We start from the raw sequence: 72,089 nt of genomic DNA, 5'->3' as shown, positions 1-72,089 counted from the left end.
CTGAGGCACTTGTAGCCTGAATAGTAGTGACTGAGCTGTAAGTATGGATTATGTAAATCAATTTTTTGCCTTTGGAATTTACTTTTTTGAATATTGTATTACCTTTAAGTAGTTGTACAAAGGAATTGCCATTCAACAAAGCAGGTTATGTTATGTTATGTTATGTTATGTTATGTTATGTTATGTTATGTTATGTTACCCTTTTCAACATTCTCACTCACCCTTCCCACCCACCTCTTCCCTCACTCTCCTTAAGTTTTAGGATTTGTATTAATTTTTTTTGGGGGGGTCCGGTTGTGGGGCCTGAACTCTGGGCCTGGGCGCTGTCCCTCAGCTCTTCTGCTCAAAGTCTAGCGCTCTACCACTTGAGCCACAGCGCCACTTCCAGCTTTTTTCTTTTTGCTTATGTGGTGCTGAGGAATCGAACCCAGGGCCTCAGGCATGCAAGGCAAGCGCTCTATCACTGAGCCACCTTTCCAGCCCCATGTAATAATTTTTTTGCATTCAACAATGCAGTTCATGTATACATTGCATCTTGGTCTGTGTCATCCTTTTAACATCTTTACCCTTCTTTATCCTCCCCTTCCTTTATTTTTCTCAATCTTGTGATATTTATAATTAATTTTTGCCTACATTCTCCCTTACCCCCTTCATTCTTCTACCCTTCTTTTTTTATTCTGAAGTGGTACCAATAAACTCAATGAATTATCTGTTTAATAAAAATAATATCATTTGAGGAGAATTGACTTTGCTTATCGCATGTGCTGATTTCTTTATGTAGGTTATTTTTCTATAATCAACAAAATCATATGAATTGGGATAATATAACATTCATGTTACTGAAGAAGAAACTGTATGGAACTTTTATTAGCTACTAAATGCTCTTGCTGTATTAGTCTGTTCTCTGTTACTATAATGAAATTACAGAGGCTAGATAATTTTTATAGAAAATATAAGTGCATTACAGTTTGGTTAAGTATTCTGGTGACTCAGTAAAATCTCACTGACATCAGCTCAGCTTTCATGAGGAAATCAAGGTTGATTGGCATCATTATATAGCAGGAGCATTTGTAGGATTAAGAGATCCTAAATTATTAGAAGTCAGAGAGCGAGTCAGAGGTCATGGTCCTATAAGAAATACTCTACTCTTTTCCAAGACTAACACCTCCTAAACCATAGTACTTATATGGCAATAACCATTTGTTTACTCAGCTTCAACACAAAAGGATGTTTTATGCATTTTGATTAACAGGTCTTATTTCATATTTAAGATTCCACTAAAAATTGCAGCAAGGAGGAAAGAGGTTGTGCATTCTGACAACATTTTGAGAGTGGTTACCATGAAGAGTACATGAGAATTTAAACAAATATGATTAATTAATACACATTAAGAAGGCAATTGAGAGGAAATACTTGGGGCATGTGGTTTGGACATGGCTTGAGTGTGTCCTCAGAGGGCTCATGTGTTGGAAACTTGGTCCCTGACATGATGTTGGGAAGTAGTGAAATCACTAAGTGATTGGGCTTAGTTCAAGGCAATTAGGTCCTGAGAGAGCATAGTATAAAGAGTATGACAGGCTCTTCTCCACTCTGACTGGCTGATTGTTCTTGCTGTGTCACTATTGCAGTGCTGCCCACAATGAAGGTGTTACCAGTACCTAGTAGAAGTCCATGTCATGTTCTTGATCCTCCAGAACTGGGAGCTTGCTAAACCTCTTTACACATCTGGAATCAAGCATTTTGTTACACAAACAGAAACACAATAAATAAGAACATAGATCTTCAAAAACTGAAGACATATTAAGATGATTATTTCAAAATCTTATTTTAAATATGTTATTGCTAACTTCCACCTAAGTAGGGTAAATCAATTTATTTCTCAGGAAAAGAAATTAGAAGAGAGGGAAACTAACTTTCTTGAGCAGTGACTATACAAGGGACTGATAAGCTTTCATGGAGTTGATAAATTATTAAACAAACGATAGGCAGAATATTTTCTAAAGTAGATACAACATCAGTTGCCTTAAATGTTTTGAAAAGCCATTCCAACCACTGGGAGTCTGTAACCAATTTTTAAAATGGTTTTCTGACTCTTGGGGCATGTTTCATTAAAAATTTAGACAGTCAACTTAGTTTGACTTTCGAACCCTGACAAGAATAAAGCCTCAAGCCGAGCAAAGAGGCAGATAGCTTTTTATTCCTCATATATTTGGTAAGTAATACTGATCATTAAAAGAAGAAACAGTGGGGAAATCATGAGAAACAATAGATTTCATTTTACATTTTTGCTTCATTTGCAAATTGTGAACTCCTAAAATCAATGGTACAGAAAGAGCTACATTTTGATCATTAGCCTTTCTATCTCATCTCTTTACTGCAAGTAAATGTTTATGTCTCATGAAAAATACAGAATATGGATTATGTAACAGTATCAAATCCTGATAGAATACATTGCATTGCTAATTTCATAAGATATTGCTTAGCTGCTAGAAGTGAAAATTACATTTAGATGGGTGTAAACTAATGTTGAATGAACAATTGTATATCCAGCTTTTAATATATTGACTAGGAAACATGTATAGCACATTTTTTAAAAAGCCAAACTATTTAGCTATGGTTTCATCAAAGAACAGTATGTATGGTACCTGTCAACTGTTCTTAAGGCTAATAACTAGCTTTATTGGAAACACTGTGTTATACTTACATCCCCTCTGAGGAAACATGGTATCTGAAATGGCTGAGGGAATCACAAATGAGCACCCACAGACCCAGCCAACACTGGCCTTGACTTTCAATTCCACAGTCTGTCCATGATTTGAAGTCTCCATTTCTCTTTCCCTAAGCTTTTAGATGAGTACTATATACCTCAGAGGGAAGGAAAAATATCAGACATTTTTTCTATAGGCCAGTCCAATGTAGGATTTGATGAAGTAGTAGTTTATGAATCCAGTACAAATGAGATTTTGGATTATTAGTGAACTTCAGTCTCCCTGTTCTGCAATCTGAGATGGCTGTGTTCTGCTTAGAGTATTCAGAGTACTATTCTATTCACACTTTGGATAAAATTTACAATAGAAAAAGGCACAACCATCTGTCATGCTTATGCAGTTTGGATTTCGGTGACCAGAGTTTTATAAAATGTGTGCAATAATTTAGAAGGCTGAAAATGTGGGTCATTTTTTATGTGGGATGGAATGAGTTTCAGTATTTTTATTCCATTTCACATGGACTAGAACATACAATGTTTACATTGGAGCCATTTATATTCCCAATTAAAATCAGTTTTCCTATCAAAAAGCTCCATCACTGGTCTTAAAGTTGTATTAAGTCAACCATCATTTCAGAAGAGCTTTCCACAGTAATGTTTTGATCCAATGCTTATCTTAATGCATATATTTGGAGTCTATATAATTTATACTTTAGTGTTGTCTTCTGAAGACTACCTTTTGATCAGTTTGGCTATTTTATTATCCATAGCTAATTCTCATTAACATTGCAATGCAGCTCAACAGAAGAAACTTAATCAGAAATTGGAAATGAGCTTCAAACAAATCTCCAATCAGCTCTTTTCTGATAACTGCCATAGAAACAGAATTGCCAAACACAGAATGAATTAGAATAAATGTGAATGACTTCAGAATATATTTAGACTTAGAGCAGAATTTTCAAAACTAGCAGATAAAACTTAGTTAATTTCGTGTAACATCATCTTATCTGGTCATATGTACATAGCTTTTGACCTTTTCTACTTGTCTCAGACATATACTAGTTATTGCAAATAAGGGAAACCATGGGACCTATGTTTCTTTGGGCATGGCTTACTTCACTTAATATATTTTTCCAAGTGTTTCCATTTCCTAACAAATGGGGTGATCCCCAAGATAGGGACACAAGTATTTTTTTCTTTTTTGCTATTGTTTCTGACATATTTATAATGTACCATGTGATTTTTTTTTTGTTCTTGTATGTTCCTTCCCCACAGTATAACCTCTGTTTTCACTGTATTTCCTGTGGGTCTAATTTGGGGAGGGGAAGGGAAAAAACAAAATGTTTAAATAGGGATACAGGTGGACCCATTGTAACAATGAGAAGTACAAGACACTATGTTGAAAAATGAACTTTACAATTTAGGTGGGTGGTGGGGAGTGGGGAGCTGAAGGGAGTGGGCAGGGAAGGAGTGTAGTTGTGGTAGGAGGGAAGGAGGGTAGGGGAAAAGCAAAGGAGGAATACTTACATTGTGCTATGTACTGTTTACAGTAAGTTTCAAGAAAGTTGCTTATAGAAGGTATTATTATAAGGAGTGGGGCAAACAGTACATATGAATATATGAAATTCAATGCTAAGAGGTAAAATAGAGGAGGTACATAACTTTTGGTAAGTGGACATAAATTACTGGAAACGGTACTTTGAATAAAAACTATGGAGAGACAGTGAGTATGTTTAGAAACACTTTTATATGGAATGTAAACAGCAAACTTGTCTCACATTTTTAGGAACAAAGTCTATAGGCCTTTATAGTTGGAGAAGAGGAATTAAGAAGAAATATAACTGATCAAGGGCTCACCTAAGATTTGTATTCAGATTTTTTGGGGGGGGAGGGTCAGTCATGGGGCCTAAACTCTGGGTCTGGGCACTGTCCCTCAGCTCTTCAGCTCAAGGCTAGCACTCTTCACCTAAGATTTGAGGTAGGAAAAATATCAGAATATGATCATATAGGTATCTGAGAGACAGCTATATATGAAGGCTTTTATTCTGAATGATACTGAAGTTATTGGAAAGTTTAGATTAATTTTCATTTTTTGTATAATCTACATCAAATGTGCATATAGATTTAATCTTACTGATCTTACAAAGAAACTTTGGGAATACTTCTCTCCTTGTAAACTAATGTTTACTTAAAACTACCAGTGTTTATCCCTGGATACTTTGGTAAGGTTAATCTATGTTGGTATCCTGTATTTAGTATTAATTTTTAAATGCCTTATGACTTCATCAGGATTTTATCTTGTCAAAGTTTTAAAGTATTCTCTTTTGAGTTTTATCAGAAAATTTAAGATTATTTAATAGTAAATACTAAATACTGTGACAGACTTTCTTATAGAGAATTCTTGGGGACATGGAATTTATCCTTTATCCATTTTTATATCTATTCTTATTCACATTTTAAATGAAGGCCACTACTTTAGAAGGAAAAAGTTTTCTATATGACAAAACATTTTTCTTCTATCTGGATTTTCTTTTACACGAATGAAGAAAAAAGAACATATTCAAGGTAAAACAGCAGTGCATTCAAGAGTCCAGAAATAAATGACATATAGCTTATTTGGAGGATTGAAAATAACTCACCATGACAAGAATTGGTGAAGGATATTTTGCAGTTTGTCTTTGAGTTATGGTAATGCATAAGTATCAAGAGGAATTAAAAAAATGAATAATTTAGATTTTATTTTGTGAGTAATGAAGAGAATTTAACTATAATACATTCTTAATTTATATCAATTTATTATTTATAATGTCATGTAATATGTTTATAGCTTTCTTTTACCCATCAAGGTAATGTTGTTTATTTGGTTTTAGTAATTTAAGAAATAGTTAAACATTAGTTTTCCATGTAAATGTTTTATTCTGGCAGCTTGAAATATGAGCAGATTTCAATAGTAAGAACTAGAGATAGAGTCAAAAATTAGACAAAATTATGGCAATGTTATGAAATAAAAAACATTACAGACATATTACAATATTTTGCATATATTGCATATATATGCATATAGCAATATTTGGCTCACATGACATTTTAGTTGCTTAGCTGTTACTTTCTTTTCAAATTGACTTGGAGAAAATGATTACCTTCACAAAATTAGGCTAAATTTCATTTTTCCTAAGGAAAATTATACTTTAGAAAAGAAAATTTTAAGAGTTAATTATGTCATGGTAGCTATCAGGTTTTTAAAAAGTGAAAAATTGAGAAACATATGTATCTCCAATTTCCATAAACTTCATTGTTCATTTTCACATATGTACATAGTGTTATTGTTCAGTTTTCCTAGATGTGAATTACAGAAAATGTCCTAAATTTTGTATTCAATATTTGAATGCAGATTGTTTTAATGAGAAAGAAATATATAATAGGAATAAACCACAGTGGAAAACCATTAGAACACTTGGAAAGAATGAGAGTTTTAATACAGCTACCACAAGTAATATAAGATCAGAGAGCGAAGTGACATGGATAGATAGGGAGGCATTCATCCAACGGAACTTATCCTTTCCAAGAACTTTGCTTTTTTCAGATTGTATTGAGCTATTCTAAATGTTACTAATTGAGAAGAATATACAGCCACATATCTATCTTCTAACAACAGCTGGAAAATATGGCAGAAGAAATATATTTAATAAAATATACACCAAATTCATTTTAAAAATAGAAATGAAATGTTTATAGTGTATTTATTACACATAGACAAGTTAGTTTTGAGGTTGTTTGTTGTGGGGCCTGAACACTGGACCTGGACGTTGTCCCTCAGCTCTTTAGCTCAAGGCTATCACTCTATCGCTTGAGCCACAGCATCACTTCTGGCTTTTTCTGCTTATGTGGTAATGAGGAATCAAATCCAGGGCCTCATGCATGCAAGACAAGCACTCTACCACTGAGCCACCTTCCCAGCCTCAAGACAAGACAAGTTAGTTTTAATCCTCCCAATTTGATGTAATACTTTGATATTAATAATTTGATAGTTGATTCATTTGTCCCCAAAACATTCATTTTAATAATTTTGCTCAGTGATAACCTTAGAAAAATTACTCATTATAGGAAAAACACGTTACTAAGTATTTATGAAATAATGTATTAATAGTTAATTATCAAATAATAATCTAGCATTAGCAATGTTCTAAGATGTAGGAAACTAATATTATGAATGGTATCAATTCTTTTACATTAAGATCAGAAGTACATGAATTAAATAACAAGTCACTGTCAGAGTTTCCTACAAACTAATTTATAGCTAATTCTAATAAATGTAAGAACTCTGAATGAGGCACTTATTCAATGAAACCAAATATGGCTGACAGGTTGCCTGTCTGCATATATAATATGTTATAAAGCAGGTTGACTGGGTTGTTGACCCCCAGATTCTTGGTTTTCCAACATGACCTTGACCCAAAATTTCCTTTGGTTTATTTGTTATTGCTCTGATTTCTCTTTCTTTATGAAGTATAGGGAAATGTTCCTAAGGTCTCTTTCGAAAGATTAACATTTTAGTGTTATTTAAGTTGGGAAATCAGCTTATATTTATTAAAATGCATTTAGTCTTGTAAAGGTATGAAATTGTTATAATACAAAATTTCAGAGGAAGCCATAGTATGGCCTTGTTTGTGACTGTTTGGGTAAATGTCCCAAAGTGGGATTGCTGGGTCATAGGGGAGCTCTATGTGGAGTCTTTTGAAGAACCTCCATACTACTTTCCAAAGTGGTTGAACAAGTTTACACTCCCACCAACAATGCAGTAGAAAGAGAGATGATTATGTTGGACAGATGTTGGGTCTATTTGGATTCCAGAAATTGCATTTTTTCTGAAACAACGTCAATATCTTGTATTCATGTGGATTTACACACACACACACACACACACACACACACACACACACACACACACACACACAAAACCCCACTTAACTTCTTATTCAACGCGGTAAACATTCTTCAAGTTATGTATTCTTTCCTTCAGCCAATTCGACATTGGATAAAATTCAGTTAGGACCCCTGTGACTTGAAGAGCCAATTTCTGTCTTTGTAACTCTGTATAATGAATCACTTTTTATTTTATTCTATACTCCACTTTTTCTTTTGTTCCATACTCCACCTTCTCAAAGTACCACCTCCACCATTTCATTGTTTTTCCATCCATGCATGATTCTCTGTGGATGTTGATTATAATTTGGAAACTAAGAGTTAAAGTGTATTTTGCATAATCTACCAAATATTATGGAGGAAATGTTTTGGTAGGCTTGGCCTGCTATCTCAATTTCCCTTGAATTTGCATTTTGAAGTGAAAATATGAGAATACTTACTATGGATACTTGCTATGTTATTCCTAGTAAATCATCAAAAAATAAAGTGGAAAATCAAAAAATAAACTTCCCTGGGTTCTACTAACTAAACTTACAGATCCTACTAGTAGGAGCTGACCCCAGATGATGAGTAGCATGGTTTCCAAACATGGTACAAAGGGATGATGCAGAATCTGTTTCCTCCTGTGCTGCTCCCTCTAACCTGTGTTCTCTAGTGGCATTTCTCTGGTGTATTTACCACTTGATTATTCATAAAAATCCAAAAAATAGTTATGTTATTGCATTGTGTTGTTTGGGTAGAACAGACACAAAAATGAACTCAACAGGTATACACATGGGTTTGTATTAGTTCCAGAGCATGGAAAAATTTTAAAATCATTTCTATTGAGACATTTAGATTTTCATATTCAAAAGAATTCTTTCTGTTTTCTCAATGAACACTAGATTGTAAAGCTTCAGCATTTTTTCTTCCAGAGGCCAGGAAAAATTAATGTTGCCTTGGAATTTGCTGTATTCTTTGCATTTAGAGCTGATTTTGTAACAGCAGTGCCACGTGAGGACTTCTATAGTATAAAAGCACCTTTAGAGATTTTCAAACATGAAAAGACTCACTTTTATTTACTTTGGAAAGATAGGTTCACAAAATAGGTATTCATGCCAAACACATCCTACGTGGAAACTTTCTAACAAAACTATTTTATTAAGTAAGATAGTAAGGTATGAAAACCTCTCATTACTTTAACGGAAGTCTGAAGAAAAATAGATTTTTTTCTTTTCTAGTTAGAAAATATAGGCTAAAACTTGGTAAGGAAATGTACTTTTTCTTCTTATAAAGATTCAAAAAGTGAGTTGGTCATTGCTGGATTATGACTTTAACCCTAGCTACTGAGGCTGAGATCATGAGGATTATGGTTCAGGCCAGTACTGGTAAAAATACTTATAGAACCCCAACTCAACCAATAGCTAGGCACAATGGTGTATACCCGTTATTCTAGCTACATGAGAGACTAAGATAGGGCATATTGGGTACCATGTCAGCCCGACAGTAGAGTCCAGGAAACTTCCATCTCAAGGGAAGAAACTGGATATGGTGAAGAATATTTATCATCCCAGGAAGTGTCATATAGACAGATCACAGTTCAGACATGCCACATTGGTAGGTAGGATGAAAGACCCTATATTAAAAATAACCAGAAGGAAAGGGGCTGGAGAGTTGGCTTTGTGGTGGAGTGCATGCTTAGAAAGTATGAGTCCTTGGGTTCAAAATTTCAGAAAGAAACAAAAAAAAGATTCATAATGTGAACATTTCCACATGCATGCTGAGATTTTATAACTATTCTCAGTATGCTTCTGGGATTACTTTCTGTTCTGGTATTGATTATAGAATGTTATGTATAAGCTCTTTAAAATTATACTTCATATAAGATATTGAGAAATTGATTACACTAATTATAACTTTCTGATAGGATATTTATTTACTATAAAATGGACTCTGTAGTCAGAAAATTTATGTGGAAGTAGTTGCCAGGTACTGTTTTTTCTTCTCTAGCGGCTTTACTTTCCATAATTTTATATTAGAGTTGAAAAAATATTATATATGTTTCATTTCTATGAAGTTAATGTTTTGGTGGCTAAATGTGTTTCAAACACTTCTTTTCAGACTCACAAAATTTGTTTTCAGGTAGAAACAATTTCCAATCCCAGGTAAGTGGCTGATGTAGAAACTTTTATCTTTGCTAGCAATAAATCAACAAATCCAATTAGGAAAATGTGTAACTCCAAAAATTTGACAAGACACTATCGTCAGCTTTCAGTTTTACAGGGTCAGCACTTTGGAGCAGGTACACATAAAACATGCTCAAATATATTATTCAAGAAGTGGACCATAAAATTCCATTGTTTAATCAGCAAAAAAGATTTGTCAAGGGGATAAATTGTTATATGAATGGTGCCAGTTTATCTAAACCCAAATCCTGGTTTGTAGGGTATGTGACAGCTTACCATGCATCCTGAAAACATAATCTCTTTAAGGGACAAAGACAGAGAAGAAAATTCCTCACCCATGATTTCATGCATGTTTACCCTATACTATACAAGTAGATGATTACTTCAGAGTGAAGATTGCTTTTATTGTCAGTAGAATTTTTCTCTGAATTCTCTTGAGTTAACATGTAATTTTACTTGGTTTGTTGCTTTTTTCTTTTATTTCATTGATATAGGGTGATTGAATGTAGCATCATAGGCAAGAGGTCTACCATTTGAGCTATATCTTGTTCCTTTTGCTTTCAATTTGTTTTTCTGATAGAGTGTCATGCTTATGTGGGGGCTTACCTCAGAGTGTGATCCTTTTCCATTTCCTAAGTTATTGAGCTTACAGATGTTAGCCACTTTATCTTTTTCTATTTCTTTCTTTTCAACTTGTTATTGAACATATAATTTTATAAAAATACAGTAGATACATAAATGGACAATTTTTGGAAAAGTTTGCTTGTACCAATTTTCTTAACTTTGTTGTTTATTATATTAGATATAATTTTAGTCTTAAGGAATATTGGCATGTAGTATATATTAATATATAATGTGGACAAAATTATTATCTACTATTTTTATATAAAATACACTGAATTAATCCTAATTTTTTGACTGTTCAATATATAATAGAGTTTTGTCAACTAATCAATGTAACCATAAAAATCATTTAAATATTTGACCTTCTTAAGGCATTTCGATAAATTACTTCAGTATTATAATTTTTAATTCATGATTACTATGTAGTTCTTAACCTCAGTGATTATTGACTATTTCTAAGAAGAACTAAGTTTTATGCTTTACTGGTAAATTTGATGAACAAGTATTTGTACGAGGTAGCAGTGAGTAAAAATGGAAAGGACAGATATTTTGTCTTTCTTTTTTCTAAAATTATCTCCATTCAGTGTATTTGTCCAAATAAGGGAAATCTTCTTGAGCACTGCTTTTAGGAAGTGATGTTTTACTGGTGCTAGGTTCATTTTCACACATAATTCTACTGCTTAAGCAGACCACTGAGGGCATGGTTGAAGACCATTCTCTCCAATTATGTGTGTCTGGCTATTTCAGAGTTCATTAGGGTGTACTTTACAGATGAAATTGAAAATATTATTTAATGTTTGAGGATGCTTCTGACAAATGGAAATCCATCTAAAGCTAAATAATCAGATTAATAAGTGTATAAGAATTAGTTCAGGGGCTGGGAAGGTGGCTCAGTGGTAGAGCACTTGCCTTGCATGCCTGAGGCCCTGAGTTCGATTCCTCAGCACCACATAAGCAAAAAGAAAAAAGCTGGAAGTGGCACTGTGGCTCAAGTGGTAGAGTGCTAGCCTTGAGCTGAAGAGCTCAGGGACAGCGCTCAGGCCCAGAGTTCAGGCCCCACGACTGGACCCTCCCCCCAAAAAAGAATTAGTTCATATGAGGATTAATTAAGTGAACTGTAATATTACTAGTGTACAAAGTAGAAGAATTTGGAGGGGAACCTATTGCTCTCAGAGTCTAGGACAGGCCACCATATACAGGAGAGAATATAACACATTAAATCTATATACCCCAGTGCCAGTGGCTCATACCTATAATACTAGCTACTCAGAAGGCTGAGGTCCAAGGATTGAGGTTCACAGCCAGCCTGGGCAGAAAAATCTATGAGACTCTTGCCTCTCCAACTAACCACCAAAAAAATATAGAAGTGGAGCTGTGATTCAAATAGTGGAGCAGTAGCCTTGAACAAAAAAGCTCAGCAACCATACCCAGGCCTTAAGTTCAAGTCACAGGACACTCTCTCTCTCTCTCTCTCTCTCTCTTTCTCTCTCTCTCTAAAGCATTGAGGGTAGAAATGGGAATGAAGGCTGAAAATTAGGACTCCAATATGAATAATCATAAGGAATATTTTTTTTTATTTTAGTGGTCTTAAATGAAATGAGCTTTTATTGGATAGTGCTGTTCCTCTGTTAAAATGAGGTGCTTCTAACACAAGTTAGAAGCCATATGCTGGGAATAGTGGAGAGAAGACTAATATTTATTTATTCTATGTTGTATTGCCAGACCTTGTGTTAAATGATTAGCACAATGCATTAAATTTTGACAATGTTTTATTTTGTTTTGTTTTTTGGTTCTAGGGCTTGAACTATGGGCCTGGGCACTGTCTCTGAGATTTTTTTTTGCTCAAGGCTAGTGTTCTACCATTTTGAGCACAGCTCTACTTCCAGTTTTGAGGTAGTTAATTGGAGAGAGGAGTCTCATGGACTTTCTTCCCCATGCTGGCTTCAAACTGTGATCCTTGGATCTCATCATCCTGAGTAGCTAGGATTAGATGTTGGCCAGCAGAGCCTAGCTGACAGTAGTGTTTAAGTTAAATTCTACCATCACTCCAATTTACAGTTAAAGAAAAGAGAAAATTAAGTAAATTTAGATCACATACTTTGTATTTACAAAGTTGGGGCATGAATTTATATAGATTGGTTCCTAAGTCTACTTTCTTAACCATTAAGCTAAATTGAATTGAACAGTGGTCTATATAACTGATAGCTTAATCTGGAATATCACCTTGGGGCTCATTTGTCAAGATTTATCACTATTGTGAGGTAGTGGAAAGTAATATTGGACCTAATGGGAAAGAATGTAGGTCCCGGAGGACCTATCCTAGAAGGAGAATATGGGATCTCAGATTTATCCTCTTCCTTCTGCTTTTGGCCTGGAGGTGAACAGACTTCTTCCACAACGTGGATTTGCAATGCTATACTGACATAGGCCAAAAAGCAATGAGGCTGATTAGGTGGACAGAAATTTTCCAAACTGAGCCAAAATAAACCTATCCTATTTTACAAGAAGATTACTTCAAATATTTATTATAACAATGGTAAGCAAACAAACACAATTATTCATGTTGTAAAATAATTCATCTGTTTCCTAATATGATAGAATTTGGAAGAAAACACATTAATATTGAAGGTAAAAGGAAATCAGAAAAAGTCAAGACTATAAAATATTACTCTAAATATGATTATTAGGTATATTATCATTAAAAGTGAAATTTCAATCTTCTTCATAGAGAAGACTGTAAAATATAATCTCTATCAATATCAATATCATAATTCCACAGTGCTTTGTAATTTTCTACACACTGAAAATAATTTTAGGTCCTCTGCATCTGATGCCACTGATTTTTCTCTCCTCCTTCCATATTGTCGATCTTCATGTTACTTCAGTTAACCTCTAATTCTTTGCTTATTTTATCCTATCAAATCCCTACATACATAAGAATCTCAGTACCCATACATATTGAGTTTCAGCTCTTGAAGTCTCTTTAGTTTCCCACACCACTGCTTCCTTATTATAAGTTACTGTACAAAAGAAATAGAGTTGATAGATTTTTTGCATTTCTCTAGATCTCTCTTTGTAGAATGTAAACTATTACAAGTAACTTTTTCAATTGTGTTTCAATATTAGCACTTTTGATGTTGTGGATATCTGCTTATTTACTTCTCAAAATCTTTTATTAGCCAGTGCAGTCACTTATAGAGGGTTTAGTGAATTTGCTACAACAAATTGCTGTTGGATCTTAAAATCTTGGTTAAGAAAAACGTACTCTTGTAGTCTAGGCATTTGTCTACTGGCTTTTTGTTTTCTTTTGTGTTTCAAAAAATGCTGAGTAATCATTCCAGGTTCCCCTGATGGATGCTTGAAAAGTACTTAATGAAATGCATGGCATGAGATGAGAAAACAGGGGGAAAGCATTTTGTATTTTCTGTTTCTGTGGTTTCTCTGGTGGCAGCAGCGTCAGCATGGGGAGGTGACTGTGGGCTCCACAGAAGCTATAGGTTAGAGTGTCAGCAGCTCAACAATGGAGGTTTCAACACTCAGTGAAAAACTCTTTCTGGTGTTTCTGTAATGTAGTAATTGAAGCGCTTGCTACCTTGGTGTACACCTGAGAGCTGGAAGTAGAGCCCTGGTGTGCCAGTAATAACTCTTTGATGTTCTTTTCCAATATTTTCCTCTTCTTAGTTTCTCTTCTCTTGACCTTTCAATCAATCTGTAGGCTAGTAAACGTTCTCTACCTGAAATACTGTGGTAGCTCCTGTTTTTGTGAGTGGACACTGATGGCTATTTCTGCTAATTCTGTGTATAGTAATGAAAAATCTCTTTAACACCCTTGCAGGCATCCTTTCTCTGCCAAACTCTTTCCATTGAAGTTCAATAGACTTAAAATAACACATCTTTTTTAAACAACCATTTAGAAGTTTTCTTGTTACGTTGACCTGAATTCTCTAATATATTGCTTTCAGTTTGTTTTGGAGATTTTAGGATTACTTACAGATAATGATCCTTAACTGAATTGAGGCAATTAAATTTGGCTCAACTTACAAAGAGAAACACTTTTTTCACAATTCAATTTTTTATTATAAAGATACTGTGAAAAGGGGTTACAGTTACATGAGTAAGGTAATGAGTACATTTCCTATCGAGCGTTGTTACTCCCTCCCTCCCTTTTTTTCCCCCTACCATCCTATCCTTCCCTCAGCACTTCCCAACTTCTCTCCACCCCCTGAAGCTGTAAGTTTATTTTCAATATAGTGTCTTGAATATCTCATTGATACAATGGATCAACCTGTGTCCTTATTTCATCATTTTGTTATTTCCCTTCCCCACCCAAAATTAGAAAAAAATGTATATACAAGATACAGGGCACCAGAATCAAATACAGTGAAAACGGGTTATACCATGGGGGAGATACAAAAGAAACAAAAAAAAATCACACAGTAAATTATAATTACACTAAAAACAGCAACAACAAAAATAAAATCTCTTCTGTGCCTATCTTGGGGTTTATTTCACTTAGCATCATCTTATATGGTCATAAGTACATAGATTTTACCTTTTCTCCTTGTCCTAAACATATACTAGTTATTGCAAATAAGGGAAACCATGGGACCTATGTTTCTTTGGGTCTGATTTACCTCACTTAATATGATTTTTTCCAAATCTTTGCATTTCCTAACAAATGGGGCAGTGTCATTCTTTCTGAAGGAGGCATAGAATTATATATATATATATGTATATATGGTATGGTATATAATTTTATATATATATATATATATATATATATATATATATATATATATATATATATCACATTTTCTTACCCATACATCTACTGAGGGGCATCTGGGTTGGTTCCATATCTTAGCTATGGTGAATAATGCTGTGATGAACATAGTTGTGCTGGTAGCTTTAGTATGGCCTTGTTTGTGATCATTTGTATAAATACCCAAAAGTGGAATTGCTGGGTCATAGGGAAGCTCTATATGTAGTCTTTTGAGGAACCTCTGTACTGCTTTCCAAGTGGTTAAACAGTTTACAATCCCACCAACAATGAAGTAGGGTTCCTTTTTTGCCACATCCCTTCCAGCATCTGTTGTTATTAGATTTCTTCATTGTAGCCATTTTAACTGGGGTCTGGTAGAATCTCAATGTAGTTTTGATTTGCATTTCTTTTATGGCTAGAGAAGTTGAGCATTTCTTCATGTGTCTATTGGCCCTTCTTATTTCATCTTCAGAGAAGTCTTTAAGTCTCTAGCCCACATGTTAATGGGGCAGTTGTTTCTTTGAGGATTTGTTGTTGGGAGATTAAGATGAGTTTTAAGTATATTTCAGATATGAGGCCCATAGGCTTTCTATTGCTCTTGCTAACTATATCCTTTGCCATGCAGAAGCTCTGCCATTTCATGCAATCCCATCTGTTCAACCTTTCTTTGATAATTAAGAAAATTTTGGCCTGTGCCAATGAGCCCTAGAGTTTCTCCTATTCCTTCCTGTAATGTTTTCAGAGTGTCTGCTTTGACTTCGAGGTCTTTGATCCATTTGGAGTTGATTTAGTTTTTGTTTTTTTTTTTAACAAGTGTTTAACCAATTTTTCCAGCACCATCTACTGAAGAGGCGGTCATTCTTCCAGTCTATTTTTTTTTAGCTCCCTTATCAAAGATTAGGTGGCTATAAGTCTATGGGCTCATTTCTGGGTCCTCAGTTCTATTCCATTGGTCCTCAAGTGTGTTCTTGTGACAATACCAAGCTGTTTTGATTACTATGGCTTTGTAGTAGAGTTTGAAATTTGGTTGATATTCCCCCAGTACTGTTCTTTCTGCTAAGGATTATTTTTGCTATTCAGGGTCTTTTCTTGTTCCATATGAATTTTTGGATTGCTTCTTCTATTTCATTGAAGAATGAGGTTGGAATATTGATGGGTATTGCATTGAATTTGTAGATAGCCTTTGGCAGAATTGCCATTTTTATGAGGTTAATCCTCCCAATCCAGGAGCATGGGAGGTTTTTCCACTTTCTTAGTTCTGCTTTAATTTCCTTTTTTAGGTTTTTAAAGTTTTCATCATAAAGGTTCTTAACTTCTTTAGTCAAGTTAACTCATAGGTATTTTATTTTTTGTGGAGCTCCTGCAAAAGAGTTGCTTTCCTGATTTCAGCAGTTCTCTTCTCCATATTGGCATACAGAAAAGCCATTGATTTTTTTTTTTTTTTTGTTGGTCGGGGGGCTTGAACTCTGGGCTTGGGCGCTGTCCCTGCACTCTTCAGCTCAAGATGAGCACTCTACCACTTGAGCCACAGTGTCACTTCCGGTTTTCTGGTGGTTTATTGGAGATAAGAATCTCATGGACTTTCCTGCCCAGGCTAAGCCATTGATTTTTGAGGATTAATTTTATATCGTTCTACTTTGGATCAACTTGAGTAACTTGGGAGTGGAGTCCATGTGGTTCTTTAAATACAAGATCATGTCATCTGCAAAGAGGGAGAGTTTTACTTCATCTTTCCCTATTTGGGTCTCCTTTATGTTTGCATCCTGTTTTATTGCTCTAGCTGGGCATTCTAATACTGAATTGAAGAGAGGTAGAGAGAGTGAATATCCTTGTCTCATTCCTGAACTTACAGGAAATGGCTTTAGCTTTTTGCCATTAGATATAATGCTGGCTGTAGGTTTGTCATACACAGCCTTTATTATATTGAGGAATGTTCCATGGATTCCTAGTTTTTCCAGAGCTTCCATCATAAAGAGGCTTTGGATCTTATCAAATGCATTTTTTGTATCTATTGAAATAATCATGTAGTTCTTATCCTTGCTCTTGTTTTGTGATGAATTATATTAATTGATTTGTGTATATTGAACCACCTTTGAATCCCTGAAATGAATCCTATTTAATCATGGTGTATGATTTTTTTTTGATGAATTGTTGAAGTTGATTGGCCAAAAACTTGTTGAGAAGTTTTGCACTGATGTTCATCAAATAAATGGGTCTGTAGTTCTCTTTCTTTGATGAGTCCCTGCCTGGTTTTGGGATGAGGGTTATGATGGCTTCATAGAAAGAGTTTGGTAGTGAACTTTCACTGTCAATTTCATTGAAGAGTTAGAGGAGTATTGGTGTGAGTTCTGTTTTGGGGGCCTTGTAGAATTCAGCTGTAAATCCATCCGGTCCTGGGCTTTTCTTGGGTGGGAGGTCTCTTATTGCTGTTTCTATTTTGATGGTCTCAATCATCTTGGTTTAGTTTGAGCATGTCAACACTTGCTAGAAATTCATCCACTTCCTTCCAAATTCTCAAACCTATTAGCATAATGGTTTGAGAAGTATTCCCTTATAATGTGTTGCTGTTCACACAGCGAGACCCAAGAACTCGGTATCTGGTAGGCAGAAAGGGACCATACTGTAAGGTCTGCTCCTGGATGGTGAGCAGACTCCACCCTCCTCAGCAGCAAAGTCTCCACCCAGTACCTGCGTTACCTAGGCAACTGGGCCACCTGGAAGAGGTCACATTTGCATCAGCTGAGGTCACATCTGAATTTGATGTGGCCACACCTTTCTCCGCCCTACCCTAGATAGGGCCTAGCACAGGCCCAGACTTCCTCTCTTTGTTCTATTCTAGCGCTCTCTCTGTTTGTTACTAGCTCTCTGCTCTCTCACTGCTCTTTTCTAGCTCTCTCTGTTCCTCTCTGCTCTCTCTGCTCTTTTCTAGTTCTTTCCTCTCTCTTTTTCAGCTCTCTCTCTCTCATTCCCAGGCCTGTCCCAGCCACTTGGAGTGCCAACCTTGCCTGGTCCCAGCAGGTCTATTGAATAAACCTACCCCTTACCTGAATACCACGTGAGTGCTGCTGTTCTTACTTGGATACCTCTTTTTAAAAACCTAACACATACCATGTGGGTATAGACCAAGTTTATTAAAACACCATATGCTTATATAGGGAATGGGACATAGACGGTAAGTCACAGGACCTTCATGAGACAATCACAGGACAGAAAGTTGACCTTGAGGAATGTGGACAATTAGCAACCTTTAATTGGTGACAGAAAAGACTTGTTCAAGATGATTGAAAAGATTTGTTCAAGACAATAAAAGAGGACGCAATGTGCAGGTGGGGCTCCATTAAATAGACAAAAGGACTCTTGAGGCATGGTTCTACACAGTTAACTAGGAGGATCATGAGAATGGCACTTCCAGAAAACCATCACCTGAGTCTGGCACTGGGCACAGGACCTTTGCCCCACATGGAAGAAGGGGCATCCCTTTTACCCCCCAGAAGAATGCATGGCAGCACACACCCTCATGGCACACAGGAACTCAAATGGGGTCTTGTGAGTCCATGCCTCTGACATCTCCCCTGTTTTTGTTTTTTAAGCGTAGAACAGCAAGCATGTGATAGATCCTTTTGGGGAAGAGGCACTTTAGCTATTCTGGAATGGAGACAGCAGTATCCTGCTAAGAACACAAACATCATAAGACAAAACACAATCAATCCTGTGGAGACACTGGGTAAAACTCTGCCACCAGGTACGGGGGTCCAATTGGTTTAGTACAGGTGCAATTCCCTCAGCCAGACCCTCATATTCCACCCCAGGGAGCTGTGCAGAGAAAGTCTCAATGACTTCCTGTTGCAACTGGTGTATGTCCCAAGTCAAATTCCCTCGCAGGTCCTGTAGATGGTAGGGAAATCCCTGCCAAGTGATGTTAGTGGTGTTGAAGCAGGTGGAGTGACACACAGCTTTGTTGAGCTCCAATTACACTCGAAGGTTAGCTGTTTCTGCAGCTCAATTATCTGGTCTCCCATCCACTGCACTGTGTGTTGTAGGGTGCTCAGACGAGACTCAATGTCCTGTTCAGTATTTAGCTGACCAGTCCATAGCTGATGGGAATCATGTTGCCACTCCTCTACTAAGTCCTTGCTTTGGACAGTGGAATGCAGGGCCACTCCAGCAGTCTCAGTGGTCACAGTGATGGGGATCATTCCAAGGATTGTGGCTACAATCAGGCCCAGTTGCTGGAAGACTCCTGTCAACAGACCAACAGCAGGGCTCTCCTGCCAAGGTCAGGTGAATTTAACAGGCACCCAGACCCCTAAGTGAGATCTTAATATTAGGAGAGACTGAGAAGATATATTAAAAGGAATAGAATGATTTAAACATGTAAAAAGTCAACAATCAAGACAATCCAGGCTAAGTAGGGCTTCATTAATTGACACTGTCCTTATGGCCAACACATAAGGAATTTTAACACAAGCCTGTACAGTAGAAGAATGATTCCTATAAAATGTATAATTTGCCTCAGGGGTTGTAGTAAAATGACCAATCTAATTTTGAGTTGTATAAAAAAGGGCAGCAAGTTTCCATAAGTACCACTGTTCAGGGCCCAAGTATTCCTTGAAATTCATACATGGCTTAGGAGGTGCAAAGCCCCCATCATGCCAGGTGAGCAAGCCAGTGGGTTCTACATGATTTATAACTCCATTCTATGAATGCCACCTGATAGAGAATTACTAGTACACCAATTATCAACATGCTTTTTAAAACAATTGGTGATTTAATGCCCATGGGGACCCCAATCTATAAATGAGATGTTATCATTATGCCATATAATCTTTCCTCTGGGGCTGTGGCACTGAGACCATTGAATAGGAACATAAGCCTGAGTCCAATAATTAATGCCCTGGCATACTGGGTTGGCTGGTCTCCCAGTCATATTTGTATAAGAATGATTCCTACCAATAAAATTTAAGGAAAGCATGCTGAATAGCCCCATTGGTGCTCTTATCATCAGGCAAGATGTATGCCCATAGCTGTCTTCTGGTTGACAAGCAAGGTGATGTCCCTAGACATAGTGGTAAAGACTCACATCCTAAGGATATATTATAGCGTGTTCCTTCCTCTTCTGGATGAGTAGGGCCTGCATGGTCCCACAGTGGAGGAAAATTACGTGCTGTTATTAGTGTATACCACTGTGCCTTGGTCTAGCCAATCCACTAATTTTAACAACAGTGGGTGAAGTACATAGGCCCAATATGCATATTCACTACTCACTACAGCAGTGCAATCATAGCCAAAAACAGATGTTCAAGTGTTCTAGGGGTTTTTGTCCTAACCAGGACAGCTTCTGCCTTGTATGACAGCACCTTAATCTGACCCCATGTTGGTGGGATCAAGCTGCTTTTCTTATGATAAGGGTGATGGCATTGTTGGGGCTTCAAGCTTAGGTCTTCAAAGCTACACACTAGATGTTCTTCCTCAGGGTTGTGTTGTGTTGTTTTCATCTCTCCAGTGTTGGATGAGTCGTAGAGGGACCCAGATGTTGCTGGTTGATCCATCTGGAATGATTGAAGCATACCCTTTCCCACTACAGGTCATTGGTCCTGGTTTCTATTTATCAAATTCTTTATACATATAGAAATATGGTATTTAGATGGAGCTGGAGAGGTAAAATGTTTTTCAGCTCTAGTATGAGTAAATTTTAAAAAAATTAAAGTAAATAAGGTTAAGGCAAGAATTTCCTTTGGGGTTCCCCCTCTTTTGATTTTAGTAATTGAAGCTTAAATGTTCTATTGGCTCGTTCCACAATTGCTTGGCCCTGAGGATTATATGGAATGCCAGTAATGTGTTTAATTTGCCATTCCCTGAAAAATGCAGCAAAGTGTTTGCTTGTATAAGCAGGACCATTATCTGTTTTTATAGTGTGAAGAAGGCCCATAATAGGAAAAGTAAGTTTAAGCATGGTAATTGTTGCTTTAGCTGATTGTGAGGACATGAGTACTGCCCATATGAAGGAAGAGAAGGTATCTACAACAACATGTAAATAAGGCTGTTTAGGAAATAAGTTAGTAGGAGTAACATCCCATTTGCCACAGCGCATTACTGGAATCTCCTAGTGGGTTAGCTGGATGGGCGGTACAATGTAATGAAGCTCAGACCTCACAGCCTCGGACAATGGTGCAGGCATGTCCAAAAGGAATGTGGTAATGGGCATGTAAGGTTAACATTTATGCAGCATTTTGTATTCCTCCTGAGCAGAAGAAAAGACATAAGCAGTAAGTTTATCGGCAGCGGTGTTCCTTTCTGTCAATGGTCCAGGTAGCTGGGAATGAGCACGATGTGTGTTATAGACAGTGGTGATCGCCTGTTTTGAAGAAGTTGTGGTAGTTCAGTTAGTAGAGGAAGCATAACAGGGTGGTAAGAGGAGAGAGAGGCTGTCTCACTGGCTGGAAAGAGATTAACAACATAAAGCAAACCTGACACAACATTTATAGGACCAGGATGATTTTGTAACAGGGTTACCAGTGTCACTAATTCCACTTGCTGTGCCAAGGTGAATTGGGCATGTACAGTTTGGTGAATGTCAGGTCCGTGAATGCCACCATGCCTGGTGGAAGAGCCATCTATAAAATAGGTGGACGCAGCCTCATTAACAACAAAAGGTGTTTTTAACAAGAAATCCCATAGCTTTCCTGGAGGGTAGTGATTGTCAAAAGTTCCATAGTAATCTGCCAGCACTTACTGTAAGGAAGAAGACTGCAAAAGTGTCTTTAAATCGTCAGCTTGTTAATGGCAAAACAGTTCCATCAGGGTCAAATCCATACACCTGGTGTGAGCACTCCCTTCCCTTAGTTAACATAGCAGCAATCCGATCCACATAAGAAGACACCACATTATGTTCCTTATGATGTAAATAAAAGTTTTTTGGGGACGTACAGTAGGACTGTCAACCATATGACCCAAGTAGGTCGCAGAGTCAGTAATTTGAACTTTCTCAGGAGCTATTATTAACCCGTGAGTCTATAATTGCTGCTGCAAATGAAAATAACACTGAGGTACTTCCTGTGATAAGGAAGCAGCAATAAGAATATCATCCATATAAGGAATAATATATGCCAAGGGATACTTTTGTCTGGTTGGGGCAATTACCTGTCCTACAAAAACTGACAGTGGGGGAATTAGTCATTCCTTGAGGCAAAACCTTCCACTGATATCTCAAGTGAGGTTTCTTTTGATTAAGAGAAGGAACAGAAAATGCAAACTACTCCTTATCAAAGGGGTGAATATAAATGAACCCTTAGATGTGTATTTTAATGTTTTTTTCTTTCATGCATGTGTTTCTAACGCATTTATAAGATTATCTCTTTGTTGCTTTGTATGTCCCTCCCCCACAGTATAACCCCTGCTTTCACTATATTTGATGTCAGTATAACTTGTGGAGGAGATGGGGAAAAACCAGTTGTTTAAGGATACAGGTGGACCTGTTGCAACAATGAGAAGTACAAGTTGTCATGTCCAAAACGAGCTTTACAACGTTGGTGCGGGGGGGGGGGGGGGAGGGGAAGGGGGGGAAGGAGAAGGATTGGGATTGGGGGGGAGGGGGGAGGCTGGGAAGGGATATGAAGGGTAAACAAAGGAGGAGGCTGCAATGCTTGGTAAGAAATGTATGAATTATCCTGCCCATGTAATTGTAACTCCTCTGTACAGTATGTTCACAAATAAAATTAAATTAAATTTAAAAAAAATAAAAAAATAAAAAGGGGTGAATATGTATAGAGTAAAAACAATCCTTCAATTCTAAGGCAAGTGGCCAGTCTTTAGGAATGGCCGTAGGGGTAGGAAGGCCTGGCTGTAATGTCCCCATTGGGAGTTCACAGTCCTCAAATCTATCAGTAGGCACCATTTACCAGATTTCTTTTTCATAACAAAGACCGGGAAATTTCAGGGGGAAAAAGAAGGTTCTATATGTCCTGCCTGTACCAAATTTTGCAATGCTTCTAGTTTTTCTTTTGTTAAGGGCCACTGATCTGTCCAAATTGGCTGCTTAGATTTCCTTTGAATTTGGATGGGGGGCATAGGTTCAGTGGCCCCTAGGAAAAACCAGCCCAGGACTTCCAATATGGGTTGGGGATCTATAGATTTTGCTATACCTTATTCATTTTTCCCTAGCCCCTTCCCCTCTACATACCCCATACGGCACATGATATGAAATGCCTGTTTAGAATAAAGACTTTCAGATGAGGGAATTGTCAATTGAGCTTGAGTCTGCTGCAAAAAAATCTCTCCCCCATAAGTTCATGGGGATTAGAGTAATTAAAGGCTGCACAACAGCCGAGATTCCCTCAAGCCCTTCACAAAACAACTTCTCTGAACTCTGTTTCACCTGTGAAGGGTCTTTAGTTTCCAGTCCTGATAAAACAGCATTAGCTTCTACAATGGGCCATTCAGGGGGCCAAGCATCAGAGGAAATGATGGAACCATCGGCAACAGAATCTAGCATTCCTGAAAACACCTTCCCTTTGATCTTAAGGTCCATCATAGGTTTGTCTGATTCAGAGAAAATATGAGTCAAGGCAATAACAACGTTAGTGCTGCCGAAATCTCCTGTGCACTCTCTTGCCTCTGCCTGTGGTTTTACATAAGGCAGCAAGAATAACTGAGCTATATGTTCTCCCTTCTTGGGCCACTTCACAAGCGTGGATATCATAAGAGCTATCTCTTCCTTATATCAGCATCTATCATGCCTGTGTGGACCCTTTCATAGACAGGCTACTCCTCTCCAACAGCAAGCCAACAGTATCAGCAGGGATAGGGCTGCAATAACCAGTGGACAACTTAAAAGAACACATATGTGGATAAATAGTAAGGTCAGAGGGAGCAGGGACATCTATAGCTACACTCCCTCTAGTTTAAGCCTTTAATTCCATGATGCTAAGATAGACCTGGCCTTCTACTTTTAAGGGGCTGAAGGCAGGCCCTGCAATCCGTTTCCCTGTTTGGTGGTGAGTGACTGCCTTGGCTGTTTCCTAGCAGGATTTTCTCCCTTATCGAGTCTGGTATAACACTCATTAGCCCAATGGAACCCTCTCTTACATCCAAGACCAAAACTCCAGGGGGTTTTGGTCTTGCAGCAGCAGAGCAGGGCGAGCCTGAGCAGACTGCTGGCACTGCCTTTTCACATGGCCAGGTTTTCTACATTTAAAACATTTCACAGAAAATTGTTTCTGTGCCAATTTTCCTATACTGCTTCATGTAATCCGTTACTCCTCCTTTATCTGCTTAAAAGCTATCTGGCAGCCTTCATTAGCATTATCAAATGCAAGCTGCTTCAGTAACAAATCCTGAAGTTGCTGCCCACGGACTTGCTTTTCTATAGAATCTTTCAGATGGCCTATAAAATCTGCATAAGGTTCAGTAGCTCCTTGGAGCACTTTAGTATAAGATCCTGTATACTTGGATCCAGAATCAATCTTTTCCCAAGCCTCCAGCACAGCATACCGTATGCATGGCAGGGCAGCTTGGAGAATAGCCAGCTGTTGTTGAACAGTAGAAAAAGGCCCTGAACCTATAACCATGTCAAAAGTCAAGCCATGAGGATTACCAGTGCAGCCTGCCCGCACACTTCCTCCCAAGCAGCATTTGCAAGCCATATTTGCCATTGAAGATTTTGAGATTTTGACAAAACCATTTTAGCTACTAGATGAAAATCATAAGGGATCCAGTGGGCATTATCAGTCCACCCTGTCAAAAATTCAACACAATATGGACAGGTGGGGCCATAAGAAGCACAAGCCTTCTTGAAAGCAGATACCACGTCCCAATCCAACCCGATGCATTGGAGGGGTTGTCATTCATAATTGATCAGAAAGAAAAGACAATTCATGAGGGCATTGGTGTGGTACGTCCACCCTTAAGGGCCTTCCCTGAAAGTTAAATATTGCATAGGCCGGAGAAGCAGGGGCTCTCTGGCTCCAGGATCTGCCTTTCTAAAGACTGTCTAGAAGTGCTTAGGTCTAAACCATGGTTTCCCTCAGCAGTTAAGGGAGGTGCAGTGGGTGAAGATGAGGAGGACATTCTAACTTGTCTTCCTCCTCATCAGGGAGAAGGGGGATAAAGTGGCTCCACTGGAGGGGCTGATGGAGGAGACACAGATGGTGTCTGAGGCTTCTCAGCCTGCTCTGATGCCCCAGCCTGACGGGGGCAGTCCTAAACTTTACTTTTCGTGCAGAAAAGATTTCATTATGCAGCATTTTTGCCTTTGTCAAAGTCTCTTCATCCAGCTGGTATTCACACAAAGAATGAGCTACTCCTTCCTGATCAACAGTTTCCTTCTCTTCTTCTGTCACCTCTATGATGGCACAAATGAGAGTCCATGTCACCCAAAACTGAAGGCTGATGTGCTCTCCCTGCCTGTAAGCTCTCTTTACGCTATCCTTAACTTTCTGCCATACTCTCTCATTTAAAGTTCCTTCACCAGGGAACCAAGGATTATATTCACGAACTATGCTGAGACATTCTAGCAGTTGCCCCTTAGACAACTTTGCTCCACTTTTCTTAAGAAAGTGGTATATTATATTGACAAATGGCTGAGCTTGGCTTTCCAATTGTCCCATAATGAAATAAACACTTACCTCCTTCTGTGGGGCACCTGAGTCCTTCTAGCAGAACTTTCTCTACTTCCAGGTCCCTGTTTGGGTGCCTCTTGTTGCTGTTCACACAGTGAGACCCGAGAACTCAGTGTCTGGTAGGCAGAAAGGGACCATACTATGTGGGTATAGACCAAGTTTATTAAAACACCATATGCTTATATAGGACATAGAGGCATAGAAGTTAAGTCACAGGACCATCAGGAGATAATCACAGGACAGAAAGTTGACCTTCTTGGGGAATGTGGACAATTTTAACAACCTTTAATAGGTGACAGGAAAAAGACTTGTTCAAGATGATTGGAAAGACTTGTTCAAGATAATTAAAGAGGAAGCAAGGTGCAGATGGTGCTCCATTAAATAGACAAAAAGCATCTTGAGACATAGTTGTACACAGTTAACTAGGAGGATCATGAGAATGGCACTTCTGGAAAACCATCACCTGAGTCTGGCACCGGGCACAGGACCTTTGCCCCACATGGGGGAAGGGGGACACCCCCTCCCCCCCCAGACGGATGCATGCCAGCATGCACACAGGGCACACAGGAACTCAGATGGGGTCTTGAGAGTCCATGCCTCCGACAATAATGTTCTGAATCTTGGTTGTTTCTGTGGTGATGTTTCCATTCTCATCTCTGAGTTTCTTTATATTGGTGTGTTCTCTTCTTTTTCTAATGAGATTTGCTAAGGGTATGTAAATTGTGTTAACTTTTTCAAAGAACCTACTCTGTTTTGTTGATTCTTTCTATGGGATTTTTTGGACTGTAATTCATTTAATGCTGATTTAATTTTAATTATTTCTTTCCATCTATTTGATTGGGGATTAGCTTGTTTCTCTTTTTTAAGGAGCTTAAGGTGCCTCGTTAAATCATTGGTTTTAGATCTCTCCAAGTTGTTGATGTAGGAACTCAGAGCTATAAACTTGCCTCTGAGTATTCCCTTTGATATTTCCCGGAGGAGCTGGTAATTTGTGTGTTCATTTTTGTTAAATATCTTAAACATTAGCATTTCCTTTCTAATCTCTTCCATGACCCATTGGTGATTCAACAGTGTGTTCTTCAGCCTCCATGTGTTACAGGATGTACTTTGGTGACATTTGGTATTGAATTCTAATTGTATTCCCTTGTGGTTTGAGAGAATGAAGTATATAATTTCAATGTTTCTGAATTTGGACAAATTTGCTTTGTGTCCTAAAATGTGATCTATTTTGGAGAATGTTCCATGTGCTCCTGAGAAGATCAAGTATTCTGATGTTACTGGGTGAAATATTCAGTGTATGTCTGTTAAGTCTAGTTCATCTATGCAGTTGTTTAGATCTGAGTTTTCTCTGTTGAGTTTTTGCCAGGTTGATCTATCCAGCGGGGATAGTGGTTTGTTAAAGACTCCAACAATTAATGTCTTTGGATCTATGTGAGATTTGAGGGAATGTAGTGTTTCTTGGATAAATTTGGGTGCACCATTATGTTGTGAATAAATATTTATAATGATAATATCCTCATACAGGAGAGATCCCTTAATTAGAATGTAATGATCTTCTTTATCTCTTCTTGCTAATTTTAATTTGAAGTCTATTTTATCTGATATTAGGATTGCACCTCCTGCCTGTTTATGGGGACTGTCTACTTGGTTGATTTTATTCCAGCATTTCACTTTCAGAATATATTTGTTTTTCAAGTAAGGTGTGTCTCTTGAAGGCAGCAGATAGAAGAATCTTGCTTTTTGATCCAGCTAGATAATCTATGTCATTTAATTGGAGAGTTAAGTCCATTAATATTGAGAGTAAGGTCTGGGAGATGTTTGGCAGTTCCTGCCATATTATCCACCTTCTTGGAGCTGTGCTAACTGGGTTCTTCCTATGATTCTTGGATTCTCTGTTGGAGGCTATTTCTTAGCCTTTATCATGTTCTTATTGGTGTTCTATGTGTAGGACATCTTTAAGTATCTTTTATAGGGCTGGTTTTGTGGGAGATATATTGTTTGCTGTGGAAATATTTATTTGACCTTCTATTATGAAGGAGAGTTTAGCTGGGTACAATATTCTTGGTTGATAGTTGTTTCTCTTTAGGATGTGGTATACATCATTCCAGGCTCTTGTTGCTTTCTTTTTCTCAGCTGAGAAATCTGAAGTTATTCTGATTGGTTTCCCTTTATAGGTAATTGATCTTGTCTCCCTGACAGCTTTAAGGATCCTTTCCTTGATCTCAGTTGATCCTGTGTGGATTACAATGTCATGGTGGGATGTCCTTTTCTGTCTGGTCTAGTCTGTTTGGGGTTCTAAAGACTTCTGGTACCCGAATGACCCTATCTTTTTGCGTATTTCGGAAGTTCTCTGCTAGGATCTTGTTAAATAAACTTCCTAAATATTTCACTTCTGTCTGTCTTTAGGCCCTCCTCTACACCCATTAGCCTTAAATTAGGCATTCTGATGGAGTCTTCTAAATGTTTAATAGATCTATTATATTTGTCTTGAATACTTGTTGTTCTTTCTCTATGTCTAGGCTGTCCTCAATCCCAGAGAATTGATCCTCTGCATTGTCTAACATACTGTCAAGACTTTCTACTTTGTTTTGTATTTCCTTTCCTTCTAATTGGTCAGCTATGATGGCTTCAAATTCTTTGTTGGAGTTTTGTTTTAGATCTTGAATAGACTTCTTTACCTCCTTAATTTGGTTTTCAGTTTTCATTCTCAAATCCTTTAGTTGATTGGTTGAGGTTTCATTGGACTCCCTTTCCTTCTGTTGGGCTTTATTCAGCATTCCCTTTGTGGCCTCCATGGATTCCTCCAGCTTTCTGTTTGTAGATTCCATGAATGCCTCTATTAATCTTTGTTTATTCTCATCCCACTCCCACAATTCCTCTATTAATCTTTGATTAGCCTCCTCATGCCACAAAATTCTTGTATTAGTCTTTGGTTAGTCTTATCATGCTCAAAGATTTTTCTGATCATGCTCACAGAGTCCTTTGAAAGCTTTCAGTCTTTTCATTCTTCATGTTCACCAGTAGTGCTTTTAGAGCATTTTGGAACTCTCCTCTGGATTATTCATTAATTGCTCCGTTGTCTGATTATCATGATATGAGTTGTGATAACTGGACTTGCCATTTTTCTTGTGTATCTACGGCTTATTCTCCCCATTTGGGTATGAAAACAAAATCAATTCCATGCTAGAACACTGTTTAAGGCAATCATCAACCAGAACTCTGTAGTTACACAGATTCTTTGATGCAGTCAAAATGAGTACAGATACAATGTAGTTCAATAGATACAACCTAGTTCAACAACAAACAGCTAAGGATCAATGGACTAAGAAAATAAAAATGGAACCAGCATACCAGAAGTTAATAAGTGTAGGGAGAATTGTGAGGAGAAAATAAGATTAGAGGAATGTGGGAGGGAAAAGGAGAGATGGACTATTACCAAGACCTAAATTCAGAGAGAGGAAAGGATAGAAGGAAAGGAGAAGAGAGATAAAGAAAAAGGAAAATTAAAAATTTAAAAATGAAATACTTAAAAAGTATATAAGTATAAAGAAATAATACTACAATTAAGGGAGTTAAGGTTGAGAGTTTGTGAATTGAGTAATCGATATCTGAATTAAGTTATGCACACAATAAAGGATAAGGGGTATAAGGGGATGAACAGAACAGCAATTAAGTAAAGCAAAAAAAACCAAAAAGGACCAAAAGGGAAAGAGTAAAAAGCAAATTAAAAAAAAAAAAAAACCTAAAATAAAAATGATGAAAAAATAGAAAACATTTTTTAAAAAGAATTTTAAAAAATTAAGTAGAGAAAAGACTCCATTTTTTTTTGTAGGGGTGGGGGGAGAGGGATCTTGTGTTTCCCCTGTGTCCCTAACCAGTTTCTTGGTGGAGTCTCTGGTTTGCTTGTGGTATTTGCTTTGCCTGTGGCTTGATTGGTTTCTTAAATCAGTTTGTTTGAGCTGTCAGAATGAATCTCTGCCTTACCAGGGACTTTATGACCCTTGTCCCAGGCTAGTTCAGTGAGAGGGGGATCTGCTTTTACTATCACAAAAGAGGAAGATGGCTATTTCCTTTAGCTTGGAGTTGTTGTGATGGGGCTAGGTTTTGGGTAATGTTGGGGCCTGTCAGCAATCAGTAGCTTTTTCTTTAGGGGCTAGCTCCTGAAATACTCACAGAGCCCAGCCTGGAGCCATTCTCAGGATTTGTTTACTGAGTTCCCAATTGTTTTTTTTTTTTTTTACCCTCCAGCATCTGGGTCTGCTTCTTGTGATACAGTGGGGTGGGGCTGCCTCTGTTTCTGTTTACCAATGAAGAATGTCACTCCTTCATGGGTTGAACTGCCTCTGCCTGGGAAGGTCAACATTCTCCTGGGGTGGAGCTGAGCCCTTCAGGTCAGGTTCCTTTGACCTGTTGAATGGTTGCTATTGTCTTCTTGAGTTAAGGCCTGAGTTAAGGGCTAGCTGCCCTGGCCTACTCTTCATCATGGAGTACTTCTCTGGTGGTAGGGAGGGGCTACCTTCCCCTCACTGCTCCATGAAAGAAGTGAGGATGTCTTGGGATGGTACTCATGCCTTTCTCTTGGTTTTCCAGGCCTTCCACAGTCTGCAACTATCTATGGTCAGCAGGATGAAGATTTCTGCTCCTTGTCAGTTAATGTTTGCAGTGAGTAGAATCCTCTTGCATACCTTCTCTGGCACCTCTGTCCTGGGCTCTCTCTGTTGATATGGCCACTGTGGCAGCAGCTGCTACTGCTGCAGACACCAGCAAGTGCTCGAATCTGTCTCCTTAACCAAGCTGCCTGAATGTTTCTTCTCTGGCCAAACTCTCTACTGTGATGGCATACCTGGTTTGACTTTCTAGCTTTGGACTTTTCACTGAAACACTAAAACTGGTTTTATGTGAGAGCTTGTTTAGCACCCAGCTTCCACAATTATTTTTTAACAGCATATAGATTAAAATATTTGATCAAATGAGCTTGCTAATGTAACTCATGTTATGAATTAACTCCCTATTCACCAGTTCCACAAATGTATTGCTGTTAATTTAACAAATGCTTCTGGAGCCCATTTCCCAATCCAGGAAGATTTGTAAGTATGGAGGCTAATACCAGTGACACAAACAGTCTACTTCCTTAAAAAGCTGAGGAGAGCCCTGCTGATTTCCTATCCTAAATCACCAGATAGATAAGCTAGTCCTTTTTCTCCATGGCAAATAAGTGGAAATTGTGGAGAGAAATCAGGAGTGAAATCAGGAGATGTAGTCAAGCAGATTTAGATGAGATGCAACTGTGAAGACAGAGACCTTTTCTCACCTAGACTATATGAACATGTAAACATACCATAGAAGAGTATTTTAATTTAGATGACAGGATGATCAGTTAGTGAATAATTGTTGTAAATAGGTATCAAAGAAGACTGTTGGAATACTAGAAGTAGTAGTGGTATTACAAATGTCAACAAACATTTTGTCATGCATACTAAGCATTCTGAGTGTTCACTGGCTGCAAACCTTCCCATAGCCACAACAGCACATATAAGCAAACCTAGTATTTGTGTGGCAAGCAGCTGGAAAGCAACATTGAGGGTGGTAAATGGGAAGTAGGAATCTGGAGTTATTAAAGATACTGTCACACACCTTGTTTACTCACACCTGGCCTCAACACAATGTAGATGCTAATTTTAGTAAATTATGTAATCAAGAGTCACTTTTACCCTGAAATTTAAAAGACTCCATTGGACTCTTAAATTATTGGGGACACAGATACTGTTTTATACGTTTTATACATATTGTCTTATTTACACCCTATTAAGTGTAGATTTAGCTTAAATTACTAAAATTTTGAGAATATTTCTTGTTGTGCAGGTAGTACTCAATATAGATGCTTTATTTTAAAATTTGGTTACATTTTAACTATGTTTTTGTCATTTAATTTTATTTTGAATTATTTATGTGTGGTTTATTATTCTCTGTGATTTAATTTTACTCAATTTATCATCACCATCAATAGTAGGTCATATTAATACATATTTAACTGGGCCCATTTCAATTTATAAGTTTGTACAAAGTCAGGTTTTTATTTTATAATATAAAATATTGTGACAATGAAAAACTTGTTTCTAAAAATGCTTATTATCCTAATTATAATTTTTATCTTTTCAAATCCTGTCAAAGCAAGGTTATGATATCATTTCATAATTAGAAAAATTGTATCATTACTTCTTGGAGTACATATCTTGACATAATACATGATCTCAGTTTGAAGCCTGGCACATCTATATTATTATAAGATGGAGGGATTGTATTAATCTTTTGTTTGTTTGCAGTGTTTTAAGAAAGAACATTACTATATTCTCAGTTCTTGTTAAATATATATTTGCTTCAGCTAAAAGCTTAGATAATTTATTATGCAAGCATTAATAAAACAATAGTTTCTAAGGTTGCTACTAAGCTATCAATATAGCTTAGTAGTAGTATAGTTTCATGGCCAGGACTCAAAGCAAAAATGAAATTGTTAGACTTCTAATTTGAGAAATGTAAATATTGCCTCTCAATATGCACACTCACATATATATACATATATATGCACATATATATTTCAATTTTATAATCAAAGACTTTTGTGTATTACAACTTATTTAATGTTTATTGAGTTCAATATCAGTATGATGACATATCTGGTTGAAAATTAATGCCACAATCATACCATATTCATTCTTACAAAATTCTTATAAAATATGGTCTTTCACATAAAACTATAGTATATCCTGCTAAACTATGATACAACATGGAACAAGCTTAAACTTCTCAAAACTTTCAATTTCTACTTGATATCAAACAGCAATTTATGGAGGAAGCACTCATTTGGCTCTACTCAGATACAAATTTATAGGTCCAGAGACAGTTTTGCAAAAATTACTACATATATTCTGTCCAGAGATTACCTGTTTGGTTTGATTAGGTAAGCTTAAACTACACATCAATGCCATAATATTAAAATTGTTGGTTCATAGGCAGTATAAATTAAATTTTCAACTTTTCTATTGGAAGAGATGGTTTCAATTTTTTTATTTCCCTAGTACTTGATGGCTGCATTCTGCCTGGGTATCTATTGTCATTAGTATGCTCATTTATTAGTAAGGGAATCTGAAGAGCCTTGGAAAGTACTGGCATCTGAGCATGTGCCAAAGACTCTCCCAAAAATCCCTGTAAAAGATATTTGTTAAGTAATTTCATATCTTACTATGGGAGCCAGTGTGTTAGAGTAGCTAAAAATTTAACCTGCAGGGAGCCGGGGCAAACGCCATTACAACGCGCCGCCCACTCCCTTGCAGCTTTGAGGTCCATATTAGACAGTGCTTGGCAGGACGGTGGGTCCTGGGCTTTGCACGTGCGCGAGCCACGTAGAGTCCCCAGCCAATCCCGTGGCACCTGGTGACGGTGAAAGGCAGATGACCAATGATAGACCGACCCGTGTCCCTATTCCCTATATAAGCGGCCATGTTTCGGGTGCAAGCGCTCTCGCGCTCAAGCTCTCCCATCAATAAAAAGGCTCTCCAATAAAGCGAAGACTCCTGGTGTGGTGGTCGTTTTTTCTCGCTGGCCGAGAAGGCGTTCGCCGCAACCTATGACATTGATTGTGGGCTCCAATTCTCCTTGGACATTTACAGTCTGTGAATTTGAACAGGCTAGTTAACTCTCCTCTGCTTCCATTTTCTTAGTTTAAAATTTTAGTGTTCAGTAATGTATAGGCAGTAATACCTGTGGTGGCCAGCTACAGGAACTATGTAACACTTGGTGCTTCTCAAATGTAACAGAAGTTGGATATTCAGAAATGATTATTATGATGAGTTATTCATTTAAAACAAGCTCTTTTTCTTTCTGATCACCTGATTTTTTATCATGTCAAGTATTTATAAGAAACTTCAACCCAAAGTAAAGTGATCTCAAATTCTTTCTGCATTTCTTAATTACATATTTATAGAGAAATATAAATACTGAAATTTTGCATTAAGAAATGTTTCTGTGTTCAAATACTGTTTAAATCATATTGTAGGGAAGCATAAGAGTTAGAAATAAGTATTGATGCCTCTATGGTGATTGGTAAATGCTCCTTTATTTAGCTACCATGTTTTAATGAGATATCATACCTGTTTAACAATGAATGAGTTGGGCTGAGGACCTGGTTCAAATTGTAGAGCACATGCAAGGCAAGCATGAAATCTAGAGTCCAAGAATATGAGTAAACTGAATTTTATATGAAACTGAGATTTTAACATTAATATTACTTTTCTTTAATCAAGATTGCAAATTGGATGAATTATATCTACATCTCCCCAAAGATATGTTGAAGTCATAACTCCTAACATTTCAGAATGTGATTTGAAGACAGATTGTGACACAGGTAATGAAGTTCAGATCATGAAGGTATGCCCTAATTGAATATACTCAGTAGTGTTATTATAAAAGGAGAAAATTTAGACACAGATTAGGAGGGAAGAAAGTATGATGAGTGATGTGGAGTAAGCTAGCCACATGACTAAAGTGATTCATTTACAATCCAGAGTGCTCAGATGTTAGAGGACAGGAATGAGGAGATCCTCCCCTACAACCTTTAGGGAGAACACTTTGATTTTGGACATTGGGCCTACAGAACCATGAGACAATACCTTTGTGTATTCTAAACCATCCAGTCTGTGGTACTAGGTTACAGACCCCACAGCAAAACAAGTGTAGAACTTTTAATCAAATTAGGAACAATATTGAGAGTTTTAGATCACATTTCTTTACTTCAAGCAGAAGGAATAATTTTTTTAAGCTTTTACACTGTTTCTGGATAGTAAATGCAAAATTGCCAGAAAACACGTGTGCTAATACAGGGTTCATGAAAGTTGTTTTCTTGTACTTCAAAACTTTGTAATAAGGAGGAGAGAGAGGGGAGGAGATGAGAAGGAAGAGAAAGAAGGGAGGGAGAAAAAGGAAAGGAGGAATGACAGAGAAAGGAAGGACCAAAAAGTAAATCTTATCCAGAAATCTCAAGAAATCCTTGGACTGTCACATATCAACAACTTACCAATTATATTAATTTCCTATGATTCCTGCAGTAAATCTGTAGTAACCTAGTGGCTGAAAATACAAATTTTTATTTTACAGGCTTAGAGGTCAGTAGTTTGAAAGTCAGCACTACTAAACTAAAACCACAGTATTGGCAGAATTGATTCCTTTTGGAATCGCTGGGGGAGTATCAATTTTCTTGCCTTTGCAGACTTTCAGAGACTAGTTACATTTTCAGCTATTGGCCTCTTCTTCCTTCTTCAAATAGAGAGGTGCAGCAACTTCTAAGCTGTCAGTTTTCTTTGTACCTGTTTCATACTACCTTTAAAATCTTTGAACATCTACATCTACATCTACATTCTATTTGTAAAAATCACCATGATAAATGGTACCAAACAGGTGATCCAGATTAATCTCATCTTTAGATCTTTAATTTAGTCATACTTTCTAAATCCTCTTAGCCATGTTATAAAACTTGTTCATAGATTCTGGAGATTAGGTTGTGGACATCCTTGGGCTACCAAGGAAAAAACATTATCTATAAAATATGTTACTTGAAATGTCAATTAAACCTCAAACTTAAAAGCTGATCTGCTCCAGTTTTCCTGCAGAAAAAGCTAACCAAAAAATGGATGAATATATACATTTACATAATTTCTATGACAATATGACAATACTTTCAATAATTCAGGAAGTGTTGATTGGTAACACCTGCTAAATCCCAAGCACTTTTAGTTTTCTCCAACAATTCAATGTTTTGCTTCAGGTTCTAAGAAGTGCTATGATAAAAAATAAAGTTAAGTGAAGGAATTTATAGCACATGATTGCTATTTTAAGAGAGATGATTTTCTGAAAGAAGTGGTATTTGTGCAATCTTGAATTAATATCTGCTTAATCAATTGTTCCTATAGATAACAACTGGAAACAACTTACATAATTAAGATTATTGACTGGCAGTTTTGAATTAAAATTGGAAGGAAGCCAAGTAATAAATAATTGGGTATGGATTTTTCTAGGTAAGAAAATCATATCAAGGAGATTTTGTAAAATTTTTACATAAAGACATAGTCCTATCAAGTGAGTAAGAAATTGTTATATCACAAGAGACAAAATAATTGCTCTTAATCATTTGCCTTACTAAATATTTCCTTGGGGGATGCTGGCACAAAATAACCAGTGAATATGCCTTCTCACATATAAGGTGTAGAAACATTCCCATAATGTCCATGAATATAGTGTCATTGATTAGTTCTTGCCCTTAAGGGGCCTGAAGATTTTTTTCCATAGAATTTTCTTATTGGGCTACAAGTTAGATTCAGAAGCATTTGACTAAAACATGTGTCACATGCACATATTAGGCTACAGTTATATTTTTCTTATATACATATAAATGTATATATGAACTATATATAACCCCATATTTTTTTCAGGGTGGTATGGCTACAGACCAACTGTTGTTTTGTTTTAATTTTTTATTATAAAGGTGATATACAGAGGGGTTACAGTTATATAAGTCAGGTAAAAAGTTAATTTCTTATTTTTTAACAATGTCACCCTTTTCTTCACTTTTCCCACTTTTTCCTTCCATACTCTCCTCCATATGCTGTATAGTTCATTTTCAACATAGTGTCTACTAGTGAGTACCATTGCTGCATTTATTCACCATTGTCACTCCATTTCTGTGCCTCCCTCTAAGAACAGTTTTGTTTTCTTTTGTTTTTGCCAGTCCTGGGGCTTGAACCCGCGGCCTGAGCATTGTCGCTGTGCTTCTTTTGCTCAAAGCTAGTACTCTGCCACTTTGAGCCACAGCACCACTTCTGGATTTTTTTCTGTTTAAGTAGTACTGAACTTCTATATTTTAAAGAGTAGGTTGTTCACTTTTTCTGTGCAAGAATTATAAGTAAAAGTTCATGCTTTTATTCAGGTGTTTATTGATACATAGTTTTACAGTATTAAGTATATTTATAAAAGTTAATGTAATTTCTAATATCCAGTTTAATGATAGTTACACAAATCAACCAAAACTTCTAATTCCCAGGGTTATCATTTGGCAAAGCGTGATAATAAGCTTGAAATCTATTCTCTTCCTGTACCAGGTTATTCTAGGGAAGTAAAGGAATAGGAAAATACAATCTGGTTCAATCTACAAAGTAACATATTATTTGGTCTGTAAGAGATTTTAATTTTGCGTTGTCATATCTGGCTTATGTCTAGCTACTCAGGAGGCTGAGATGTGAAGATTATCATTCAAAGCCAGAAAATGAATCTGAAAGATTCTAACCTGCAATTAAGCATCAAAAACTTGGAACTACAGTCATGTCTCAAGTGATACAAAATGAACAGTGATCTAAAAAGCTGAGCTTGATGCCCTGAAAATGTCATCCTTAGATCTATATCACAACATAAAATTTGGATATGTGCAATAGGCAGAATAACACCCACCCGGTCATCTACACACTAAGAACTGGAAGCTGTGAATATAGTACCTCACCTGACAAAGGAGAATTAAAGTTTCAGGTAGAATTAAAAATTCTAAACAGATCACCTTAAAATAGAGGCGTTCTCTTGAATTAACTCTGTGTGCCCAATAAAATCATGTGAAACCTTAAACTTTTAAAAATAATTTGTTACAATTGCATATATATCAGAACTTTATGCATATTTTCCCTCTGTTACATATGAGAGTCAGAATACATATATCCATCACAAAAACCCAGAACAAAAGCTATTATGTTTATATGCTAATCTGAAGAACTATTGAATCTTCTTACTGGAAATAAAAAAATAAAAGGAAATTAATCCATTCTGAAAAGTGTCTGTACAGGGAAAAAATTCTAAAGTTGAAGTGTTTCTTTTTAAGCCTAGGGGAGTTTACACACATTAGGTCTTCTAGAACTCTTTGTTCAGAACCAAATCATCACTAAAGCTTGGATTTCAAAAAAGAATTAAGTCTGGCTCATTCGCCTCTGTTTTTCTGTCTTCTATTAATGTAACCAGAACAAAGCCAATGCAATAGGGTAAAAAGTTCAACTCTGGCATATCAAAAATAAATAAACACAAATTCTAAATCATTACTGTACCAAGGGAAACTGGAAAAACTGATATAAAAATTGCCATTGTACATTCATATGTAACTATTTCTTCAGTTTTGAAAATTGATTTTGTGGTACTAAGAATATAGTTGTAGAAAAAATTTGAGGAACAAGATAAAACTAACAATCTCTGAAATGAGGAAAATTAATTTTCCTAAAAGCCCTGTCAATGACAATAAAATTGATTACATGTCTATAGAGCTGAAAACACTTAAATAATTAATAGAAATTATTGAATGGCACATATAATGAGTTTTTAATGTCTGTGATGATTACAGAAATATAGTTTGAAAATATGCCAAATCTTAATTTATATATTATAATTATATTATTTTAATATGCATTTCTTATTTTTCTAATTGCACTTATAAAGGCAACCAAAAGTAAACTGAATGCCCACACCAAAATGGCTCTATGAGGCAAGTGATGATAACATAGACTCCTAATTCTGGTACTTAGGAGGTCAAGTCGGACAATGCCTCCAAAACAACAACAAAAAAATGAAACAACAAAAACAAAGACAAAATCAAAACATATATAAAAACAAGGATAGTAATATCTAATACTTACAGAAGGATTACTGTACAGACTTTATGACTGCATTCATTGTGTCATTTGTCTTTTGACAACTTGATGAGATTAATCAGTTTTAGTCTTTGTTTGGTTTCAGATGAAATTAATGCCCAAAGATGTTAAGTTATTTGCCTAGATAACACATTCATTACATAGGAAACCTTAATTGGAACCCTTGCCTATGACTGTAGTTTGTGCTTTTCAAAACAGCTTGTACATATTCTGTGTATTTAAACCTCGGATCAAAGATCATCTCCCAACAGCACTTTTCTCTGACTCCCAGGCCCTGCCTAATGCATCATTCCTTTGCTAATTTATACAGAACAGAATAAAAAGGTTGTTTAATTTTAAGCTTTTTTTATAGCTGAGAAATCATTGGATAGCAGAAGGCCCTTCATGAACTGATAAGTACAGGATTACTGCTAAGGTATAATTTTACAACCAGAATGACGGAGTCAAACACAACTTTTGTGAAAGAAAGAACATTGAACACCTTTAATCATTTTGAAGAATGTGCGGACATAAAAAAGGATGTAAAAGCACAATAAATTTCCAGATAGTTAGAGCTGATTTCTGAAATAGTTCATTATTCTCAGTATATTGAGAAGTTCCCAATTTATATATCACTTTATTCTTTTTGCCTCTTTCAGTTGCTAAGTCTATCTCTCTACATCCCTATCTCTTTCTGTCTTCCCCTCCCCTTCTCCTTCATTCTTCTGTCTCTTCCAGATATAAATAATAAGTAATTTGTCACAATACTAAACTGATCTTCAGCATATTCTGATTTCATAAGCCATACAAAGCAATACGCTGCCCTAGTAGAGGTTAGTAAAATGTTAGAATTAAAAAGCATAAACATGTATATGTGTATAGGTATGTTTATGTTTTACATACATGTATATATAACTACATTTTACATAAATGTGTAAATTTATATTTTATATTTATAAAGACTATTTCCAAGACTATTTCAAGGCTATTTTCTGCAAGCACAGTGTTTTGGCCATATATAATGTCTGTAGTTATTCTTACTGACATGTGGGAGCTTTTTGTACAGAAATATCACCAGTTCCTAGTGCCTATTCACCATTTTTATTTTTATTTTTTTGTTTTGTGCCATTTACTGTTTTTAGCCAGAGATTTTTATTATTTTAGATATGCTCACTAATGCCTCACTCTGACTTCACTGATATGTTCCTTTATGCCTCTACTTCTCCAACTTGATCTAAAGACCTTCAAGGAATCATCATTTTCCTTAGATTATGACATATTAGCAAACACAGAATGTGAGGCGCATGAAGAAAGACTGGTAACTTGAAATAAATAATGGAGTGTAATATCCCTATATGTTACTGAAGATTTAAACCATACTTGAAATGCATGTTTAAGTAGTTAATCATTGTTAATGAAGATTTAGAATAGCTCTCATGTTTATTTCATTCTTTTTTAAAACAAAATGATCATTATTTTTTCTACTGCTACCATAACTTAATTATTGGATTTTTCAACATGTCTGGTTGGGAAAGTGTGATGTCAATACCAAAAAGAGACAGAATCTGAATTAAAAAAATATGTCTCATTAACATGTTACAAGTTTGATTTATCTAATTGTAGTAGTTTCAATTAAATGGTTGCTTATCACTGAAATACTCAATTTCCCTGTTTTTAAACCCTCTCAAAGATGGTCAGTTAATTTTAGAGCAAACTTATTCCTTCAATACTATCTTTTAATGAAAGTTTGGTTCTTGAATTTGTCACAATATTGTAAGAAAAACATATGGAATATTATAAAATATGGGCAGAGTATGGCTCAAGAAGTAGAGTGGCTGCTTGAGTTCAAACTCTAGTACCATCATTACCATCACCACCAAAAAAAGAATATTTTAAAATAGCAATAACTTAACAACTGTGATGGTTGAAACTAATTACATATAAAATAGATATCATATAAATTTATACGCATACTATCTGGATAATTCATTTTGACATCTGTAATCAAATGGTGTAACTGAACCTAGGGTCAAAATATTTGAAAATAAGGAAATCATTTTTAAATTGAATTGTATATTAAGTTTCCTGGAAGCAGCATAACAAAGAAACACATGGCTTAGAAAAACAAATTCAATATGTTACGGTTGTAAATTCTGAATTCAAGTTGTCATCCAGAACATGTAGGGGAATCGTTCTCTTCACGCCTTCCAGATGTTGCTAGTGTAACTCAGCTTCTCCACTACCATGCTAGTCTATATGTGGAAATGACTTTTTTTATGGTTTTACTTCTGAGTAAATCTGTCTCTATGTCTAAATTCCTCCTTTACAAAAATGACATGGTCATGGTGATACTGGATTAGAACCTACTTCCCCCTGGGGCATTCAAAATTTAATCCTTAACAGACTAAGAAGGAATATATATATATATATATATATATATATATATGTATATGTATATGCAATATGTATACATTATATACACCTATATAATAAGCATTGTATACACATACACATATACATTGTATACAATATAATATATATTTATGTATGTTACATAAATGTTAATTTGAAAAAAATACCTTGTCTGGGTGACAATGGCTCACACCTATAATACTAGCTACTCAGGAGGGTGAGACCTGAGGATTGAGTTGAAGCCATCTCAGGCAAGAAAGTCCATAAAACTCTTAATCCAAATTAACCACCAAAAACCTGGAAGTGGAACTGTGGCTCCTGCAGTAGAACAATAGTCTTTAGTACAAAAGCTCAAGTAAAGGACCTGAATTCAAGCCCTAGAAGCAGTGTATGTATGTGTGTGTGTGTGTGTGTGTGTGTGTGTGTGTGTGCAACACACACACCTCCCAGCATTTCTCCTGAAAAGCCTAAGCATTTGATGCATTTGGTCTCAAGAATTTGAGTCAGTGATAAATTAGAGCCTAGCATGAATAAAGCCTTAGATTCAATTCTCAAACTACACATACAAAAACATGCATATTCATTTTATTTTAGTATTTTGAGATATTACCATGATCCAGCAACTTAATCATTTGGATGTTCATAAAATATCAAAAATCGGGCTGGGAAGGTAGCTCAGTGGTAGAGCGCTTGCCTTGCATTCATGAGGCCCTGGATTCGATTCCTCAGCACCACATAAGCAAGAAAAAAAAAGCTGGAAATGGCGCTGTGGCTCAAGTGGTAGAGTGCTAGCCTTGAGCTGAAGAGCTGAGGGACAGCGCCCAAGCCGAGTTCAGGCCCCATGACTGGACCCCCCCCCAAAAAAATATAAAATATCCCTCTAGTCCTAATGGAAAAATTTTCTATTCTAGCTTTGTTGAATAGACATGTTTTCAAGCAAAGTGTAGCATGATCATATGGTAAAGTTTTGTTTAAATTATACTTGTTTATGCTAAGTCCCTGTTCAAAGAAAGACAAATTGCTTTTTCACAAATAATGTTATTCTACATAGATTCCTTTTCTTCACATTACAAATACTTTTATAAACCAATGCTTATAAACCTTTCACTCTATCAACTGTTATCTCAACTACATTTCTAGACTACTGGAGATTCCATGGAACTAGAAAAGAATATTTGAGCAATCAAATGTTTACCTGTTTGTGATGAAAGTATCATTGTCTTCTCCTCACAGCAAGTCATAGAACTCAATGTTGGGATTTCATAAATACGAGGGCCAGATTATTAGGAAAGAGCACATTCTTAGTAGGTATTTCAGAATAGCAATTCGACTTTCCCATTTCAGATAATTTAGCACACAGTTGTTATTGAGAAATAAGTGAAGAATACTTTCCCTTTTTTATCATTGTTTTCTGGGTCTTCTAGTGAAGGATAATGCCACAGCTTCCATGATGACATTTATTTTTTCACAAAGCATGAATATTGGGGGTCCCTGGGGATTGGCACTTAAAGAAGACAATCGGGGAAGCAAGACTCTGCAAAGTAAGCAGTTGACTTGTGATGTAGACTCGAGATAATCTTTATGGAAAGTTGTCCCTGGTTGGGCCAATATGTCTACTCCCTCATAATCTCTTCAAGATTAGTCACTGAATGTCAGCCATACTGAGAAGGGGAGCAGTGTTGCAGAAATGGCCTTGTCTAGACAAGATAATCCCTAAAGGAGCAAACAGTTGACAAAGTATCTGTCCATAGCAGCTGCTGGAACATCTTCATTAGCTGGGTATCTGCACAGCATGTTGCTGTGTGCACGAAGGGAATGATCAGTTCTTTCAACTCTGCATTTCACTGGCTTTGCACCATTGTAGGAATCCATACAAACTATGGAATATTAAAGTTGTGCTAATTTCATAATAAGCAAAAAATCTTAGCTTTTTTTAGATATTAGATAGTTTTGTAATCAATCTTCTTGGAATGAAACGTAAATGTTGCTTCAGTCCATTGTGATTTTTGTCCATTGAATTTTATGGATGTATATATACTTTCTAATACATATACACTTTCAAATATTTTGTACATGTGTATATAATACAAAATACAAAAATGTAACCAGCTATAGTTTTTTGGTCACATTCATATCAAAATATGTAAGAAACCAGGTGTAACTAGCTACAGTTAAAGTATGAAGTCTGCTTAGTATTATTTTTACTATTCTAAGATTCTGTTAAATTTAGTACACAACATCACCAAAAATCTTACAAAAATTTCCATCCCAATCAAGGTAGTTAAAACATCTATTTGGATCATTGAAATAGATTTCTATCTTGTTTCCCTGTTTTTCCACAAAATCAAAGTAGTCAGTTTAATTTTCCAAATATGCAGCTGTGTTTGAATCACACTCCTGTACAAAAATCTTTATGCACCTCACTGCATGTGAAATTAAATAGAACTTCTTCATTTTAAATTCAAAGCCCTTCATAAGATTGCTTCAGTTCTTATTTAGACTCTTAATTTATCCTACTCTTATTGATGTTCCCAATTGCTTCACAGTATTTTACTTCCCAACCTGCATGAGTCCAATTAAATTAAGCATAATTGAACTCTTGGATCTTGAGTCAGAAGTCGATATGATGATATACACCTTTCTTTCCTTTCCCATGTTGACAGAAAGTTAATTGGCTAAATTGTAATAATTCCCTTAAAAGTTTTTTTTAAATAATTACTTTCATTTTATTGATGTACTTTAATCATGCCTTTCCCTTTTGCATGTGTTCTTTCTACTGTGTTGTCCAATGAAATTTTAGTTTGTAATTTCATGACCATAATGTGGAATAGTCTATTTTAATGTGAACTTGGCCCGCAAAGATCACAGCTATGGCATTGTTAATAAGTTCAATACTTGTTTTGAATTGATATCCAAACAAACACACCATATTCATTCCACAACTTTAATTTTACTGTTTTTATTTTATCATATGTTCATCTATCAATCACTATAGTTCACCATTCCTCCATTTGAGCAGAACATTTGAACTTTGCTTGTAAATGCAATTTTTCATTAGTTTATGGAAGAAATTCTATTTCTCTTCTTAATCATGCTTCTTTGTAACAAGAATTTTGTTAGTGGTTTAGAAAATAAGTTGATAATTAGAATTATGGTTTTTGATAAATTTTCCAAGTTCTAGTTTCCAAAAGTGTTAATCTGTTTGAAAAAATAGATGAGAATAATTAAAGAATAATTAAAGAATTTATTTTATATAATTGTGACAGAAGAGTGAGAGTTGACATAATTGGGAAGATTACAGAGCAAATGTCAAAGTAGCAAGTATCAAACATCAAAATTGTAGAACTGAGTGTATGGCTCAAACAGAACAGTCCACAGCTAGAAGTACAAGGTCTAGAGTTCAAGTCCCAGAATTTCTAAAAAATAAAAAGATAAAAATTTTGTTCAGACAAAGAAAGGCCAGGAGCAAGGGTGATGATGTGACTTATAGGATCTAGGTAGGGAGAAGAAAGCACTTCCAAGAACAGAGTCAGAATTCAGTTGGTGCATCCTTCTCAGCCCCTCCAAAAATCTCGGGAGATGATGAGGCAAAAATACACAGAGTTTTCAATGGGAAAATAATGTACTTCTTGGGTAGGCAAATACTTTCATTCATACAGGAGATATATATATATATATATATATATTCTTTCAAAGGATTATATTTTCAGCAAAGTAAAAAATTGTAACAAGAAATCAAAAAAACATAAGTGATCATATGCAAAATCTGTCTTGCAATAAATAAGCACAATGTGCTATGTTGTTCTCTAATTTTAAAAATATTGAACAAAGTTTGAAATTAAATACCATGGACATAGCCTTTATTTCTATATTTTATGCATCGAGTGGATCATATGTATAGAGTTAGATCAAAGAAAGAGGAGATAAATACACCTTCTTCTTTTGTATATGTGTACATATAAGTGGATAAGAGAAAGAGCAAGAGAGAGAACAAGAATCAAAAGATGTCAAAATCACCTGGGTGCTGGTGGCTCATGCCTGTAATCCTAGCTACTCAGGAGGCTGAGATCTGAGCAATTCAAAGCCAGCCCAAACAGGAAAGTCTGTGAGACTCGTATCTCCAATAAACCACTAGAAAACTGGAAGTGGTGCTGGCTCAAGCGGCAGAGTGCTCACCTACAGTTGAAGAATGCAGGGACAGCGCCCAGGCCCAGAGTTCCAGCCCCATGACACACACACACACACACACACACACACACACACACACACACACACACACACACACACACACGATGTAGAAATCAAAATCAAAATTAGAAAAGAAAACAAAAGTGAAGAAAATACAAATGTTAAAGATAATCACAAAAACTCTACCTACCACCATAAAATTCAGTAATCTTAAAGAATGAATATATAGACTCAGCAATTAGAGAAAACTCAGGGAAGAAATAGACAATAGTAGGCCTGAAACAAGAATGAACAGGGAGAGTGTCTCTTCTACTGCAGAATGTGTGTGTGTATGTGTGTGCACACACAGCATTGAGCAGAAATCAATGGTAAATCAGAAAATTTTGAAATATGGAGTATGTTTTCTTAAATTATGTCTTAAGAGAAACTAAGTAACAGATTAGTAGTAGATTGAGATAACACAAAGGAACTCCTGAAGAAAAAATCATGGAATGTAGAGTAGTAATAATGGGAAAGACAGTAAATAAATAGATGATGAAATAAATAGATAAATTAATAGATGTTGGTTAAAGATATGTGTAAAAATACAACCTGTAATAACCTATTCCAGCATTTTTATAAAAATGGTGATTTGCTTCACTAGTAGTCCAACGAATAACCTATAAACGAAGGTTTGAGACAGATGGAGGATGTGAACATGTGATTAAATTACAGTGAAACTCTTAGATATGAAATACAGAAAGCATGCATCTATTGTAAAAATTAAACATTCATAAAGTAGTAAATATAAAAAATTGAACAAAAAATCAGTGTCGTAGAAATTACAAAGTTAAAACCTCAAAAAGGACTTTCTCTGCAGAGTGAAAGGATCAGTTGTAACTGAAGGAACAGGAGATAAAGGATGTTACAACAAAAGTTGATATTAAGTCAAATTTGCTTTATTACTGATATGCATAAATAAAGAATCCATCCAGAAACAGGTAGAAATAAAAGAAAAATGTAGGAACAGGCAAAGGGAAGAAGTTTGCATATTGAACTGTTCCTCTAGGAGTGGGACTAGGTAGAAATCTGAAGGCGTCCCAGGACATGGAGAACAGCAAATTATGCAACAATGCCTGCCACCAGGAACAGCAGCCTCACTTACTTCACGACTTTGGAATATAGAACATATAACTAGCACAGGCATTACTTACTAACAGGATCCACATTAATTGTGAATATCAATACCTCATGGATGGAGGATCTCATTCGGACAGAGCAGTGACTTCACATAACTCTTGTTCTGCAAACAGAATATCCTGTCAACCAAGTGCCATACCACATACATGTGCACACATGAGCGCACATGCACACACACATACGCATGCACTGAACATCTTGTGTGTAATATAGTGACTCTAGAGCACAGAACAAATATGTACATAAGGCCAAAATCCCTACTTTGAAGGGCCTTAATGATACCTGGGTCAGGATGTGTTCCAATTTCAAGATCCATTCTTGTGCAGTCTAGTTGGGTCAAATAACTGAATGACAATGTTTCCAAAAATTCACTTCTCTAAGAAATGGTAAGGTAGTTTAGGTGTGATGGGTTGATTTTAAATGGCATTGAGCTGAAGAAAGATACATTTTTTTCTCTCTTTTTTTTTTTTTTTTTTTGGTCAGTCATGGGGCTTGAACTCTGGGCTTAGGCTCTGTCCTTGAGCTCTTTAGCTCAAGGTGAGCACTCTACCAGTTAAGCCACAGTGCCACTTCCAGTTTTCTAGTGGTTTTTATTGGAGATAAGAGTCTCACGGAAAAATATTAAAATATTTGCCTACAATCAACATCTCCTAAACTCATGACATTGAATCTGTCAACCACAATCATCTACCACTTCATCACTCTAAAAATTTAACATCCAGGACACTGTCACTCATGCCATATTTTTGCTTGTTGATATTTTTTCCACTAATATAGCTTCCTTATAATTTGGGTCCCTCTGCTTATACCTATTTACTAACTTCAATTATGCATCTTAAAATACTTTAAAACTTGCCATCAACAAATCCTCTATCCCTGTAATCTCAATTATAGTTATACACTATACAACTATCAGCTCAATTTCTCTAGTTCACTGACTCTAGAAATTATTATACACTACTTTTTGTAATTTCCATTACTATGTTCCTAGCACTTCCACATTGTTTTATAGCTTTAATTTCATCCCTGTTATCTTCAATTCAATAAACCATCATTTAATCATTACTCTCCTATGAACTTGGAATTCTTGTTTAGAAGTTTTCAACATAATCTCCCAGTGAAATGGATACCTCTGTATTCTGTTTGTATTCAACCTACCTGAATCATTTAGAAGTAAACACACATTCATGCTGATTGATTTGACATTAAATTCACAATACATATTGAGTTAATCATTTTATAATTATGTTTCTCTGTCACTCATATAGGGACATATAAGACATCATCTACCCGGTGCTCCTACCAACTTACCACTTTTTTTTTGTCTTTTTTTTTTTTTTGGTTGTGGGGCCTGAACTCTGGGCCTGGGCACTGTCCCTCAGCTCTTCAGCTCAAGGCGAGTGCTCTACCACTTGAGCCATAGCACCACTTCCGGGTTTCGTGATTTTTTTATTGGAGATAAGAGTCTCACGGACTTTTCCTGCCCGGGCTGGCTTTGAACCGCAATCCTCAGATCTCAGCCTCCTGAGTAGCTAGGATTACAAGTGTGAGCCACTGGCGCCCCGCTTGATAATGTTTCTTATCTATAGATAAACTAAAACAATCTGAATACTTTTGTTAGTTTCTACTTACTTCATATGCTATGCTATTTACACTGTTATCTATATATTTTTACTTTTCTCCTGTTAGGAAAAGTTCTCACCATTGCTACTTAGAGCCAATAGTTCCACTTAGACATGAGTCAGTACTGTCCCTAATTCAAGGATATAGATAGGACTGTCGTGTGGCCTTAGGTATCTTCTCGGTTCCATCTGTAAGGATACTGATACAGATCCATAATTATACTTGATTTTTGCTTAAAAATAATAACATTTCGGTAGATAATATAAGGTATAGAAAACTAGTATTATTGAATCATTGACACTAAGAAAAATCCAGAAAAATTATAAAATTTTCTTTTTTAAAAGAAATTTTGTTGTAAAGGGATATAGAGAAGGGTGCAGTTACATAAGTCAGGTAATAAGTACATTTCTTTTTGAATAGTGTCACCCCTTCCTCTTTTCTCACAGCTTTTTCCTCCAGACCCCCTTCCTCCACAAGTTGACTAGTTGTATAGTCTACTGCTAATAGTGTCAGGTGAGTATACAGCTGAATTGGTTCACCCTTTGTCCCACTGTTTCCTGTCATATGGTTAGATAATCATAAGGGAAATAAGTACATGAAAGACACAGAAGGTTTATGAACAATAGGGAGACAGGAATCTTCAGCTGTTTTTTTTTTTTCAATCTTGGAAGGATTTTACAATTCTGGAGATTAGTTACAGGCTGACTGCCTGGATGTTTAGAGGTAGCCAGTGCATAACATTGTTCTTAAGAATTCTGATGATCCTCTTTTTCCTCTTTCTTTCCCTCTCCTCCCCTCCTAATGAAATCCCTATCAAAATCCAAAAGAGAACAAAGTTAAGCATCATAATTTAAAAGCTTACTAACATGGCCAGTATCAAAGAAATAAAAATATATGCCAGTGAGTATGCAGCCAAAAGGGGACCCTAGTATACTCTTGGTGGGAATGAAAACTTGTTCAGCCAGTCTAGGAAACAGAGAACCACCTTGTGATCCAAGAAATTCCACTTTGGGGCATTTATCTAAAAAAACTAAAAACAAGCATACAGTACAGTTACAAACACAACTATATTCATTGCAGCAATATTTACTATAGCCAAAGTATAGAATCATCCCAGATGACCCTCTGTGGGCAAATGGATCAAGAAAGTAGGGCATATATACACAATGGACTTTCACTCACCCATTAGGAAGAATGATATTGTATCATCTGTGAAGAAATGGAAATACTTGGGAAAAATGCTTAGTGAAGTAAGTCAGGCCCAGAGAGACATAGAATTCATATGTTTCCTTATATGTGGAAGCTAGGTTTAGCTTATAAACTTATAAAACAATGTATCATATAATGCATGATATGCAAGCATACACAAATGTATTAACTGGAATATGATATATTCAAGAGAATCTTGAATCTTGTAATTCCTTAAAATATGAAGTCAGATTTCAACAAAATAAACACCAGGCAGTACAAAAGATGAACTAATGCAACACTCACTAGACACTATGTTGGAAACAAACTTTATACCTTGTGGGGGAGGAAATGGGGAGGGATAAATGGGAGAAAATAATGGAGAGGATAGCAGTGTTTAAAAAGAAATGTACTCATTACCTTACTTATGTAACTGTAAACCCCTGTTCATCACCTTTACAATAAATTAAAAAATAAAAAATAAAGTAATTAATAAAATGAAAACAAAATATACACCAGGAAAGGGTACTTAAATGAGATGGGGTGGGATCAAGGGGAGATGATGAATGAAGAGAAGGGGAAGTCTAGAAGAATGTAGTCAAGAATTCAGTGTATGTCCTACAAAATTAAGAAAAGGGAGGGAAGGGGTTGCTAGGAGGGATGATGAGAATGGTGATCAAAGTGCATTGTACTCATAAACTGGATAGATATAATTTTCAAAGCATACCCAAAATTATTCAGTGAGAAAGAATATTACTTTCAAGAAATGGCCTTGGAAAAGCTGAATCTTGACATGTATAGTGATGAAGCTGATCTCTTTCCTTACATTATCGTCCAAAATTAATTAAAAAATTTGATCCAGACTTAAATGTGAGCACAATAACCAGCTGTGGAAGGAAACATCAAACGATATGATATTGATGTTGAAAATGATTTCTTTGAGATGACAGAATTTGTGGGCAATCAAAGAAAAAGTAGATAAATGAAAATCTCATTAAAATGAAAAGCTTTTGTATATCAAAGAATGACTTTAAGATAGCACACTGAACTGGGAAAAATGTTCTGAGGATCACAGTTCAAAGCCAGTCCAGGCAGGAAAGTCCATGAGACTCTTATCTCCAATTAACCACCAGAAAACTGGAAGTGGTACTGTGGCTCAACTGGTCGAGTGCTAGCCTTGAGCTGAAAAACTCAAGGGCAATGCCCAGACTCAGAGTTCAAGCACCACGACTGATCAAAAAAAAAAAACAAACCCTAATTACTGAAAGTGGTAAAGGCTGTTTAAGTCTCAGAGACACAGAGTGCATGGGGAGACTTCTACCTAGTCTTCTCTGGCTTTTGTCACCATCAGAGAAAAATACAGAGAAAAGTCAGTGTAAGGAATTAGGAAGAAGTTTTATTATATAGTGAGAACACAGACTCAAGAGGAAGTGTTGATTTCTTAAGTAAGTAACACATTCTAGGCTTTATTTGGTGTGTGTTATAGACTAAGAATGGGTGATGTGGCCCAAAGTTACAAATGTGTTGGTTTTGACTAGGGTGACGACAGGAATATTTTATTTCTTTGTCAGGTGAGTATGTAGGTTAGAAAAAAAAGTCTGACATGATATTTGTAGTTGAAGCTATTTTTCTTGAACACAACCAGTGTGACAATTGTTGATCCTATGCCTAGATAATATATGATTTTAGGCTATATGTTCCTATGTTTCAATTCTTCCTCATTATTTTAGGGTCTTCCCTTTATTTCCTCCTTGCCTTATCGTTAGTTCTTATCTATAATAATTAGAATGATTTAAACTAATGACACAAAGAGATACTTTTACATACATATCAGATGGCTTTAAAAATAAGAAAGCAAAGGAAAATAAAATGACCTGTTTGCAAGAGTCTGGAGAAATGGAAATCTTTTGTGCATTGCTGGTAGACATGGTGAAATGACTGTGGAAGCTTGTACTTTGGTGCCTTCACAAGCTTTAAAAAATGCCTTTAAATAGTTGTACAAATGGGCTTTATGTCAACATGTCACTTCTCACCACCACAAATACAATTGCTCTATGATCCAGACATTCTACTTGCAGACACAAGGTTGGAAAATTTGAAAACCAAGGTATTTTATACCAAATGTTCTACTATTCATTATATCTAAAAATGGAAATAATCAAATGTCCTTCAATCAGGACAAAATATATACATGTATTGTGAAATACTATTGAGCCATAAGAGGAAGGACATTGTGATATATGTTACAATATGACTAAACCTTGAGAATATTAAGCTAAGTTAGATCTGAAAAGACAAACCTTGTACCACTGAAGTTCTTAGAAAAAGTCACATTTTTAGGGAGATTTAAATGGAAGTTACTAGGCGTAGAAGAGAGAGAGAAGGAAATTATTTAAGGGTTACAAAAATTTTAGGTTGAACTGAAAACTTAAGGAAATATCAATGAGCTTAATGCTCTTGGGCTGTGTGTTTTAAATATCTTAAATGATCTTAAAGATAGAAAATCTGCCATTTCACCTCCATTTAAAATGTTTCTTTTCTTTTTATTCTGTAATGTCTAGCTAAAAGAAAAAAATCCTTCTTACATTTGGAGACTAGTAGCATTTTATTTTTCATAAAAAATGTTTGAATTCATTTATTTTTTTCCTAAGAATTTACTTTGGATAGAATGTTTTTAAAAATGATTTTAAAGGATAATTTCAAATGTCAAAGCTAATTTTGTGTTAGATAGTCCTTAATATGTTTCTAATGAGGGAAAATGAGTTCTATAATTTTGACTGTATTATCTGAAACAGAACCAAAGTATAGAATAATGTTAAAATGCAGACACAATAAGGTTATAAATGCTTAGAAAAAGCTAACATACTTTAGTTTGATGAAGAATACTGCTGTATTACAAAAACCTATTTTTGTCATACCTTTACAAATGTACATCAACTCTATCAATGACCTGCAAACACAGATTAATCAATTTTCACAGTTCATACATTTCAGGATACTTTCTTTTTTTATTGTAAAGGTGATGTACAGAGGGGTTACAGTTATGTAAAGTAATGAGTACATTTCTTGTAGAACATTGTTACCCTCTCCCTCGTGTTTTCTCCCTCTTTCCTTCCCTCCTGACTCCTCTCCCTGAAAGTTGTAAAGTTAATTTCAAACATATTATCTTGTGAGTATCGCTGTTGTATTGGTTCACATTGTGTCTTTTGTCTCATCATTTTGTTATTCTCCTTCTCTTCCCCCAAATCAGATAAACATATATACAAGACAGAGGGTACCAAAATAAAAAAGTGACAACAGCAAATAAACCAAAGGAAAAAGAACATGAAAGAAAAAAGAAATAACTTCACACAATACATTAAAAACAAAAACAAAAAAAAGCACTCTTCATATCTTGGAGTTCATTTTGATTAGCATCATTTTATGTAATCATATATACATAGCTATTATGATCATCTAGTAGACATCTAATATGGTAGACATACACTAATTATTAGAAATGAGGACCAAGATGGATTACATGGTGATGTATTTATTAAATCTACTCTGTCATTACCCTCAGCAAAATAGTAGAATAATGTTAGGAACAATGTCTCTAATGTTAGCTTTACTCTGAGCCTGAGAGAAGAGATTACCCTCACTTTATGTAATGTGTCCAAACTATGAAAGTAACTTGAAGGCTTTTAAGGATTTAAATCCGTGTGTGTGTGTGTGTGTGTGTGTGTGTGTGTGTGTGTGTGAAAATGCTTGCTCCAGGGCTTTGTAATTTGTTTCTTGTCATCTCCATAATGTATACTTATTTTTGTTTTCATCTCATTTTGAGATGAAAAGCAAAAGCAGGTACACCTTCTAAATTTATTGTCCTGAATTACTGAACAAAATTAAATTATGGTTCACTCGATAGTATAGTTCAGCTTAAGTGTAAATAATTTCAGAGAAATTTTTCATGAGAACAAAACAAAATTGTAGTATCTGGCTACCTTTGGTAAGGAATTAACCCACCTGTTGACACCAACCTGGACATTTCTGACTACTTTCACCATGACTCTCAGGAGAAGGGCCAGACCTGTGCTGCTCGGAGAGTTTTATCCCTCAGGTGTTCCTCCTTCTTAGTTATTTGTATGCTTTGCCTTTGGTCTACATTAGCATATTGTTACACATGACAAAGGTTTTATGAAAATTTTACCACTTGTCCTTTAAAAGCATTGCACTTTTCTGTTTACACAAGGTATCTTTTAGAATGTCTATACAAATTTACCAGACATATTTAGATTTGGTCTACATAATTATCTACACATGCCAAGGAAGGCTTTGTTACCTACTGATGAATTGACAGTTTGTAACCTAATGCAAAGTATTGTTAAAAAGCATTATATTCACAACCTCATTCCTTGAGGTGCAGACTGCAAATATTCATTATAATGAGCCTAAAGTTACCTGTGAGAGAAAAGAGATTTGAATCAAACTTATTATATTCTTTTTATATTCTGTGGTGATCACATTTGTTTTTTTTCTTTGACTGGTGGAAATAATTTAAAGCTCTTTTGCAGCTTTTGCAACTCTAAAAAGGACAATTGCATCAAAATTAAATAAGATTCCAAGTCAGAAAATTGCTTTTCTGTGTTGTATTCATTGCTTAGAAAATTACACCTTCAAAACGTAAAATAGCATTATTTTATTTTACAAAGAAAAAGCCACACAGTTAAATATAAACATACAATGATATGGATAGGAACAAAGAGTTTCATATTCATGTAAATAGCTATCTCCTGCAAGAATCAAGTGTAAGTATTGCTAAAAATGGTGAGTTTCCTTGCTTATCCATTTTCATATTGAGAAAATATAGTTCTATAAATGTATTTTCTTTTGACTTAATATTTTTTTCCAATGCAAAATAAGCAACAAAACACATTTGTACACATACATAACTTCTGTAAGTAGTGACTGGCTTTTTAATGATGTCAAGTAGCAAGCAGTCTTGAGGAAGAATATGTTTTCCTCAGAGTGTCAGAAAGAAAACCAAAATATAAAAAACATTTTTAAAGTTTTTTTTATTAAGGGGACAATATTTAGATGGCCAGACTAGTTTGTTAGGATCATAGGACATACATACATCATATATGATAGTCCATTCCTGATTTCCTAGTGCACTGTATGAAAGTTCTCTTTAAATCATAGAAATATGGGAATCTATTGCATTTTTCTTTCTGGTAATGATATAAACTCACAAATAATACATATTGTAACAACCAAAAGTAAACTCAGTAATGTACATCATTGACATTTTCATTTTTACCAGAGAGACCTGAGGTATCTATATAAGTTTGTATGCATTATCCTGCCCATGTAATTGTAGCCCCTCTGTACAGTATGTTCTCAAATAAAATAAAATAAAAATTAAAAAAAAAGTTAATGAGCTACATTCTAAATAGAGGTAAGTACTTTATAGAAAAGTAATGTGATAAGTGTCATCTTATCCATAGGGAAATGGTAGTAGAACTAGAACCTACTATGGAGAAGATAAAAAGAAACAATCCTAAATACCTCTACTTTGTCTTTTCTAACAGATTGCAGTGTGGAGAAATTAATTGCCACAGAGTAACTCTCACCATTTCTTCACTCACTGTCTGAGGGAAATAAACCCACCACCAAAGGCTTTTAAGACTTACAGAAACTGAAGACTAGGACTATCTATCCCAGGACAAATGAAGGAAATTTTTCAATATCAATTACTTTAAAATTCTGGAAAGCTAAAAGCTAGAAAAATGATATAAATTCTACTCAAACATGCTGAGTCATTAGAAAGTGTAAGACATCTGAATCCCATGTTGGAGAAAGGGAAGTGAGGCTGAGACGTATTTAGAAGGTTAGGACAATATTCTGTCACCCAGAGCAAGAGTCAAGAACAGACCAGAGGTCAGCAAAAGAAGAGTCAATGAGCTTGAAGAAAAAAAAGAGAAAAGAAGCTTGAAGAGAAATTGGTATCGTTGGCAAAGTATCACATGGATAATCTAAGTGTTTAGGAAAAAGAAGGAGAGCATGAATAACATTTTAAAGTTCATAATGCAGTTTTATATTTTCTTAGTAGTAGATACATGATCATATACTTGACATACATCATAAAATTGATCATATACAATATATTTAATCATTTATGATAATAATTTATAGCAAACTAATTATATCCTAATAAAACATATCAAATGACCTAAAACTTTTAAATAACATTAATTTTGTGAAGAATACCTGAATAACTGTTCTCATTTTGGTCCCTCAGTTTCATTGAACTAGCTGGACTACTTATGTAAATGTTTTACCTTACATATTTGTATTCTTTTCTGGAGATTGAATTTTCCTCTTCAACATGAATTCATGAGGGAATCAGTTTCTCTCAGTCATCCTCACCTAATGATTAAAATTTGCCAAACAACGAACATCTTTGTCTTCCTCTACTTTAACCTTCGATCCTCACTCTTTCATGAAAGAGGAGGCTGGCATTCTGGCATATGAGTGAAAGCCCAGCTATATGAGAGGCAGACAAGAGATGGAAGAATTCAATTTGAGACCATTTCAAGAAAAAAACAAGCAAGACTTTGTCTCAAAAAGAAGCTGGGCAACTTGACTTATGGCCGTAATCCCAGCTATTTGGGAGGTACACATAGGAGGATCACAATCTAAGGCTTGTATTAGCCAAGAATTCAAGACTTTACCCTCCTTCTCCCCCCCCCCCCAAAAAAAAAGCTTTAAAAGCAAAAGAATGGAAGGTGTGGCATAGGTGGGAGAGAGCATGCCTTGCAAGAGTCAGGTTCTAAATTGAAGTTCCAATACTAGAACAGTTTCCTTTGTTCCCTATTAGGTACTCAAGGGACTTGAGATATACTCTTCACCAAATGATTCTGTGCATGCAAATCTTTTATGATTGAGAGCTTGTTATCTTCTTACATGAAAATATGAAAACTGTTGTTATTTGGTAAGAAAATCAAATCAGAATTAAGATTGGAAATCACTAGGGTTTTTCATGTTACCCTTGCTCCTGATATGTGCTTCCTTACTCATATGGCTTTGTTACTGAGATCATCATAAATTAAGGGACATACTAAGAAATACCACAGTGGGTCAATATTTTCTACACTATTTTTTAGTGGTCTGGCAACCTCAGTCCAGAAGACCTACTCAACTTTCATGTAAAAAGTAGAGTTATCTGCTCGTGTTTATCAGACATAATATTTAGTTTTTGAAGCATATGCATGAAAATTTTGACTATAAATTTCTATATTTTTCATTGAGGAGGAATTCTGGCATTCATTTTGGAGTTTGACAAGTTGTTGAATAAAGAAATCTTAAAGATATATCAGTATGTTTCGAATCTGTTCAACTTATTTTGATTCTGTGTTGTTCAGAGTTTGTTAATAAAGCCATTCTTCTTCAGTGTCACTAAACTTACTCAGTGTCTATTCAGATGTTTCTAGCAAAGAAACAATTTTACAGTTGAAAATAGATCATCTTAACTACACATTACAAATGTGTTCTTTTAAGGAAAGACATGATATATTATTCCAGTTGAGCACTTAAAATTAACAAGTGCATATATAAAATGTATTGGTTTCTTGTTACAGTCATTTTATAAAAGCACAACATGTAAAATATATTTTAATATATGGAATTTTTATCTTAAACACAGAAATTGAAGTATGTTTTTCATGATTGCAAGAGATTACAATGATTATAAATATTTGCCTACAAAGTGTTTGGATTATTTATTATAAGATATATGTATATATATTATAAATGTACACACCTACATGACTGTTGTTCAGAGAAATTAATAAAAAGTTGGAACATTACATTATAAAATAGCACATTTGCTACATTATTGACAGTAACAAAGAGAAGTATATTTTTGAAACAAAAATGTAGGGTTAAAACATAAGCATATTAATGAATTTAAGTATACAAAATACCACAAAGTTTACCTTTTAACTAAAATATTTGATGGACAGTGGAGAGATAGCATAATAAATTTAATTTTTAGTGAATATTTTTTAAATATCACTAAAAATTAGTACTGGTAACTCATAGCCTATGATCCTAACTATTCAGAAGGCTGAGATTTGAGGAATGTAGTTCAAAGCCAGCCCCGGCAAGAGTGTTTATGAGATTCCTACCTCTAATGAACTACCAAAATGCCAAAAGTGGAAATGTGGCTCAAGTGATAGAGTGTTAGCCTGGAGCAAAATGGCTCGGGGACAGTGTTTAGGCCCAAAGTTCAAACCTGAGGACTAGGACACACACACACACACACACACACACATGTTCACAAATAGATGACTGGAAGTATTAATGCAGAAAATAACGGTAAAAATGTGAATGTTTTCAAATTAACAGACTAATATAGTGACTATGTATGAAAAGGTAGATATGTAAACATGAATATGTGTGCATCATATGTATACATATAGGTAATATTCCTCATAGTTTTCTCTCAATTTTTAATTTTATTTCAAATCATTTAGATAAGTAATTGCAAAACCACAGATGTAGAGATTGTATGATATGAATTATTCAGAAGTTATTTTATTTAGAAACTTCATTTCAAACTTTTCTTCTGTGAGTTAAAATGAAAAATATCTTTTCTGGGACTATATCCAAGTTTATATGGATTTTATTTCTTTGATCAATAATCACATCCTTTTAAGCTCCAGAGTCTAAAAATGTACTTTAGTGATATCTCTGTAACTTCTAGGCAGTTATTTTTGAAAATTTGTAATATTTCCTTACTAATCTCCTCTGCCCAGAAATGACTTTAGGAAGAGACTTATTTTATCCTCAGAACTTAGTGACATTATATTGAGGCTTCAGGGTCTGTTTTAAAAAGCTAAAATCAAAATCATCTTACTGTCCTTAACTATATACTCAATTGAATGTACTTTGTGACAACCTTTTTTCTGTAACAGCATCATGTGGGTTTTTTCTTTTTGCAATTTTTTATTGTGATTAAGTGATCACATAAATTTCACAAATTTTACAATATTGTGGGATAGTGATACTTTGTTAAAGTCACAAACACATTCTAACCTCCATGGGGCAAATTTTTGTCTTTTTCGTGGTCTATAAAGTTTATGAGTTCTATGAGCTTTGACGATACAGTTATTTCTTCCATATCAGGTGATATGTACATTTCTTTCCTTTTGCTTAGTGTTCCTCTTTCCCACTCATTCCCTCCCTCTCATCACTGCCATTGAATTGCTTAGTTTGTTTTGATCAATGACCAGTGCAGCTGATGGGTCCTACTGCTGTATGTTTTCCCCTGTTTCCCTCTGTTTCTATGGCCTCCTTCTGATGTGCACATACATACCATATATGTGGCCAGCAGCATGGAGGTCATTTACTAATGATTCAACCAGATGAGTGGAGGTCCTTTTTATTCCAGTCTTGTTTACTTTGTCATATCTCCTTATGTTTTGGATTTCACGTCCACTTGTCAGAGAGACCATGTGCCCTTTGACTCTTTGCTCTTGGCTTAACTTCACTCAGCATGATTTCTTCTAATTCCATCCATTTTCCTGCAAATGCCATTATTTTGTCCTTTCTAATGGCTGCAAAATATTCCATTGTATATAGGTACCACAATTTTTGGGTCCATTCAGCTGTACAGTAGGGCATCTGGGTTGTTTCCATATCCTGTCTATTGTAAACAGTGCTTCAGTAAACATGGAGGTGCATGAGGCCTTGTAGTATCATGTAGTTTTAAATCCATCTGACTTCCTGTAATCACAAATGCTTCTCAACACTTTTCTTCCAGTACTAATTGGCTACCATGTCTTAGTCACTTTTATTTTCACAGCTCCTTTTCATCTTTGCCCTACATTTCCCCCCATTTTCTCATCACTGTTGACTCATTTTCACAAGAATAGGAGCTTCTTAAGTTAAAATGTCTCCAGCACACGCTGTACCTCTTGACAGATGAATCACTTTATGTCTCTGCTCTCATCCTGTTACTTCTCTGTTCGGAAAATTTCAGAAATTTTATTAAATTAAATTCAAATTCCTTGACCTATAGCACAGCATCACATACATTTTAACTGTAGCCTCTACACCACATCATTTTCTGTAGTTTAGCTAACCTGGTCTATTTGTTGCTCTCAAACTAAATAATGTGTATTATGTGGCTGGAGAATGTACTGTAAATGTTAAAATGCCCAACTTTGAATCCAGGATCTGCCACATGGGAGCCATAGGAGCTTAAACCATTAACGCTTCTATGTGTGTGTACTGTCCACTTATACAATGTAATGATAGAGCCTGCATCTCTGAGGTCTGAGGTACTAGCAAATATATAAAGGATTTCCTACCATATCAGCATTCAGTCAATTTAGCTGTCTTTAAACATTTCTGGACATTATTGATTTTTGTATTTCTGTTTACTTTTGTTTTGCAATAGTTTTTGTTGCTTTACAGAGCAAAGAAACATTTTTAATTGATTAATTTTAGTGTAGTGTTAACAAAAACACAAAGTTATTGATTTGCTTATGCTATTGTGCAACAAAAACAAAAAGTTATTGATTTTTCTCATGCTATTGTACAACCTTAAAACCTTAATAGACCTTATTTATTGTAGCTAAATATGTGTATTCCTTCAAAAGGGGTAAAGTGAACTGTTCACTTGGTTTGGTTTAAGAATTTGCTCCATATATGAGTTTATGACTATCAATATGTACTTAAAATATGTGTCTTATGAAAACAGCCTGGTATTGTATAAGTGTAGTAATTGAATCATTTGAACATTTCAAAGTTTTAAACATTAAACACAAGTCACATTAAATTTTACAGTATATTTAATGCCTTCCTTTTTACTATCTATCAAGGAAGCATGGATTTTGTTTTAGAGATAAATAAAAGACTTTAGTTCAGAAGAAACTGGGAGATAATTTTTGTCTAATTGTACTGTTTCTTCATTGACAGTCTTTGACTAGCCCATGCTCACCTATAAATCCAAGACTAAAATAAACCCAGGCTTGTCAACAATATGCCTTTCACTGCTCTTCACATACATATACATTGTACATTTGTAAAATTTTAAATTCATGATTTTAAGCCGTGTACTGGTTGCTCATGCTTGTAATCTTAGCTATTCAGGAGGCTGAGATCTGAGGATTGTAGTTCAAGGCCAGCCTAGCAGGAAAGTCTATAAGACTCTTATCTCCACTTAACCACCCCCAAACTAGAAGTGGAGCTATGTCTCAAAGTGGCAGAGTGGTAGCTTTGAGCAAAAAATCTCAGAGACAGCACCCAAGTCCTGAGTCCAAGCTCTATAACTAACCAAAAAAATCATAATTTTAATTACTATTCAGTCATAAGTAATGTACTGTGTATATCTTGAATTTTAATTCAACATATTTAATGTTTTTCTTCAGCTAGTAGTGGAATAAAGCTTGTCTCTTCTGCAGTCTATTTTAAGGAGCTGAGTCAGAATCTTTAAAAGTTACCAATGGCAAGTGTCTTATCCAATTATCTGGATTTATACTGAGTCTTATTTACAAAGTGTGTGCTCTAGATCTTCTGACTACATTTCAGATATAAAAAATACACAATGTATTCACATATATTTTTATGTCTGCTACGTCAAGGTACTCAAATACTATAATGACATTTATATTCTTCTAAAATTATCATTGTAGTCACTGTTTTTATTGTATTATAAAAGCATGCATTTTAATATGCCATGTTAAATCAGTCAATTCCAACACAAAACCTTATTTTAGGAGATACGCTACAGAGTTGTTGGGTTGTTTTTTTTTGGTACCATCTGTATCAGAACTCTCAGCAAAACAAGGTGTTGTTTTTATCCCTTGAGAACAATTATCATCTGCTCAAATGTGTTTGGTTAATATGGATATCTTCATTTCACTGTGGAAGAGCAGCTGTTTACCTTTTATTCTGCATCACTGTGGGAACAGAAGGCTGGTGAGCAGTTCTGTGTCCATGGAGAACACAACACTATACAATGCTGGCCATTGCCCTTCCCAACTCAAAGTGCTCAGTGATTGAATTTTGGCTGCTGCTTTTGAAATCATCAAATTGAAAGTATCATTTCTAAGGAAAGCATAGTAACTACTAAGTAACTAATTCACTTATTTTGAAATGAAGTAGTAATGAGCAGATTAAAGACTTCCCTAATTAATTCTCATATCATTCCTGTTAAGCAGATACCAGTAGTAGAGCAGAAGAACTCATTTCACACATGAGCAATTTGAGGCGGTGGGAAGTTTGATGCTAATGCCAAACAGCATGTTTGCAATAAGTCTAGAAGCAGAAGCAAAGCTTTCTAATTCCCAGTAGTGCCCTTGCCCTAAGCACATGATATTTTTTTTCTGGAAGAATGCAAAAACATTTTGTAAGCTTAAATGTGACAACATTTTTATTCTATAAAGGAATAAAGCATTCATCTGTTAATCAAAACAGTGTTTTCAATCACAAACATCTTTATACAGCAGAATTTAATTTTAGATGAAAGAGTTGTAACCAACTCAGAGGTATAAGGAGACATAGTTTTAAATTACTTTATTTTTTTCTCTCTCTCCCTCTTTCTTTCCTTTCTTTTTCTTTCTCTCTTTTTTTTTTTTTTTTTTGTTGGTTGTGGGGCTTGAACTTAGGGCCTTGGTGCTGTCCATGAGCTCTTCTGCTCGAGGCTGGTGCTCTACCACTGTGAGCTATGGTTCCACTTCCAGTTTTTGAGTAGTTATTTGAAGATAAGAGTCTCACAGGGACTTTTCTGCCTGGGCTGACCTTGAACCATGATCTTCAGATCTCAGACTCCTGAGTATCTAGGATTACAGGTATGAGCCACTGGTGTCCAGTGTGTTTTCAATTTTTGAATGATACTTTAATGATACTGTGTGATCAGAAAAGCGTTTGAGGAGCACTGATAGATTAATCGATACTGTAGTAATGGCATTCAGCATTCATGTCATTGTGCTTGTGCCCTTGTGAATTAAGATTAGAGAAATACATTTCATTTTTTTAAATGAGGTATATAGGGTTTTGATTTTCCTCTTTGTATCATTCTGGGAGTTTTTTTTGGGGGGGGGGAGGGGGTCCGGTCGTGGGGCCTGAACTCTGGGCCTGGGCGCTGTCCCTCAGCTCTTCAGCTCAAGGCTAGCGCTCTACCACTTGAGCTACAGCACCACTTCCGGCTTTTTTGTTTTTGCTTATGTGGTGCTGAGGAATCGAACCCAGGGCCTCCTTCCCTCCTCTCCACTCCCTTTCTCCTTCTTTTCCTTCCTTTTTCTTCTGAATTTTTCTGGAATGCATCATCTGTATCAACCATTCCTAACATAGCTGTTAGTCTTTATAAATAAAATGGTATTGACCCTTTCATAGCATATACAAACACATAAACCTTGAAAAGAAGGATTTAGACAGATACATGATAGATGCATTGTAGGTACACATGAGCGCTCAGAATAATGACTTTACAATACTTATTGAAAGGACTACTTGTAAAATAAGTGTGTAATTAAAGGGAGTAAAATTGAATTGGGTGAAATGAAAAGGAGAGGCAGAGACCATGCACTGAATGCAGGTATTGGTGATAGAGTTCCATTTCATTCAGGATGCCATTAAATGATATTAACACAGAGAATGACACAATCAGATTTATCTTTTACAATGACCATGTTGTGGGAATTAGTTTTGTACAGGAGTAAGACAGGAAACATAAACATGGTTGTAATTAAATAAGAGAGCAGTATTGGAAGTAGAGAAAATTGGAAGGATTTCAGATTTGACAGGAATAATTTTTTAGAATGTGATCAAACAAAAGGGAAAAAAGAGAAAGCTGACCTTAGATTTTATCTTCAATAAAATATAGAATATTTGGGGTAATTAAATGAAATAGAGTACTGGCGAGGATCAAGTTCAGAGAAGGGAAAACAGAAATTTCTCTTGTTCTGTTAAAGTATGAAACATTTAACACACATGCCACTGAATATGTCCGTAAGATTTGTATAAAATTATCACATTTTATACAAATGTCATATTTTATTTTCAGTTCTAACTTGCCTGTAAGGAAGGCATGGATTTGAGACAAGCCTAAGTTTGAAGCCAGCCTGGACTATGTAGCAAAATCCTCTTTCAAAAAAACAAAACAAAGCAAAAAACTTAAAGCCAAAGTATGTGTAGATTTTTAATGCTTTGGAAGAGGACAAATCATCCTACACTAGAGCGATCACATCTACTTGGATTAAGGATGTCCTTGAAATATATACTGAGAATGGATAAAATCTAGGGATTTTGAAAAACAGTGTAAAATATGATACCACAAGGCCAGTATCATGCACAATGAGTGGTGCATATGGTCTCCTTCCAATCAGGAAAGAAAAAATAACAATACAAATTAGACTCCATATCAGGGTGCTTGCATAAAGATAAGAGGCAGTATTCTATTATTATTAAATACTATTGAAAAATTTTTAAGGAAAAAATGGCATAATGATAATAGCATTTTTGGGCATGAGTGTGCAGGGCAGATTAAATTCAACAAGTTTTAAATGAAGAAAATCAGACAAGCGATCAGTTGATAAATACAGTACACATCTTACCATGTTGACACTTCTGTAGGAGCAAATAGATCCAAGAATGATTAAAAGTAAAGCTGAAATGGGTGTTAGTAACCAATGACATAAAGTGAATTAGATACAGAGACTAGTTGAAGATGACTGATATTTTTAATCTGACAAGAGGCAGTTGAATTTTAGAAAAGCATTTTTAAAATGTACTAAATGCCAGCAGGTGGCTTAGAAAGGACACAATGTATTAAAACCATAAATAGACTATGGGGATTATTTCTTAATGAAATGAGAGTGAATAGTAAGTAAAATAATTACATCCATGGGAGAATTATGGAAAGCCATCAGATAATAGACTAAGTTTCAGAAATACATCATTTTGTGGACAGAATAATACATATTGTAATGTTAGACTAATACATATGCTAATATGAGAATATAGCTATTGAAATAATGGAAAGAGTGCAAAAAAGTCAGAGTGCACAAAGGGTAAATGGAACAAAAATTATTGGAAAAAATAACAAGCATAATTGAATGTTTAAAGTTACTGAAATTAATTAGAACATATTTACTTTTTTGTGCCTTACAGAGAAAATCAGCATTTTCTTTCTTTTGGATCCCCACAATGGAAAGAAAACTAGCAAGAAAGTAACACACAGAGGCTTATGTAGAAATTCTCTAATTTGCCAACTTATTGATAAAGAACTCTTAAAGTAATAGCAACTAAATACTTTTCAGGAACTCATGACTCAGTGCTAATCAGTTTTAATCTGAAAAACATCATGTAATGGCATATTGTCACATTTCTACACTTTTGACAAACCAGAATTTATTTAAAAGGTGTGTCAGACAATATTGCTTTTCTCAACTAGTCACTGTTTCCCATGTGTTGATACTAGGTATTGAACTCAGGGCCTTGAATTCTCACTTAATTTTCCAGAGTTAGTGCTCTGTCATTAAACCATGTCTTTAGTTCTGACATTTTGCCCATTAATTGGAGATAAAAGTCTTGCAGATTTTTCTGCCCAGGCTGGCTTTGAATCTCAATCCCCAGATCTTAGTCTCCTGAGTAACTAGGATTATCTATGTGAACAACAGGCCATTTGTCTGCTTCCCATCTTCTTTTTAAAATTTTATACTCCTAATAATTTCTGTTTTAATTGCATATTGCCATGATAATACACCAACAATGTAAGAAACAGAGTGAGTATATATGTGCTAAGACAGTTCATTATTTGTAAGAAATTTTCAGTACTCTTATGGTCTGGGTTTGACTTGGTTAATCTTGGCTAGGATCATTAGTAGATCCATGGAACACTTAAGTTACCTAGGCTGACTTATGCAGGATCATCTTGCTGTAGGGTATGACAAGGGTATAGAGATAAAGTGCAAAAAAAGTGTAAATGAGATATAATCACACTAATACTTATTGTCTAGTCAATCACAAACATGTCTATCCTGCATTAACACAATGACAAAAGGTTCACAGTGTATTAAAAAGAGAATCCAGAAAGTGACATTTCAAGAATTGTGAACCTAATAACAATAATAGTAACTATGAAAATTTACCCAAGAAATCTGTACTATATGATTTGTACTACCTTTTTTGGATGAGAATATTTTCTGTGAATGATGACCATTATTTTTATTAGCTGGAATGTTGCTATTAAAATCATAATCACTTTTGCAAACAAATTATACATATTAATCATTTATAAGCCTTTCGTAATCATTGTGTGATTTGGTTTTTGTTTTGTGTTTCAACACAACACAGTCTATTACAAACAATTGTGAAAGTGTTATTCAAAATTTTTTGTTCTTAAGTACTTTCTCAACAAACATTTGTTAAAAGTACAACTACTTTAAGTGTCAATACATTCATTTTCATAATCTCAGGTGACCTCATATGATGAATGTTGAAAATCTGTTTCCCAAGGCAATATATTACCAGAGAAGCTAAACCATACTATGAAGTTAATCCCCTATGAGGAATAGTCCTCCTGTCAAATGATCCATGTATGAATTTCTTGTTTCTTTGAATTTATGTATGTTCAAGACTATGGAACTGTTGTTTAGAAAACAGCCTGATGACATCAGAATCAGTGATGAATTCTACCTTAGAAAATAAAAGATAAGAGAGAATGAGTGCTATGAAGCCAATAAAATTTATTAAAATGAGTTGAAAATGTAGACTAAGACTATTAGCTAAACAATGACAGGTTATCCTAGAAATTAAAATTCTAAAAATTATGCTTCTTGGTGTTTTGTTTGTACTAGTACTGGGTCTTAAACTTAGAGCCTGAAAGCTGTCTCTTAGCTTTTCCTCTCAAGGCTGGTGCTCTACCACTTGAGCCACGGTTCTACTTCCAGTTATTTGGTAGTTAGTTGGCGATAGGGGTCTCATGCACTTTCCTGCCCTGGCTGATTTCAAATTGAGGTTCTCTGATTTCAGCCTCCTGAAAAACTAAGATTACTTGCATGAGCCATTGGTGCCCAGCGAATTCCTCATTTCCTCATGTGTTCTCCAGCTGGAGTAAGTTCAGAATTGAAGTACATCTACCAGTAGTCTATTTTGAATTCTCAGAGAAAATAAAGAAAAAAATAGTAGTTATTAGTGATTCTGACTTGCAACAGAGAGAAACACCTATTGCAAACCTAGCCTGAAACTCATCAATTTAAAGTGAGCCAAGATGCTGAAGTGGAATATGTTGAGATATGTTTATTTAATTATTTTAAAAAAAGATTGATTAAAAATTCTCCAGCAGACTCCTGAGGGCATTGTGTACTTCTGGAGAAAAAAATATATATGAGGGTCATGTAGATCTTTTTCAGAATTGCTCCAGATTCATATTTATGGACTTCAGGATATTTACTAATCCAATTGCTGTGTTCCCCTACTCAACAAGGAAAGTTTATTGAGAATTTATTATGTACTAATACACTGCCCTTAAGTTGTATTTTTAGTATCAATTATGCTCAAATAACTTTTTAGTGTCCTTTGTGCATAACAATGTATACTTTGTAGAGCAAAGCCATGGTAATTTATATTAAGACTCATTGAGACTCTTTGTTTTACACCATTTAAACAATCTAGTGAGAAAAAGCAATGGGAATTATATAAATATTAGCATTTTACCCCTTAGAAAGAAGTACATAAATCAATTATGACAGAATTAGCTTTGCTATAGGGACACACATCCCCAAAAGTCTCTAAAGCAATGTTTTATTCACCATATATCAGATGAAGGCTTGAGAAGGTCTCTGTTCCACATAGTCCTATATGGACTCAAGCCATCAGAAGTGGTATCAACTTGTAGGTACAGCATCATGAACAAGTCAGCTCTGTTGCTTTGATGTGAGATGAGACAGTGCAGAGATGATTTAGGAATTTTATGCTTTGACCAGACATGACATATCACTAGTATTTAAATATATAATAGAAAAGTAAAGAATTTGTAAATAAATATCGAGCCTACAGGTATAATAAAAGGAAACCAATCGAAAATTCTTTTATATTCATGTGGCTTTATAAACCAACCACTATCCATTATTTCTTTGTTTATGTCTAGAGTGCTCAGTTAAGATGAAATGTGGCTGAGTACATTTCACTTAATTAGCATAGGCTGCTGCCCTTAACAGAGTCAAATTACTTGTGAAGGAATTGAATGGAATGTGGATCTGAAAGGTGACCCAATAGCTTATGTGTTGAAGGCTTGATCCCCAGTGCAGAAGTGTTCAGAGGTAAAAGTTTGGAGAAGTGATTGTATTTTTGGACTCTTTTTCAATAGATTAGCCAGTTGATAGATTCATAGCTTAATGGGCTATTGGGAGATGGTGAACACCTTAGGAAATGAGTTCTCGTTGGAAGAAATAGGTCACTAGCATGTATGTTGTATCCTGGAAGAGCATATCGTGTCTCTGACCCTTTATTGCTTTTTTTAAATTTTTTATTTTTTTATTGTGAAAATACTGTACAGAGGGGTTACAATTACATGGGCAAGATAATGAGTACATTTCTTACCAAGCATTGTAGCCTCCTCCTTTGTTTCCCCTTCCCAGCCCTTCCCAACACCCCCCCCCCCCACTCCTGGCTTAACCCTGTAATCACAACAGCTCAGGAGGCTGAAATCTGAGGATTGAGATTCAAAGCAAGCCTACACAGAAAAACCCATGAGAATCTTATCTCTAATTAAACACCAAAAAGCGGGAAAGGAAGCTATGGCTCAAGTGGCAGTGCTAGCCTTGAGAAAAAGTTAAACAAAAAAAGTAAAACAGGCTCCAATACAGTGTGCAGGCCCTGAGTGAACCCCAGGACCATGTGCACACTCACTCACACATACACACACATACATGCACTTAATATAAAAAGGAATTAATCTCTTTGTATTATAATCATCAAAGGGATTAATACACATAAGTAAAAATGAGACTATGAGCTCTTCACTAATCAGTGCTAAGTCATGAAAAAGAAGATATGATGGACAGATGAATACATCATAGTATAAGTATCTTATAGTATCCAGAAGTATATTTAACTATGTATTTCAGGGACACAAATATGTAGTATATTTACAGTGAAAAACATGGGAATGTGTAATACTAAACTCAAATTGAATTAATTTTTTTCTGGCAAGAAAGTCAATATGATTGCAGGTGATACAAAGAGGCTTTAAGGCCATTTCAGTACTGAATTGTTGAATTCGAGTAATAGGTCCATTTTATTTTACCCGCTATTTTATGGGGATTGAGCTCAGGCCTAATACCTACTAGGTAAGTATTGTATCACTTGAACTCTACTTCAATCCTTTTGCTGTTAGGTTATTTTTGAGACATGAACTCAGGACATTTGCCTAAGCCAAGCAAGATCTGTGATCTTCCCCCTGTCTCTGCTTCCTGAATAGCTGGTACGACAGGCCCATATACCACTACTCCTGCCTGATCTATGGTTTCAATTTTATTCTTTATACCTTAAGTACAAATTACATATTGTTTTCACATGCCTAAGATAGGAAACAGCAAAGTAACTTACACCAATGGAAGAAGAGTGATTTACTAACCATCCCATTAGTGTGGGAAGAGCCTGTCATGGGCAGAAATTTTAAGCAAAATTATAGGGTCATTGAGGGAACAGAAGTAGATCACATGAAATAGCGTTTACAAATGTATAGCTGATCTCAGAGCATTTCCTTTTCTCTGACTAGCATTATTCCACAGGAAGAAATACCTTATATTTGAGTCATTACCAACTCTCTCATAGAAGGGCACACTCTTAGTTCTTTTTTTTTCTTTAGAATAGGGGCTCCTTTTGGAAGAGAAAAATAATATCTAAAATCACCTGAGTCTATAAGAGTTTTAAATACTTATAGAGTGCACTTGAGGAAATATGTAAGATAAGGATGGTGTTATGATCATAGTCCTACTAGGGTATATACAGAGAATAGAGAACAATAGCTTTTTCATTCAGCTCCTCCAAAAATTATTGGAATAGATCCTTATTCCTGGAATTGAAGGCTCATTTATTTTAAAGGTGAAGGGTTTTGAAACTATATTTAAGTTTTGGGTTTATGTATCAATTTTTTTGCTTGTTATATTTTTTATTTTTTATGTTTTTTATTGTAAAAATACTGTAGAGAAGGGTTATAGTTACATGAGTAAGGTGATGAGTACATTTTCTATCCAGCATTGTTACCTCCTCCTTTGTTGTTTCCTTACCATCTCCCCAGCTCCCCAACTCCTCCATCCCCCCCAAAGTTGTAAAGTTCATTTTCAACATAGTGTCTTGCACATCTCATTGTTACAATGGGTCAACCTGTATCCTTATTTCAGCATTTTGTTATATCTCTTCCCTCCCCAAATTAGAAAAATGTATATACAAGATTCGGGGTTTTAAAAAGTGTATATACAAGATGCAGGGCACTGACATCAAATACAGTGGAAACAGGGATTATACCATAGGGGAGGAACATACAAAGAAACAAAAAAAATCACATGGTACATTAAAAATACATTAGAAATGATAGCAATAAAGAAAAAAACCACTTGTGTCCCTATCTTGGGATTCATTTCGCTTAACATCATCTTATCTAGTCATAGCTTTGGACCTTTTCTGCTTGTCCCAGACATATACTAGTTATTGCAAATAAGGGAAACCATGGGACTTATGTTTCTTTGGGCCTGGTTTACTTCACTTAATATAATTTTTCCAAGTCTTTCCATTTCCTAACAAATGGGGCGATGTCATTCTTTTTGATGGAGGCATAGAATTCCTCTATATCTGTATCTATATCTATATACCTATATATAGATATAGATGACTATATATATATATAGGCATCTGGGTTGGTTCCATATCTTAGCTATGGTATATAATAACATAGTTGTTCTGGTAGCTGTAAGACAACACTATATATCAATTTTGATAAAAGAACATCAGATACAAATTTCAGTAACAATCAAAAATTGCTTCTATGTATTGCTAAACAAGCTGTGAGATATAAGTAACATAATAAATTTCAATTTAAGTAAATTTAAATTCTGTGTTGATTCCTTGTTGATTATCTCTGCTGCCTGGAGCTTTATTCTATTTTTTCAATAAGAAAAAGGAGAGACATATTTCAGACTTTGGTAAAGCAATTTGGGTTTTATGTTCATGGTATTTTGAAAGACTAAGTAAAACATTGCCTGAAAGAAATTCTCTTCTTTCCCCCATAACTGGATGCCACTACATGAAGACTGAAAATAGGCCATAAAGGTTTTGAAGTATCTATCATTGAAAACAATATAAAATGTTAACTTCTGACTGATCATTCTCTTCCATATTATAACTTTAAACCAAGCTTGTAAATGTGTTGGATGACATGTGGCTTTATTACAGCTTTAGCTCTCATCTAGAACACCTGTCACGACGACCACAGAATAGCTATGTCCCTACACCTTAAAATGATGTAAAAGTTTTTGGATAGTCAGAAAAGATCTGTTTGTTCACCCTCTATGCTTTGAATGGTTCTTTTTAGCTTTCCCCAGACATTTATGCTTTCCAAGCCTATTAAGTAAAGTAGTTGATGTTGTGTACTTATAGTGAAGAAATAAGAGTTTTCTTCCCTGTAATCATATAAACTAGACACTTCCATTTGCTGAATACAATGATGTAGGGGTGTGCCAACCTCTGTTTTTCTTAAAGACAAGGTAAATGTGTTAGCTGCTAAGGTAACCTTTTCTTTAAAAAATATGTTTCCTAATGGTTGGTTAATCGCTAGGTGGGTAACTTCTATGGCTCAGGATAATACCATCTGAAGATAATAATTGTTATTCCCAGTTTTAATTAGTTATATCATCAAAAGGTTTTAGTGAATTCTGAAAACTATGCCAGAAGTAATACTTGTAAGCTATCATAATTAGGGTTTATATGTCAATATTAAAACTGAGAAACTGTAAATAAATACCACTGTATTTATTATCTGACAAAATATATGGTAGTGATAAATAAGTAGAATTTGCCAATATAGCAATTTTTGTTGAAATAAGCTTTTTTCATATATCCTGTTACCAGCATGATTAAAGAGTTACAAAAACAGGAGGTTGTAATCTAAGTTTAGACTATGTAGTTTTCATAAGTAGGAAAATGCATTAAACATCTCTAGTTAGAAATAATAAGTATTTTACCTGATAGTCTTCTGCTAATGTATGCAAAGTAGATTGCTTAACACTTATATAGAAATAATCATGTTTGGCAAAAATAACCATTTTATATATAATTACTGAGAAAAAGATGTTTTATATTTATCATTAAGACAATATTTATTTTTTCACACTTTTATCTTATAAAATATTGTTAATTAGTTTGGGAGGTTAACTATTTTATGCCCATTTACTAATAATTATTAAGCATTTTCTATCTTGTGATATACCTTTGAAAGAGTTTTGAGACTTATTCGACCACCATAAGAAGACAATGAAGGTATTTTTCAGTAAGGAAAAAAATTTAAATGATCATAATGAAATCTTACTTGGAAGATTATTTAAAACTATCGTATTTTATATGACAAGATATTTTAGCACAATTAAACTTTGAGAAACCTATTTTGAAAACTAATAATTGAAATAAAATTTGGAAATACCAGTAGTTTTGGAATAATGGAGAAAACTCCAAATTATGGCAATATGTAAGAATATCTCCAACTCTAGACTTAATGATTTGTAATCATGCCTGGCTCATGTGCCCAATTATCACCTTTACACAGCAAGAACTATTTTACATTCTCCAAGATTATAAGAAAAGATTCTACAAAATAAAGATAAGCAGAACACTGTTTCTTAGGCCAACTAGTTGACCGACCAGTGGAGTTGGAGCTCCCTCCAACCTGCATATATGGTAACAGAATAAAGACTGAGCTGTCTAAATGTAGAAACTGGAAAAAAATTCCAGAAG

The 72,089-nt window shown here is 35.3% G+C and overlaps 1 long non-coding RNA gene across 1 annotated transcript; it reads left to right on the top strand.

The window, feature by feature from the left end:
* Positions 1-30,383: 30,383 nt before the first annotated feature.
* On the top strand, positions 30,384-55,191 carry LOC138823022 (uncharacterized). Its single transcript, XR_011370716.1, has 3 exons — positions 30,384-30,459; positions 34,098-34,198; positions 54,662-55,191. It is a non-coding gene; the product is annotated as an uncharacterized lncRNA (long non-coding RNA).
* The last annotated feature ends 16,898 nt before the right edge of the window (positions 55,192-72,089 follow it).

Source organism: Dipodomys merriami, unplaced genomic scaffold (assembly GCF_024711535.1).
Source record: "Dipodomys merriami isolate MVZ:Mamm:240054 unplaced genomic scaffold, mDipMer1.0.p SCAF_12, whole genome shotgun sequence".
NCBI classification, from domain to species: Eukaryota; Metazoa; Chordata; class Mammalia; order Rodentia; family Heteromyidae; genus Dipodomys; species Dipodomys merriami.
The sequence above is the reverse complement of the archived record's forward strand: the minus strand, read 5'-3'. Positions and strand labels throughout refer to the sequence as shown.